We start from the raw sequence: 72,089 nt of genomic DNA, 5'->3' as shown, positions 1-72,089 counted from the left end.
ATGGATCCTCCCAATGACACACCTAATAGGTGGCACAAAAGGACAAGTGCTTGCTAACATTTTCTGTAGATCCTCCATTAGGATATCAACCCCATTCAATGAGAAGCGATACTACCATTTCAGGTTTTCAGAAGGAAGAAAACTTGTGTAACTGTGACCCATAGTATGACTCTCCCTTAGGGAAAAAAAGATTTTCAACTTCAAAAACAAATTGTTATCCAGTTACACATTTTTTAAGTGTTGTGAAAATCGAAGATGGGAAGGGGAGGGCGAGTTCTCTGCTGTTTTTGGCTATTTTGTATTTAATTATACTAAAAGAAAAAATGTTTTAAATAAAAGCTCACATTTTTTTTTCAGCTCTATTCAATAATTTTAGAACTGAGACATGAAAATCTGTCATTTTTTTTTAATTAGAAGAAATAAAATCTAGCACAGGACAGGGACAAGTAATAGTAATGTAGATATGCAGACTCTTCGATTCTTTTCACTACCAACATATAAGACGGAAATCTGATTTTTTATCACTACCTATACCTATTATTTTCATTACAAATGCAGCAAATAAGCCTCTAATTCCTATTTCAGGAACACTGGTGCAGTATGATAGCATCTCTTCCAAGGCCAAGTTTAAGTGAATTCTAAAAAGGTGAAACAGTGATAGTCAGCAGGGCCATTTCTCCAAAGCAGTGACTGCATGTTGGAAACTGGCCTCTTACCTTCAAAGAACTGCTGCAAAGCCTCATTCTCGCCTACCATGTCCATGGTACTGTGGTCCTAGCAATGCTTCCTCATACAACAAGTTTATCAGATCTCAGGAAGTGCTGTCCTCTCAACTCGAAGACTATGAATGCTCTTGAAAAAGCTTCATTTTCTTTTTGCTGGAGTGCAGCCTATCTTCAGACATCCAGTTGTGCCCAGGAAGATGATTAAGTTCTTAAAACGTGTCTATAAAATTAGGAAGATATGCAATCATGGAGAAAAAAAAACTTCATGAAGAGGGAAGTGAAGTGAATCCATCTGCCTTACCTAATGTAGGGAACTGTTTTTCCTCTGCGTTTCGTCTTTGTTTTAAGGACCTTTGTCCTTAGAGACACATGTAATTACACAAATGGGCAATAAATACAGTCTTATCTCTTATTTGTCCCTTTACACCAATATATTTGTATCTGTGCCTCCATCAGCCAGATCCATTTCGCCACAATCAAGCAAAAGATAGTCTTTTTTTTTTTTTTTTTTTAACGTACAGAAAGGGGGAAAATCAATAAAATTCACCTGTATAGGAACCTAGAGTAGCAAATAATTTTTAAAAGCTTTGTGATAATGAAAGATAGACTTTGTTAAATATAACCAAATTTACTCACAATAAAAACTTACATTCTTGAACAGACACCTAGTCTATTTCCACCAGAGTTTGCTTTCATTAAAATTATAGACCACAAAGTGTAAGAAGTCCTTCTAAAAAAGCAACAAATCTATATTTAAAAAATCAAAACACCAAACCTGTTGCCGTCAAGTTGATTCCAACTCACAGCAACCCTACAGGACAGAGTAGAACTGTCCCATAGATTTTCCAAGAAGCAGCTGGTGGATTCCAACTGCTGACCTTTCTGTTAGCAGATGAGCTCTTAACCACTGCGCCACCAGGGCTCCCAAATCTATATTACTGATTCAATAATTCTTACAACCATGTACATAATTCACTACTAATTGGCTTCACTCCTAAATATAAAGCTACATCTAAAAAATGTTTTGTTATCACTTGTTAGGTGCCATCCAGTTGAGTCCAACTCATAGCAACCCTATAGGACAGAGTAGAACTGCCCCATAGGGTTTCCCAGGCTATAGTCTTTAAGGGAGTAGATTGCCAGGTCTTTCCTCCCGTGAATTGGCTGGTGAGTTGGAACCACCAACCTTTCGATTAGCAGCTGAGTCCTTAAACATTGCACCACCAGGGCTGCCACCTATTAATTTATTTAAGAATAGCCTAAGGATAATAAGGATAATAATTTAGGAAATTAAACTACTGAGTACCTTTCTTTTCTCTTTTTGCCCAAATTTGTTAAAGGTTTTAACCTACAGAAAAATTGTAAGATTAATACCACGAAATACCCAGATTCACCAATTATTAATGTTTTACAGGACATGGAAGGAGTGATATCATTGCTAATGTCAGAGGGATCTTGACTGAAAGCAGAGCATTCTAGAAAGATGTTTACCTGTGTTTTATTGACTATGTAAAGGCATTCGACTGTGTGGATCATAACAAATTATAGATAACATTGTGAAGAATGGGAATTCCAGAACACTTAATTGTGCTCATGAGGAAACTGTACATAGATCAAGAGGCCATCATTCAGACAGAACAAGAGGATACTGCGTGGTTTAAAGTCAGGTAAGGTGTGTGTCAGGGTTGTATCCTTTCAACATACTTATTCAATTAGTATGCTGAGCAAATAATCCGAGAAGCTGGACTATATGAAGAAGAATGCAGCATGAGGATGGGAGGGAGACTCATTAACAACCTTCAACATGCAGATGACACAACCTGGTTTGTTGAAAGTGAAGAGGACTTGAAGCACTTACTGATGAAGATCAAAACCACAGCCTTCAGTATGGATTACACAACATAAAGAAAACAAAAATCCTTACAACTGGACCATAAGCAACATCATGATAAATGGAGAAAATATTGAAAATGTCAGGGATTTCATTTTACCTGGATCCATAATCAATGCTCATGGAAGCAGCAGTCAAGAAATCATATGACATGTTGCCCTGGGTAAATCTGCTGTAAAAAATACCTCCTTAAAGTGTTAAAAAGCAAAGATATCATTTTAAGGACTAAGTTGTGCCTGACTCAGCCATGGTATTTTCAATCACTTCATATGCATGCAAAAGCTGAACAGTAAATAAAGAAGACCAAAGAGCTGATGCCTTTGAATTATTGTGTTGGCAAAGAATTGAATATACCACGGACTGCTAGAAGAACGAACATATCTGCCTTGGAAGAAGTACAGCCAGAATGCTCCTTAGAAGCAAGGACAGCAAGACTTTGTCTGAAGTACTTTGGACAGAAGAGGGACCAGTCCCTGGAAAAGAACATCATGCTTGGTAAAGGAGAGGGTCAGTAAAAAAAAGGAAAACCCTCAATGAGATGGATTGACATAGTGGCTGCAACAATGGGCTCAAACATAACGCTTGTGAGGGTGGTGTAGGACCTGGCAGCGTTTAGTTCTGTTGCAGAGTGTCACTATGAGTTGGAACCTATGACTCGATGGCACCAAACAATGCAACAATATTTTGCACTTTTGCCTCTTCTCTTTTGATATGTAAACATACTTTTAATTTTGGCTGAACTATTTGGAAGTAAATTGCTGACATCCTGACATTTCAGACCCGAATAATTCAGTATATGTCTTCTAATGATAAAGACATTCTCCAATATAATCATGATACCTTTCCTATAACTAAGAAATGAAATATTAAATTAATAGTATCATCATATGTAATTCCTACTATTGTCCTCAAAATATCTTCTTTTTTTTTTCTCATCAAGAAAAAAAAAATCTTAGGTGAACAGAAGGACAACACATAATACAGGGGAAGTTAGCACAACTGGACTAAACCAAAAGCTAAGAAGTTTCCTGAACACAACCAAACACTTCAAGGGACAGAGCGGCAGGGGCGGTGGTTTGGGAACCATGGTTTCAGGGGACATCTACGTCACCTGGCAAAACAAAGTTTCTTAAGAAAACGTTCTGCCTCCCACTTTGACGAGTAGCTTCTGGGGTCTTTAAAAGCTTGCAAACGACCGTCTAAGATGCATCAATCGGTCCCACCCCACTTGGAGCAAAGGAGAATGAAGAACACCAAAGACACAAGGAAAATATTAGCCCAAGAGACAAAACGGCCACATAAACCAGAGACTCAATCAGCCTGAGACCAGAAGAACTAGATGGTTCCCAGTTATCACCAATGACCGCCCTGACAGGAAACACAACAGGAGCAGGAGAAAAGTGTGGAGCAGAACTCAAATTCATGTAAAAAGACCACACTTAATGGTCTAACTGAGACTGTAGGAACCCCTGAAGCCATGGCCCCCAGACTCTCTGTTAACCCAGAACTAAAACCATTCCCAAGGCCCACTCTTCCCGACAAAGATTAGACTGGACTATAAAACATAAAATAATACTCGTGAAGAGTGTGATTCTTAGTTCAAGAAGCTACATGAGACCGAACGGGTGGCTCCTGTCCAGAAGCAGGAAGAGACAGGAACTGGTTGAATGGTCACCAGAAACTCGAGGTAGAAAGAGGGAGTGTGCTGTCACATTATAGGGATTGCAACTAATGTCACATAACAATATGTGTACAAATTTTTGTATGGGAAATTAACTCCAGCTATAAATTTTCACCTAAAGCACAATAAAAAAAAACAAAAGATGCTGTTGTTGTTGTTCGGTGCCACTGAGTCGGTTCTGACTCATAGCAACCCCATGCACAACAGAACAAAACACTGCCCGGTCCTGCGCCATCCTTGCAATCATTGTTATGCTTGAGCTCATTGTTGCAGCCACTGTGTCAATCCATCTCGTTGAAGGTCTTCCTCTTCTCTGCTGACCCTGTATTTTGCCAAGCATGATGTCCTTCTCCAGGGACTGATCCCTCCTGAAAACATGTCCAAAGTATGTAAGATGCAGTCTCGCCATCTTTGCCTCTAAGGAGCATTCTGGCTGTACTTCTTCCAAGACAGATTTATTCATTCTTTTAGCAGTCCGTGGCATATTCAATATTCTTTGCTAACACCACAATTCAAAGGCATCAATTCTTCTTTGGTCTTCCTTATTCATTCTCCAGCTTTCACGTGCATATGATGTGACTGAAAATGCCATGGCTTGGGTCAGGCACACCTTAGCCTTCAAGGTGACACCTTTGCTTTTCAATACTTTAAAGAGGTCTTTTGCAGGGGATTTGCCCAATGCAATGCATCTTTTGATTTCTTGACTGTTGCTTCCATGGGTGTTGATTATGGATCCAAGTAAAATGAAATCCTTGACAACTTCAATCTTCTCTCTGTTTATCATGATGTTGCTTATTGGTCCAGTTGTGAGAATTTTTGTTTTCTTTATGTTGAGGTGTAATCTACACTGAAGGCTGTGGTCTTTGATCTTCATTAGTAAGTGCTTTGAGTCCTCTTCACTTTCAGCAAGCAAGGTTGTGTCATCTGCATAACGCAGGTGGGAATGAGTCTTCCTCCAATCCCGATGCCCCATTCTTCTTCATATAGTCCAGCGTCTCGGAAAAGAAAAGGTAAAAGGGGCCAATTCATTACAAAAATATAGCAATTGTAAAGTGTTCTTATCTAATAAGAGAGTTTCAAAATACATGAAGTGAAAATGGGCAAGATTAAAGAGGGGTAAAGATCAATCCACAATAATAGTTGATTTCACAGTCTCCTGCCATGAAAACCATAAGCAGATTCCCCGACATGGGGCCCCTTTTGCAGTTCTTCTCACAGTCCCCGTCATCCTTCAGATCACACTGCCTCTCAAAAGGGGCTCTTCTTCTGAGCTAAGGTGGGGCTCAAACAACACCTCACCTTACTCTTGGCTTATAGTGACCTAACAGGTCAGGAATGAAGGGACTGGCACCCTGCTCCCTTCTGATGTCAGGCTCCAGTGCCCACGACACCCTCCCCAGCTATAAGCTTTTAAATGCTTTCAGAGCCTTGTAATTAAAAAAAAAAAAAAAAATTTTTTTTTAAGAAAAAGAAATATTCATGCATTGCCTTTGGTTATGTCTTTTTAAAATATAGAGCAGTCCCCTTGGCATTTCGGCTTGTTTTTCATGACATGGACATTTTTTCTAAGTCTAGGTTCACAGTCTTGTAGAATGTCCCACATTCTAAATTTGTCTGATTACTTCATTACTATTAGGATTGGTATGTAGGTGAAGTGGTATACTTCTAAATAAAACATAAAGACCGCTCCTTGATATTGAGCACACTAATTTTAGATTGGGGGAAAAAAGAGGTTTAGAGTCATATTAAGAAGGTCACATTGAGCCTTGGGTCTATAAGGACAAGTCATCAAAGAAAATTGCATCAAGAAATAAATTTTTCAGCTTGTTTTAATTCAACTTGGGCTAAACTCTCTGCTTGGTGTGAAAATACCATGACGAGTAAGTAATGGTCCCACCCTTCATAGACCCAAATCTAGGGAATGAGAAAAATACAAGCAACTATATCTCAAGGCAGACTCTGCCAAGAGGTAAGGAAAATGTGCCCAGAGAACAGAGGAAGGAAAGATGAGTTTAATATGGGAGGATCTGGAAAAGCTTCATAAAGATCTTAGATTTGAAGAGACTTAAACAATGGGTATGTCTTTAAACAGATGAGCAATGGCTTTAAAGGGACACAGCACAGGTGCAGAGACTGTTATGTGGTGTGCCTAGTAGACAGAGAAAAGATTGAAAAATAGGCTGAAAAAAGATTGTAGTAGATTTTGAATGTAAGGCCCAAACTGAATTCTATTCTGTGCTTGTTGATTCTGAGTTTTTCTATTGATGGCTTCTATTTGGATGAGGGAGAGGCATGATATAATTAAATCTAACTCAGAAAGATAACTGTTAGAATGAATTGACTGGAACAGTCACCAAAGTTAGACCAATTAAAAAGCTATTGCAAGAATTAGGGCAGATTATCCAATAAGCAAGCTAAGCACAGTGCTTACCTTGCATACCAGATCATCTGTAGTGAAAAATTTCACATTTTTCCACCACATCAAAGATTCTGCTTTTAGGTATGGCTGGCATCTGCCTCTTTCCCAACCCCACAGCACCTTCCTATAGAATCAATGCCTATTTTCAAATTTACAATTCCTGACAGGGTGGATGACCCAGTAAACCAAGGTAAGCATAGGCTTACTTGTGTTTACTTACTAATCTGTAGTGAGTGGTTTCACTACAGACTTACTTGCTTATTGGATAATCCACTCCTGGCAAGAATCCAGATAGGAAGTAAGATAGTACAGAACAAAGAGAAGTTGGCTACTGACTGGATATGAGAAGCAAGGAAGAAGTCAAAGGTGATTTTTAGAAGGATTTATATGCCTTTAAGTAAAACGTGAATTAAAATGTGAAAACGTGCAGCCCATGGCGAAATCTAGACTTTAAGGGAAGATTCTAGCCAAGTTTTGTGGAGGCTCTTGGAAGTAAGTCATTACACTATATTCACCGCCAAACGATGATTTTGGATTCTATCCAACAGCTCACCTGGAGACTTCAATTCTCATAAGAAATGAGTGATAAAAGTGAGAGGACCATTATAAGAAAAAAATTAGGTTCCATTTAATGGGTTCGGAAGTTCGAGTTGGGGTCCCAAGATCAAGTACTTACAGGACTGGGTAGATAACGAGTAAAATGGGCCCACATAAGCAAAAATCAATTACACATGCATACTGACAACTGGCAACTAACTTTTAGTCTTTGTGTTGTGGGGGACATTAGGGGGTGGTGGGGCATACCGCAAACCTGAGAGTTCATGTTCTGCTAAAGGGTGTAGCCATTCAGCCAGTATAGTCATTCAACTTCATCCAAGTATTGCCATTCAAGATCGTGGGCTCAGTATTGTCAAACTGGTCAATCTTATAGACAAGCTGTAAAGGCCAATTTCAATTTTAAATCTCATTTTTGAATGCTGGCAACTAACTTGTTTAAAAACAAACCAACAAAAAGCCCCAAACATTGTCATGGTTTAATAGCACACACGTTACAACCTCTGAGTTAGAAGCTGAAGTATTAACAACCAATGGGGTTAGAAGAAAGTAAAGAGAATTTAAAAAGAAAGTTGTTAGAAAAACTTGAAAATACATCTGCATTAGTCAATACGCCCAGAAACTTTCAGCTGAGTGTACAATCCAGCTAGTGACAACTGAAATTTAAGTGCAAGTCCCTTCCTCTCAGTGAATAACAAATATTTAATCTTTTCCTTGATTATGGTCTTCTTTTGACATCTCTACCTTTTCTATCGATGTCCCCTGTGATAGTTAATGTTGTGTGTCAACTTGACTAGGCTGGTTCTCAGTGGTTTGGCAGTTATGATGTAGTATGGCAGCTATGTAATGATGCAATCACCTCCATGAGATCAGATATAATGTAACCACCTCCATGATGAGATCTGCTATGAGCAATTAGTTGAAAGGGAATTTCCTTAGGGATGCGGTCTGCATCCAACATATATGGACTTACTGGCAAAGCTCCTTGGCTTTTGAGCTCCTCTGGATCCTGTATCCAGCTCATCATCATCTGACCTCCAGTTCTTGGGACTTCAGCCAGAAGCCTGCCGTCTTACCTGTCAATCTTGGATTCATCAGCCTCTGCAGCCCATGAGCCAGCAGCCTGCTGTCTAACCTGATTTTGGTGTCATCAGCCCTTACAGCCTATGTGAGTTAGGAGAAACCTCCAGCCTAACGCCTAACCCATGGACTGGGGACTTTCCAGCCTCTACAACCTCGTGAGACATTTCCTTGATATAAACCTCTCTTTCTCTTTATATATCTGTATATGCTACACTTGTTTTGCTTCTCTTGAGAACCCAGCTTAAGACATCCCCATTTTGGGGGGACCTCATACCACCAAGAAAGCAGCACCGGGAGCAGAGCATGTCCTTTGGACCCAGTGTTCCTGCACAGAGAAGCTCCTAGTCCAGGACTGACAACAAGGACCTTTCTCCAGAGCCGACAGAGAGAAAGCCTTACCCTGGTACCCTGGAGCTGACACCCTGAATTTGGCCTTCTAGACTACTAGACTATGAGAAAATAAATTTCGCTTTGTTAAAGCCATCTGCATGTGGTATTTCTGTTATAGCAGCACTAGATGACTAAGATAGAATTTGGTACCAAGAGAGTGGGATGCTGCTCTAACAGATACCTAAAATGTGGAAGTGGTTTTGAAACTGTGAATGGACAGAGGAGCAGCAGTGGAAGAGGAGAACAGCAGCAGAACCAGGAGACTAGCACCAAACAGCACTGGAGTCTACCCACGGAGTGAGAGACCTGAGTGCCTGTGTGCAGGACGCTTCCTGGCGGAGTGGGGCGCCTCCACTTACTGTTGGAGCTACAGAGCTTTGGAACACTTGCCCCAGCAAGGCAGATGTGGCCATGAGGCCTGAGGAGCCGAGAGGTCAAGAAACCAGGAAGCAGAAGCGGAAGAGACAAGGAACAAAAGAAGCCGAGCTTCATCAGTCTCGAAAGGACCGATCTACTTGATCTTTGAATACTGTTGCTATGGCCATCTTCTCAACTATCCAAGAACTAAAAGAGAAAAATTTCACAGGACCTGGGTGGAAATTTTTAAGGAACACAATTTCAGTTTTTATCCTACTTTCCAAACACATCCAAGTCCCAGTATGCCTGGTTCAAAAAAAGTACAGATCCAACAGGATTTGGATCAGATCTCAGGGTTCAATGGAAATTCATTTCATTCTGAAGATGAAATTGAATGTGAAAGCCAAAAAAGGCTGGAAGAAGAGGACTTGGATGTACTTACATTTGAGGATCTCCTTTGCTTTGCATATCAAATTTCCAAAAGGGGATGGAATTTCTGGAGTTCAAGTCATGTGTTCACTGAGACCTGGCAGCCAGGAATGTGCTGGTGACCCATGGAGAAGTGGTGAAGATAGGTGATTTTGGATTGGCTCAGGACATAATGAGTGACTCCAACTCTGTTGTCAGGGGCAATGTGAGGCTGCTAGCTTTTGTGTTGTTATCCTATTAATATTTTGCAAGCCATCTTTTGTCACCATTAGATATCTGCCTTCGGTCACTATGCACACATTTATAGTAACATAAACTTCCTCACAGTAGTTTGCTTTCTTATGCTTAAAACATGTTCCTACAGCTTCAGGGAATATTCCATCTGTAACAAAACGTGACAGGAGCCCTGGGGGCGCAATGGTTAAGTGCTCAGCTGCTAACTGAAAGGTTGGCTGTTTGAACCCATACAGCAGTTCTATGGGAGAAAGACCTGGCGATCTGCTCCTGTAAAGATTACAGCCTAGAAAACCCCGTGGGGCAGTTTACTGTCACATGGGATTGCTATGAGTTGGAATCAACTCTATGGCAATGGGTTTTATGGGACTTAATAAAATGTGAACAAGATAGCATCACATCTATCCTTTGGACCAAGCAGAATACAGCAATTAGGGGCCTTTAAGTGTAATCCTCACTTTAAAAAATCTCATTACTTGTACTTATTTCACTTCCGTTAGCTATAAAAAAGTGACTGTTATGTTTCCAATTACAAGACTAGATACAAAAAAATCATTTAAAAAAAAAAAAGACATCCCCACTTTGCAGAGATTTGATGGAGATTCTCTTTAATAGTAATCTAATTTAGCTACAATTTGATTTGTTTTGGCATTGATGTTTCCTTGAGAACCCCAACATATAAACAGGTAAAAGCTGAGCTGCTACTGTTAAATCTGGGAATATGGTCGAAGTTGGGGATATGGCTGAATCTGGGGATGTGGTGATGGGAGCCCCGTTTACCTCTTCAGACTGTCCCTGAGGCCTGTACCTCTAGAATTCTAGTACTCATACCATGGTCCTTCTCTAGAAGTACACCGTGTGGGCTTGTCCTTCCTTGAGAGGCTATCCTTTGAGAAGCAATTCTATTCTTCATTGACAAATTTGTGCCTGTTCTATGGTACTGAATTACTTTTAATTTTAAAAAGATTCATGAATTGTTTTTAAACTTTTTACTGTTATTTCTCTGCTAACCACCACCAATGTAAAAACTTACTGAAGATTTTCTGTCAAGTTTGAATTTTTTTTCTAAGTGTGATGGGATGGGACTACAGGACTTTTAAGCAGGGAAGTGACACTACCTGATTTTTGTTTTTTCAAAAGATCACTGGGCTGCTGTGTCGGTTGTAGGAGAGGAATAGGAGCAAAGACACCAGGTAAAGAGACTACTGCAGGCGTTCACCTGAAAGATAATGATGTCTTGGACAGAGTTGTAGTAGGTGACATGGAAGGAAGTAAGACTCAAGATGTTTTGGAGACAGAGTTGCTAGGACTTGCTGATGTACAGGAAGTATGTGTGGGGGGGGTGACAAAAATGGAGGAACCAAGCCTTAGATTTTTTTCTTAAGCAACTTGGCAAGTTAGACAACATGGGCAAACATGTTAGGTTTGAGATGTCCATGAGACAACCAAGTAAAGGGACTGAGTAGGCAAACGGATACAAGAGTCTGGAGCTAAGTAAGAGAAAATGTCAGAGCTGAAGACGTAGAGTTATGAGCAATTATTATACGAATGGTTTTTAAAACTATGTACTAGTCTATTATGTGAGCACACCATCTTTAACCCTCCTACAGATGATCATTTGGGTTTTTTCCAGAAATTATATATGTACCACATATATATATACACACACACTTATTATATATGTATTTTGGGGCACTTTGTGTTAAGAATTTTCTTGAGTATATACCTGAAAGTGGAATTGCTGGGTCACAAGTATGCAAATATTCACCTTCTCAACTGAGTTGTTTTTAAACATGGATATACCAATTGACACTCCCATTAGCAATATGAGGGATCTTGTTAAATAATGTCCTAAGACTTGACTTTGTTGGGCTTAATTTATGCCAACTGAATGAATTTAAGCATCTCACTGTGGGCTTGATTTGCCTTCCTGTAATTAACAGGGATGAACACCTCCTAATGTTTATTGACCCGTAAGTGCTCCCAAATCTGTGAAGACCTGTTTCAGTCTTTTGCCCATCTTTCCATTGGGTAGTTTGGTGTTGATACTAGATTTCTGTATACATTCTTGATACTAGTCTATTATTGATTACGTGTTGCAAATACCTTCTCACAATCGGTGGCTTGGCTTTATGTCTTGATGGACAGAAGTTCTAAATTAAGAATTTATAATATAGCACAACTTAATTTTTCCTTTCATGGTTAGTAATCTTTTAGAGTTTGTTTCTAGTTGAAGAACTTCTTAAAGCAAACAGGATTAGGAAGATATTCACCCAATTTTGTATGAAATGTTCTAAAGCTGTGCTTTTGGCATTTAAGTCCTTAAAACAGTCATTTTTTGTGTGTATCAAGTGAGAAGTGATCCCATTTCCTATTTTCTTTTCATTTTTTTGTGAGCTTTTAATGACTATTTCTTCTTTGTACCATCGATCTACCAAGCTTCCTCTGTCATTTATGAAATTGGTGGGGCTGATCTTTATTCTGTTCCATTAAGCATTTTGTCTATTTCTGCACTAATACCACATTTTCGTAAATACCTCAGCCTCATAAAAAGTCCTTCTTTGTTGTTGTTAGGTGCCATTCAGTTGAAATTCACATCCACCCTATGTACAAGACAATGAAACACTGCCCAGTCCTGCACCATTCCTTACAATTGTTATGCTTGAGCCCATTGTTGCAGCAACTGTGTCAACCCACCTTGCTGAGGGTCTTGCTCTTTTTTCATTGATGCTGTATTTTATCAGGCATGATTTCCTTCTCCAGGTACTGGTCCCTCCTGATAACATGTCCAAAGTACCTAAGACAAAGTCTCACCATCCTTGCTTCTAAGGAGCACTCTGGCTGTATTTCTTCCAAGACAGATGTGTTCATTCTCTGGCAGTCTGTGGTATATGCAATATTCTTCACCAGCACCATAAATCAAAGGCATCAATCCTTCGGTCTTCCTTATTCATTGTCCAGCTTTCACAAGCATATGAGGCAACTGAAAACACAATGGCTTGGGTCAGGTGCACCTTAGTCCTCAAAGTGACATCTTTGCTTTTTAACACTTTAAAGAAGTCTTTTGCAGCAGATTTGCCCAATGCAATAGGTTGTTTCTTTTCTTTTCTTTTCTATTGTGCTTTAGGTGAAAGTTTACAGCTCAAGTTAATTTCTCATACAAAAATTTATACACAGAGGTGGGGCCGAGACGGCAGAGTAGTTAGACGCCTATGGTGGTCCTTCTTACAACAGAGACAGGAAAAACAAGTGAAGCCATTATATATGAAAATCCAGGAGCCCTGAACGTCAAAGGCAAAGTTGAGAAATTGGACTGAGCAGCAGGCAAAGGAAGAGACAGTTCAGAAACAGTGAGGAATGGCCAGACCTGACCCAGAGAGAACTGGCACCCTGTAGACTGGATTCGCTGTCGTGAGTCCAATGAGACAAGCAGTGGCATTCAGGACACGTTTTCCACATCAGGAGAGATTGAGCAGCAGAAAGTTCACTCACACCTCCAAAATTGGCGAAAAGCAATGCTCTTGGCATAAGACGAGTACTTGCATCTAATCTACCGCGAGGTCCAAAAAAACATCCTTTTGGAAAAAAACTCTCTCCCATTTAACTGACCCCTCCCTGCTCTGCACTGGGTCCCGAGCTGGCTTCAGTGCTAGCCGCTTTCCCTGGGCTGGAAGAAAGACCTGTCATGCACCCTGAGCCATCGTTCTGGCCTTGAAGAAGGAACAAACAGGCAAAAATAATCTGCCAGCTCCTCTAAGCTGGGGCTCACAGCAGAAAGAACTCCTTTGCCTAGGTGCAGGCATAAGCGATCCAAAGACTTTGAATGCCTTTCACCCCTGCATAGACCTGTGTGGGCCCATTTAAACAGCATAGGCCCTCAGCACAGTACAGCAGGGTATATATCTGAAGTCTAACTTCAACTGTTTCAGCTAAATGGTGGAGAGGCAGGTTCATGACCTTTGACACTGCTCTGCCTATTAAGCAGAGTCCTTACCTACATGAGGGCCCTGAGGACTAGTGGCCTCACCCATGACATCCAGCCACCCTCAAAAGGGGTCCAAGGTTAAGTGGTGCCTCCCAGTTCTTACAGCCAACAGCATTGGATGCCCACAGTCTGGCTGTAAAACCCACCCACCTAGGCACTCTAGGGAACAAGAACACACTTTCCTCAGACACTCAGGGACCAGTTGTCAGTCCCCTGCCTTGCTCAGCACATGACCCCCTACTGCAGCCAGGTGCCTGTGCCTACACCAATCACCCCTGCTAGTCTAAGGCTGTAGGTAACAGCCTGAACCACACACTTGGTGACCGACTACCTGGACACCTGAGCTGAATCCATACGAGAAAAGTAAAAGACTCTTGGACTCATATACCTAGTAAGAGTTCTAACTACCTGGTGACAGGATGTTAGTGCTTCAAAGACGTCAAGAATCAAACTAGCTCACTCGAGCAGCCTATTTGGGTGTATCAAAACAAAATAAGAAGCTAGGACACAATAAGTAAACATAAAATAAATGAATACAATAACTTATTGATGGCTTGGAGCCAAGTCAGTATCAAATTACATAAATAGGCAGACCATGGTGGCTTCAACAAGCTCCCAAAACAAAGAATCAAGAAATCTTCCAGATCAGAGGCGCAGAACTGAGGAAATGGAAGCCAGAATTAGTGAGACTGAAGATAAAGTGCCTGATACCGACATATTTGAGGAAAAATCAGATAAAAGAATTTAAAAAAATGAAGAAACCCTAAGAATTATGTGGGACTCTATGAAGAGAAATAACCTATGTGTGACTACAGTACCAGAACGGGGAGCATAACAGAAAATACAGAGAGAAGTATTGGAGATGTGTTGGCTGAAAACTCTCCTAATATCATGAAAGATGAGAAGATACCTAAGATGCTCATCAAACCCCACACAAGATAGGACCCCAAAAGAAAGTCACCAAGACATATTATAATCAAATTTGCCAAAACCAAAGATAAAGAGAGATTTTTAAGAGCTGTTAGGGATAAACAAAAAGTTACCTACAAAGAAGACTCAATAAAAATAAGCTCAGACTACTCAGCAGAAACATGCAGGCAAGAAGGCAATGGAATGATATATATCAAGCCTTGAAGGAAAAAAGCTGTCAGCCAAGAATTACATATCCAGCAAAACTGTCTCTCAAATATGAAGCCAAAATTAGGGCACTCCCAGATAAAGAGAAGTTTAGGGAAACTGCAAAAACCAAACCAAAGTTACAAGAAATACTAAAGTGAGTCCTCTGGTTAGAAAATCAATATCAGATAACAACCCAAATCTAGAAGACAGGACAGGGTAACCAGGTTATCAACCCAAATAGGGAAATCACAAAAATAAACCAAAGCTAAAAAATTCAAAACAGGGAAACAGAGACGTCCTTATGTAAAAGATGATAATATTGAACCAAATAAGAGGGACTGAAAAATGTAGTCATAGACCTTTCATATGAAGAGGAAGTCAAGGTGATAAAAAGAAATAAAAAGTTTGGCTTAAACTTAGAAAAATAGGGGTAAATATTAAGGTAACCTACAAAGAAAACTAACAGCCCTACATATCAAAATGAAAAACAAGAAAAACATAAAGACTCAGCAAATACAAAAGCAACAATGAAAAAGAGGAAAAGACAACACATAAAGAAAAACTACTCAGCACAGAAAATTAAGCACAAAAAAAAGTCAACGACATGCAAAATAAGACATCAAAATGACAGCACTAAACTCATACCTATCCATAATTACGCTGCATGTTAATGGACTAGATGCACCAAAAAAGAGAGAGTGGCAGACTGGATTAAAAAAGCATGATCCATCTATATGCTGCCTATAAGACACACATCTTAAAGACACAAAAACTCAAAAGATGGAAAAAAAAAATCAAACAACAATAAAAATAAAAAAACAGGAGTGGCAATATTAATTTCTGACAAAATAGACTTAAAGTGAAATCCACCACAAAGGGTAAGGAAGGGCACTATACTAATAAGGGTCAATATACCAGGAGGATATGACCATAACAAGTAATTGCACACCTAATGACAAGTCTCCAAAATACAAAAAAACTCTAACAGCATTGAAAAGAGAGACAGCTCCACAATAATAGTAGGAGACTTCAATACACCACTTTCAGTGAAGGACTGAACATCCAGAAAGAAGCTCAATAAAAACAAAGAAGATCTAAATGCCACAATCAGCCAACTAGACCTCACAGACACATACAGAACATGCTACACAACAGCAGCCAAGTATATTTTCTTTTCCAACGCACATGGAACATTCTCTAGAATAGGCCACATATTAGGTCATAAAGCAAGCCTTAAATACAATCCAAAACATCAAAATATTACCAAGCATCTTTTCTGACCACAAAGCCATAGAAGTAGAAATCAGTATCAGAAAAAGCAGGGAAAAGGAATCAAACACATGGAAAATGAACAACACCTTGCTCAAAAACTACTGCATTATAGAAGAAATTAAGGATGGAACAAAGAAATTCACAGAACCCAATGAGAATGAAAACACTTCACACCAGAACCTTTGGGACACAGCAAAAGCAGTGCTCAGAAGTCGATTTATAGCAATAAATACACACATACAAAAATAAGGAAGGTCCAAAATCAAAGAATTATCCCTACAACTTGAATAGAAAGAAACAAGCAAAAGAAGCCTTCAGCTACCAGAAGAAAGCAAATAATAAAAATTAGAGCAGAATAAAATAAAACAGAGAACAGAAAAACAAAGAGTTAATAAGACCAAAAGATGGTTCTTTGAAAAGGTCAACAAAATCGATAAACCACTGGCCGAACTGACAAAAGAAAAACAGGAGAGGAAGCAAATAACCCAAATAAGAAATGAGATGGGTGATACAACGAACCAAACTGAAATTGAAAGGATCATAACAGAATACTATAAAAAATTGTACTCTAACAGATTTGAAAAACTACAAGAAACGGACAAATTTCTAGAAACACTATCTACCTAAACTAACACAAACAGAGGTAGAACAACTAAATAAACCTGTAACAAAAAACAGATTGAAAAGGTAATTTAAAAACTCCCGATGAAAAAAAGCCCTGGCCCTGACGGCTTCACTGGGGAGTTCTACCAAACTTTCAGAGAAGACTTAACACCACTACTACTAAAGGTATTTCAGAGCACAGAAAAGGATGGAACACTCCCAAACTCATTCTATGAAGCCAGCATTACTCTGATACCAAAACCAGCTAAAGACACCACAAGAAAATAAAACTACAGACCAACATCCCTCATGAACTTAGACGCAAAAATCCTCGACAAAATCCTAGCCAATAGAATTCAACAACATATCAAAAAAAATAACTCACCATGACCAAGTGGGAATCATACCAGGTATGCAGGGATGGTTGGTTTAACATTAGAAAAACAATAAATGTAATCCATCACATAAATAAAAGAACAACATGATCTTACCTATTAATGCAGAAAAGGCATTTGACAAAGTCCAACACCCATTCATGATAAAAACTCTCAGCAAAATAGGAATAGAAGGCAAATTCATCAACATAATAAAGGACATTTACATAAAGCCAACAGCTAACATCATCCTAAATGGAGAGACTCTGAAAGCATTCCCCTTGAGAATGGGAACCAGAGAAGGATGCCCTTTATCATGACTCTTACTCAACATTGTGCTGGAGGTCCTAGCCAGAGCAATTAGGCTAGAAGAAGAATTAAAGGGCATCCACGTTGATAAGGAAGAAGTAAAAGTATCTCTATTTACAGATGATACGATCTTATAGATTTTATACACAGAAAACCCTAAAGAATCCACAAGAAAACTACTGGAACTAATATTTCAGCAGAGTATCAGGATACAAAATAAACATACAAAAATCAGCTGGATTCCTCTGCACCAACAGAGAGAACGTCAAAGAGGAAATCACCAAATCAATATCATTTACAATAGCCCCCAAGAAGATAAAATACTGAGGAATAAATCTAACCAGAGACATAAAAGGCCTATACAAAGAAAATTACAAGACCCTATCATAAGAAACCAAGAGAGACCTACATAAGTGGAAAACATACCTTGCTCATGGATAGGAAGACTCAACGTATTGAAAATGTCTACTCTACAAAGCGATCTATAGATACAATGTAATCCTGGTCCAAATTCCAATGGCATTTTTTAATGAGATGGAGAAACAAATCACCAACTTCATATGGGAAGGGAAGAGGCCCTAGATAAGTAAAGCATTACTGAAACAGAAGAACAAAGTGGGAGGTCTCGCTCTACCTGATTTTAGAACCTATTATACCGCCACAGTAGTCAAAACAGCTTGGTACTGGTACAACAACAGATCCAATGGAACAGAATTGAGAATCCAGACATAAATTCATCCACCTATGAGCAGGTAATATTTGACAAAGGCCCAAAGTTATTTAAATGGGGAAAAGGCAATCTCTTTAACAAATGGTGCTGGCATAACTGGATATCCATCTGCCAGGAGATGAAACAAGACCTATAACTCACACCATGCACAAACACTAACTCAACATGGATCAAAGACCTAAATATAAAATCTAAAACGATAAAGATCATGGAAAAAAAAAATTGTGACAACACTTAGGAGCCCTAATACAGGGCATAAACAATACACAAAACATTACTAACAATGCACAAACACCAGAAGAGAAGCTAGATAACTGGCAGCTCCTAAAATTATGCTCATCCAAAGACTTCACCAAAAGAGTAAAAAGATTACCTACAAACTGGGAAAAAAAATTTGGCTACAACAAATCCAATCGGCATCTTATCTCTAATATCTACAAGATTCTGCAAAACCTCAACAACAAAAAGACAAATAGCCCAATTATAAAATGGGCAAAGAATATGAACAGGCACTTCCCCAAAGAAGACATTCAGGTGGCTAACAGATACGTGATGAAATGCTCAGGATCATTAGGCATTAGAGAAGTGCAAATCAAAACTACAATGAGATACCATATCACCCCAACAAGGCTGGCATTAATCCAAAAACAACAAAAAAATAAATGTTGGAGAGGTTGTGGAGACACTGGAACACTTATACACTGCTGGTGAGAATGTAAAATGGTACAACCACTTTGGAAACTGATTTGACGCTTCCTTAAAAAGCTAGAAATAGAACTACCATATAATCCAGCAATCCCACTCCTTGGAATATATCCTACAGAAATAAGAGCGCTCACACAAATAGATACATGCACACCCATGTTCACTGCAGCACTGTTTACAATAGCAAAAGGATGGAAACAACCAAGGTGCCCATCAACGGATGAATGGATTAACAAATATGGTATAGTCACACAAGGGAATACTATGCAACAATAAAGAACAACGATGAATCTGTGAAACATAACATGGAGCAATCTGGAAGGCACTATGCTGAATTCAATTAGTCGCAAAAGAACAAGTATTGTACGAAGCTGCTATTTTAAGCACTCAAGAAAAGGTTTAAACACAGAAGAAAACATTCTTTGATGGTTACAAGGGTGGGAAGGGAGGGAGAGGGGCATTCAGTAATTAGATAGTTGACAAGAATTATTTTAGGTGAAGGTAAGGACAACACACAATACAGAGAAAGTCAGTACAACTGAACTAAACCAAAAGCTAAGAAGTTTCCTGAATACAACCAAACACTTCGAGGGACAGAGTAGCAGGGGCAGGGGCCTGGGGACCATGGTTTCAGGGGACATCTAGGTTAAGTGGCATAACAAAGTGTATTAAGAAAACACTCTGCATCTCACTTTGGTGAGTGGCATCTGGGGTGTTAAAAGCTAGCAAGCAGCCATATAAGATGCATCAACTGGTCTCAGCCCACCTCGAACAAGGGAGAATGAAGAACACCAAAGACACAGAGACGCCAGCAGCCTGAGACCAGAACTAGATGGTGCCCTGACAGGGAACACAATAGAGAATCCCTGATGGAGCAGGAGAAAAGTGCGATGCAGACCTCAAATTCTCGTAAAAAGACCAGACTTAACTGTCTGAGACTAGAGGGACCCCAAAGGTCATGACCCCCAGGCTCACTGTTAGCCCAAAACTAAAACCATTCCGGAAGCCAACTCTTAAGACTATACTGGACTATAAGACATAAAATGATACTGGTGAGGATTGTGCTTCTTAGCTCAAGAAGACACATAAGAATATGTCGGGAGCTCCTCTCTGAAGGCAGAGGGGAGAGTAGTTGAATGGGCTCAGGGAATACAGGGTGGAGAGAATGAGTATGCTGTCACATTGTAGGCAGAGCAGCTAGGGTCATATAAGTTTTTGTATAAGCTTCTGTATGAGAAACTGACTTGAACTGTAAACATTCACTTAAAGCACACACAAAAAAAGGAAAGAAAATTTATACACATATCATTATGTAACACTGGAAACCCTGGTAGCGTAGTGGTTAAGAGCTACAGCTGCTAACCAAAATGTTGGCAGTTCGAATCCACCAGGCACTCCTTGGAAATTGTATGGGGCAGTTCTACCCCATCCTACAGTGTCGCTATGAGTCAGAATTGACTCGACGGCAACGGGTTTGGTTGGTTTTGGTATGTGACATTAGTTGTAATCCCTATAATGCGACAGCACACTCCCCCCTTTCCACCCCAGGTTTCTTGTGTGCATTCAAGCAGTTCTTGTCCCTTCCTGCCTTCTCATCCTGCTTCCAGACAGGAGCCAGCCATTTCGTGTCGTTTATCTGATTGAACTAAGAAACACACTCTTCACGAGTATTATTTTGTTTTATATTCCAGTCTAATTTGTCTGAAGAGGGGGCTTCAGAAATGGTTTTAGTTCTGGTAATTGTTGATTTCTTGACTGCTGCTTCAATTGTTGATTGCAGATACAAGTAAAATGAAATGCCTGACAATTTCAATATTTTCTCCCTTTATCATGATGTTGCTTATTGGTCAACCTAAGGATTTTTATGTTAAGATGTAATCCATACTGAAGGCTGTGGTCTTTGATCTTCCTCAGTGTTTCAAGTCCTCTTCACTTACAGGAAGCTTGTGTCATCTGTGTATCATAGGTTGTTAATGAGTCTTCCTCCATTCCTGATGCTGCGTTCTTCTTCATATTGTCTTCCTTCTCTGAGTATTTGCTTAGCATACCAATTGAATAAGTATGGTGAAAGGATACAACCCTGATTCACACCTTTCCTGATTTTAAACCACACAGTATCCTGTTGCTCTGTTCAAATGATGGCCTCTTTCTCTATGTACAGGTTCCTCATGAGCACAATTAAGTGTTCTGGTATTTCCATTCTTCACAATGTTATCCATGGTTTGTTATGACCCATACAGTCGAGTGCCTCTGCATAGTCAATAAAACACATGTAAACATCCTTCTGATATTCTCTTCTTTCAGCCAGGATCCTTCAGACATCAGCAATCATATCCCTAGTTCCATGTCCAAAGTCCTTGTGGTAGGACAAATTCCCCTCCTCAAAATTTTTCTTCAGAGTGCCTTGGTGGTTCTCCATCTTCTATGCTGCCAAATAAATTTCCAATCATTTTTCAATTCCAGGAGAAATGGTAGAATTTAGTTTTGAGATGCACTGAATCTATAGATAAATTTGGAGAGAAGTGACATCATTTTTGATATTGTTTTTCTTCAAAAGGATCTTCAATTTGTTTTTGTGTCAAAAATCTTCTGAAGCTTTGAATAATTAACAATATTCTTATTACACTCTCATTAAAATAACTATCAAGAAATAAAATTCCAGGCTCAAAGTCCTTTTCATGTTCAATCTCAGACCCTTGAGCTGGTATGACTAAACCATGGTAATGATGGTTTCAACCATACCACTGATAAGCCTTTTGTCTATGGTCTTCCATCCAGCCTGGTGACCAAACTTTGTGGAGGTGAAGTTGTCCAAACCTCTGAGACAGAATTGGAAAAAACAGCATCTTCAGAAAACCAGCTTTCTCATACACTGCTGCTGTGAATATAAACTGGTTCCACTTTTCTAAGGAGATTTTTGTAATGTAGATCAAAAATTTTGCAATACATGTTTGTACACCTTAACATAGCAATTTTACTTCTAGGCATTCACATTAATGAAATAGCCTAACAATATTTAAAGAGGTATACACAAGGATACTTACCACAGCATTACGATATACAAAAAAATTGAAAACAACTTAAAGTCCAAACACAACTAGTTAAATATTGTCAAAATCATACAGTGATCAAGATGGTGTAGACTTACCAACAGGGGGAAAGTATTTAGGTAAAAAAGCAAGCAAGTCCATTTTTTTGTTTCAGACGTATGCATATCTAGGTAGAAAACTTCTAAAAACTGAAAGACTATTCTCCAAAAATATTAACAGTAGCTGTCTCTGGATGGAGAGATTGAAGTGGTTTCTCATTTCTTCTTTCTGCCTTTCTTTACTTCATTTCTACATGAGGCTCTTTTGGAATTAATTTTAGTAAGTAGCTCCTCTATATGATATCAGTTTTACAACTTGGAACTTACAGATAAAGTGTTTCTATGATCAGTATATACTTTGCATGTACTACTCTTGCAACCCACACACCTTCAAACTCCCTTGAGCACACATCACACACTATTTACCTTTATATCCCTCCAACGCCTATTACCTGTACCTGTTGCTACTGAGTCAATTCTGACACATAACAGCCCTACAGGACTGAGTAGAACTGCCAGGTTTCCTAGGAGCAGCTGGTGGATTCGAACTGCTGACCTTTTGGTTAGCAGCCAAATGCTTAACCACTGTGCCACCAGGACTCCATCCCTACTACAGTCCTCAACATATAGAAAATATGAAGACCTTATATTAATTTGTTCAAGAATGCATCTCTGGGATAAAATGTGACTGTCTTCTACCTTTACATTTAACAAATAACCAGAATAAAGGGGTTCTTTAAATTACTGAGCAGAATAATTAAACCAGTAACTTTTCAATTTTTTTTGGTAGAAGTCTTTCTTCATATAAAATCTTTTTCAAAGCCCAACATATAAAACAGATAAAGACAGAGCCATTCTAGTGAGGGTATGAAAGCTGAGTCCTGTCCACCCAACCTTCTTCCTTGCCTCTCATAGGTTGTTGCACCGTTTGACAACTACTATATGAAATTCAGTTGACCCTATATGGCATGTCAGAGGTAGAAGAGAAGGCAAAAACACATTCAATCTAACATGTATTTATTTAGGGTTTTTTTTTGCGCAACTATAAATTACAATCACTAGTACACCTGTAATTCTTCTTTATAGTGTGTTCAACTAAAGAATAAGCAAACACAGCATAGGTCAGTTTAAAACAAATCACAGTACTTCTTAGTGTAATTTGCAAAAAAGTGAAAAAGTCTTGGGACCACTCCTTGGAAATAAATATCAAGTAACCATAAAAATATTCAGCCATTTTTCAGTTATTCAGGGAGGTTCATGCATGTTCCCAGGCAGAGAGAGCATCAGAGTTCCTCTTTGTAATATCCCAGCTTTGCCAATGACATCTCTTTTCTCAACTGCATAACTTCCCAAAACATCTGATCAACTATACAAACAGAAGAGAGAGACATGTAAAACAAAAGAAATACTATCTTAATTATTTCTCCAGTATCTTGCACTGAAAATTTTAAATCAGCTGAAGTACCAACTGAGCACCCTAATCATGTACCGAATGCCTAGACATTCCACAGATATTTCACACAAACTTTTTCCTGGACTGTGAGTATCCCAGTTTTATCAATAAAGAAGCAATATTAAAGCAGTTTGTTTAAGAACTATTTGTTAGATACATCAATGCCTAAAATTTTAGCCCAAGACAAGGTGAAGGTAAACATTTCAGTGTCCCTTGTAAGTGTCCCTTGTAAATGTCAATGCTGTTACCTTCATAAATAATTATATTCAGTGCTCAATAATTCAAGAGTTTATTATCTAACTTATGAATATTTTGCTCTATTTAGTTTGCTGTATCTTAGCCACTTCACTCTTTAAAATTAACAGAGTGAGTAGGAAAAAAAGAAAACACAGTCCAGAAAATTCAGTCACATTCTTTGTGAGTAATACTAGGAAAAGGTTTTGTGTATGGCTCAAGTTGTAAATAAAAATATGTATAGAGGATGAGCTGTGAATTTTGATTATCTATACTTTTTTAAGCCCCAAAAATAAATGGAAAAAAAATCTCTTTATTTCACACAATAAAAAGTGTTCATCTGACACACGATCAGATTAGATTGATTTGGATCACTGGTTCTCAATCAGGGGAGATTTTGCCCCCAGGGTACATTTGGCAACGTCTGGTGACATTTTGGTTGTCACATCTAAGGGGTTGCTACTAGCATCTAGTGACTCAAGGCCAGAGACGTTGCTAAGCATTCTACAATGCACAAGACAGCACCCCACAACAAAGGACTGTCCAGTACAAAATGCGAACAGGTCCAAGTTTGAGAAACCCTGCTTTAGATTGAAACCCACTGCCATCGAGTCGATTCTGACTCATAGCGACCCTACAGGACAGCGCAGAACTGCCCTACACGGTTTCCAAGGCTGTAATCTTCATGGAAGCAGACTGCTACATCTTTCTCCCAAAGAGCTGCTGGTGGGGTTGAACTACCAACCTTTTGATTAGCAGCCGAGTGCTTAACCACTGAGGCACCAGCGTTCCTTTGCTTTAGATTTAGCCACCCTAAATCTTTCTTAGCACAAGTTACTAATAGCAAACAGATTTTAAAACTGGTAATATTTATGTACTGCAAGCCCACACAGTATATGATGTATACCAAACACTGTGGAGTAGAAGAGTGACAGAAACTAAAGAAGACACCACCATCACTCATGACATTTTCTTTCTATTTTTATAAAATTATCTTTTAGCCTTCTCAACAAAAACTTTGTAATTTAACAAGAATATGCCTCACAATTTAACCTAACAGAAATCATCTGTTTACCAGTTTAAATTATATTACCCACAAAAAAGTATTCAAAAATACTTCAATTTTAAAGTCATAAAAGTTTTAGAATACAGTTTAAAGATTAATTTTATGTTGAACAGCCTCTTGAAATTCAACATTAATCAGAAGACAGGTTTCATCCTTATTTATTATGGGATTCTAAATAAATATGAATGTTTTCAACATACCAGAGCTTGAATAAGGCTAAACTAAGTTTTTTATCAGCATGACTAATTTTCCCACACAGCTAAGATTCACCGGTTTACCTGGCTGAAAGACAGTAGGCTTCGACTTTTGTTTAAGCACAAGAATATAAATTATAAGAATACTTCAATGACGAAAAAAATATATAAAGAAAATTTCTCACAACTTAAAATACAAAACGGTCATGGACTTGTCCCTAGTACAGTACCTGCTATTTCTATTTTAAAACAGTCACGCGTAATCAAGAAACACTTCTTTGGAGCTGGCAAGCCATGTCAGTTTTTATAACATTCAGCTATAAAACAATAATCATAAAAGACTGTATTAAAAAAATATTAAAATATTTGCATGATGTTGCTGTCCTGGATATCTCATCTACATGTTTCTTCTGATTTAGAATACAACACTAAACTTTATTTTTATTTTCTTTTACTGTACTTCAGATGAAGGTTTGCAAAGCAAACTGGTTTCTCATTAAACAATTAATACACATATTGTTTTGTGACATTGGTTGCCAACCCCCCGACATCTCAACACTCGCCTTCTCGACCTTGGGTTCCCTGATTTAGAATACAGCAGTAATCTTTATTCCATTCAGAATTATCCTTGTGACTGCTTTATCAATTCACACGTGAAAGCAGAAAATATAGAAAAAAATTACTGTTAGCTCCTTCTTGGTTTCCGCCATTAAAAAAATCTGACCACTTCTAAATCTTGCTCATTTTCATTTCTTACAGAAGTCCAATGAGCCCTGCACTCTCCTCACACGCATCACCTGGCTTATCACACAGCCCTTTGAGAGTTAAACTATTCCTACCTAAAATTAAAATTACATAAATAAAGGGAGTAAATAAAACATGTTCTTTCAAAATAGAGACATTCGTTCCCAAATTCTCCAGATATTTTGATAGAACTATGAAAGTGATTGAGCCCTGGTACACAGTGGTTAAGAGCCTAGGCTGCAAACCAAAAGGCTGGCAGTTCAAATTCACCAGTCACTCCTCGGAAACCCTATGGGGCAGATCTACTCTGTCCTATAGGGTCACTATGAGTTGGAATCAACTCGATGACAAGGGGTTTTGGTGTTTTATAAAAATGATTCTTTATAAATGTACCAATAATAAAGTTTGAGAATTACTATTATGTTCTAAACTTTTTGCTGAATTGCTTATGTAAACATTTATAATGAACTGAAAACACTCACCATCCTGCTGTTTCACGAGTCCCTGCTGAATATATCGTATGTATGTAAAAAAGTTACACACAGAAGTGATCTAGACCAAAAGAAAAAATGTCATTAATAGTCAAATGTCTCACATCGGAATGAGCTGTACTAAAATTCATGGTTAAGTTACGTACCCTGTATCTGCAAAAGGGAGAAATGTAATAATAGTTGCTTGAGTCTCCTAATTTAATTCTGTGTTTACAGGACTTACTCTGGCCAGTGAGGGCGCATTTTCTGTAAAATAATGACAGGTGTTAGCTCCGTACCATTAAGAGTATTTTGTCCCTACATTCTGTAAAAGCTGTGTATTCATTCAGTCAGACAACAGATATCCGAGAACCTACCATGTACCAGGCACTGTTCTAGGTGTGGGGTGAACAAGACAACATCCCTTCCCTTGTAGGTATTCTACTGTAAGTTTAATATCATAACATTAACCATAGTTTTAGAAATATAAACTAGATGTTTTAAATATCCTCTGAATTTGTCTAAATAACTTACTATTTTAGTTCTACTTGTTCCCATCACCACTGGTTAGACTATGAAAACAAAATATTGAAAACTACATTTTTTCTAAGACAATTCTATGCAATGAAGTTGATAATGCCAAAGGAAAGATAATATTTTCTATTACTAATCAGTTAAGAAGTATAGTACGTGTGACACAGGAGGCCCCAGGGGAAGAAGTACTATGTGTGATTTAATTCTGTCCTATCTAGTAACAAATCTACATATGAATAATCTGCTCTGTTTTCCATCAGAACGTCAACTTCTTTACTAGCTCCAAAAAATCCTAAGGATGATCACTCAAGCATCAAAACATGTTGTTGATAGCTTGCTGATGGGGTGGCTTTTTTGTTTTGTTGGTTTATATGCATTGAATGTGGCATCTAAGACCAAGAACTACAAAGGAATAAGCCACCTTATAAAAATACCAAATCTTAACAATTACATAAGGAGTAAACCTTTAGACAAACCATCCTCTCTATGTGCATACTACAAAATTTAAAATTTGGTATGAAGGTTTTCTGGCTAGGATTAGGCTATAAACCTCTTGAGGGCACATGCTTGGCACACAGCAGGCATTCAATTAGCGATGGGGCGCCCATCACTTTATAGATGAATAGAATGAAGTGGGCTTGTCTATCAGGTAGCCTGGATGTCACCCTCCCAAGCTACGAGTTTGGCTCAACTACCATTCCCTATCACTATAAAAGTAGCATAAACCCAAACTCTAAGTAAAAATAAGTAGCCATTAGCATTTTACATGACACTATAAATTATGTAATAAAAAAAAGTATATTAAATGAACATTAAAATTTTAACTTTATTTACAAGTAGTATAAGAAATATGATACAAATGTGCCTGCACATTAAAGAAAAAATGGAAAACGTGTATTTAAAACAGGGTAATTTTGGGGGTGGCAATTTAAATCACGAAAGAACTCTTATTTTAACAGATTTTGCCTCATTGTTCCTTTATCAGTAAAGTCCTTTAATGATCTGTAATAATATTTAAAAGCACTAACTACTTGCTTGTGAAGGATAGGAGATCAAGAAATTTAAGGCTCAAGTGTTGGAAGTCTGTGAAACTTTCAAAAGTATAATTTACACAAGGGGGAAGATCAATGTGCACACTACTCTTCTGGAGACAGACACACCTGTCTGCCTACTATTCTAATTTTGAAAGGGTTCTGCTAAAATGGTTTTAAACATCAATTTTTTTAATTAAAAAAAAAGTTTCTAAAATTATCTCATTTCTAAAAACAAACAAAAAAATCTCTTTTCTAAAGCCATATGTTAACTGGTCACACCCAATACATTTTTACTTGCACCAAGATTCAATCCTAAATTTCTGACTGCCAACTCCAATGTTCTTGTAACATGCTATTACTTCCTCAATATCTCTTTAAAGCTCTAGTCCCAAGATTTCAAATCTTTGCCTACCTTTTCACTGGGGGTGTCAATATGCCTAAACCTAGACCCACTATCTTCTCCCGAAACCAGAGCCCTTCCTATTAATTGCCAAAATTATTTCAAATCATTCTTCCAGTCAATCAGCTCTTAACTCCTTTCTCTTTCACCCATCCCTCCACCCCAGTCTCATCTCCTAATCTTTCTTTCTTAAGGTTTGTCATATCTCTACTTTCCTCACCATCCTCTGAACTCACATTGCTTTTTTGTTTCTAGGCCTTCCTTCAAACATACTGTTCCTCCTGACCAGAACACACTCTTCTCTACTGGGTGGACAGACTGTTTTTCATCTGTCCAAATTCCACTCATGCTTCAGAACCCAGATCAAATCTCTCTCCCTCCAAGAAGAATCCCTGATCACTCCAACTGGGATGATCTTGTCTTTCTCAAAATCCATACAGCACTGTGCCATTCATTTTGTGATTATCTCCATAACCTAGTCCACCAGAGCCTTGGTCAGAGTCATACTCACATTTCATGAAAGAGGACATCTTTCTTCCATTTCTTCTACAGTATGTACTCCAAAACACCCTGGCTTCTGGCCCCATTCCCACAGGTACAATATCCTTAAATCACATAAATTGTCCCTAAACCTAACCTACATAACTATTTTACTAAAATACCATAAAGTCACTTCAGCTGATAGCCCCAATGGTCGTCATCTGATGACATTTGCACATATGGAACATGTGTGACATATAATGCAGGCACAAATTTAAAATTCTGCAATAAAAACCATGATATACTACATTTAAAATAAGGTATGATACAGACCTTAAAAGTATAAAAACTGCTATCATTAAATTTAATTTCCCCTTTACTGGGGTAAAGGATCAGGATAAAAACACTTCGGTGTTTGTTCAAGAAGCAGAATTCAGGAATGTAAATCCCTTCCCCAAAATTCAGAGGCCACTGTGCTAGATAGGTGTGGGAACAGGTGAGTATAAAACTGGATACAACTCTAGCTGCATGTGTGGCTCACAGTGCAAATAGATGACTAGGTACCTCCACAAATGGCTGCCCAAATGCCAGCATTCTGTGATCTTGCTGAGAATGTAATGTGCATAACAGAAAAGGAAGAAGCATAAAACTCCTACAGCAGACATTAACACAGACCTACCGGTTAATCTCAACCTACACTCTCTTCCTATTCTTGTTTCAAAACGACTGTGACAAGAGTTAAATGTTGCCCTCCATGAGCTCACTCGGCTTTCCAGGCCTCTATATTGATCAAGTTCTAACCACTAAGGCAGCTTCCTCAAAAGTTTTCTGAGTTATTTTTTAAACAAAGGCAAAAGCACAACTGTGCCTTGGTTTTAGGCAAAATCTTTAGATGCCAAAGATTTTAGGCACAGTTGGTTTCAACTGTCCCTCCTCCTATAGGGGCCTGGATGAAAATAAGCCTGCCCCATTATGAATATGAGAGTCTTACCTCTGAAGGTTTGCAACTGCCAAGTATCTCTCACATAAGGCAGACAGAACTGATTATTTACCAAAGTGGGAATCCTTTATAACGATAGTAAGAAAGGAGAGGACTAATTAAGTCCTTTTGGCACCCTGATAAGACTTAATCTAACTCAGTGTCTTCCCAAACTATTTTTGATGGTAAACTTCAGGAAGAAACATTTTACAGAGAAACACAAAACACACAGCTATACATGTATGTTTAACAAACAAAAGTCTGTTAATGACCCACTAAACTGATTTGAGCCATCAATGGGTCACGGCATGTGGCTAAAAAAAGAAAAAAAAGTATCTAACCTATGGTATAACTGGATGCGTATCATATAAGTATATTTTCACAATTAAAAGTGCTCTCTCGATGCTAAGCTTGAAATGTTATATCCCATATTGTCTGGGGATCTGTGTTTTCGCTGCACAGACTCTAAATAGAAAATTGATGAAAAATTTATCCACATTTAAAGCTAGGAAAACTAAATGACAAATGCAACACATGACAAAAATTTTAAAACTCAGTATCTTTCACAAGTCATGAATTTTAAAACATACTTTGGTCCTCCACATTCAACTGCAGAAGCCTTCACAAATCGAATAGGCTGTAATCCCACTGGTTCAATGCTGAGAGTATTGTTTTCCACAGCCTCAAGAACAGCTGAAGCCAACTTAAAAAAAATAAAAAGTATTAGGTATTATGCCAGCAGAAAAATAACAAAACTGTATTCTACTGTAAACTAATTTTTTTTTAATTCTTCTTCCCCAAAGTTCCACTAGCTTGGCCTCAGTCGACGAAAAGGAAAAAAAAAAAGCAATCTTGGTTAACTCAAACACTGTTACTACAGGCAATTCAACTATAGCTAACTAATTCTTCTCATTATCTGACAGAGGATTAAAGTCATCAATTCCAGGCTCTGTCTACTCCTTACCCACAATTAATATCCACTGTTAACCCCACTTTAAAATGAGTATCTTAATGCCTTAATTTGCCAAATTTATATAATACTCCATAGTGCTGGTCATTTATAACACGGCAACATATGTATACTATTTGTGGCTATGTATTTTCTGAACTTGTGTTTATGTGCACCAGGGTGAGTCTACAAAAGAATTAACTGAATTACCAAATATTAAATGCCCGAGTGGAGACGGTAGCAGCTGATAAACAATACATGAAATGAGCAAAACTTCTTTACAGTCAGGCAAGATTACTAATATTGATTGGCCTTCCTGAAACAGGGCACAGAGCCACAATGAACAGTGTATCTACATACCAAAAACGTTTTACTGTTCTTCTCAACATCTCCTTACAAGCAATGTTACAATTAAGTCCTTGAAAGAGTAAACATAACACTCTTAGGACTAAACTTCTTAAGCATTCATTTATAGGGTATTTGTAGACAAACTTTTAACACGTAATTACAAATTAAAATTATGACCTTACATTTATATAGTGCCTTGTATTTTTTTTAAAGCTGTTTAACCAACTTCATTTTATCCTCATAACACCTTGTGACAAGGGCAAGAAAAAGGTATTGTTTCTCCTGTTTTAAAGATGAAAAAACTAATATGATTTTTTTTATCAAGAACAGATAAACTAAACAAATGTCCTTAACAGGAAGTGCAGAGTGCACAGAACTTCCCTTACACTGAACTTTGGACTAAGAATCAAGGAATCAGCTCGATCCCCAATACATACTTTTAACACTTCATTCCAACGCAGTACACATTTCAGTGTAAACGAACCTCTGTTCAAATAAGAAAGATGTTCAGTAACTGAATGCCAAGAAATTACAATCTTGATATGGACTGGAAAAGTGGTAAAACATGACATTTAATAATAACTTATTTACGTAAGAGATCAAAAATATGTAGTGTGATTTAGTTGAAGGTACAGAAAACAATTCTAAGGCATTCCCACTAAAGTGGTAAAACAATATTACCTCACTTTTTGAGAATGTTAAACATGGAAAGATATCTTCCTGGTAGATTTTGTCCAAGAAAGGGCAAGTTCTGTCCATTGTGGGATCATCCTTCCAAGATCTGAATTCATTATACAGAGACAAATCAGCCTAACAAAAAAACCAAAAGAAAACACACACACACAAAAAAAAACTTTTTAAAAAGTACAAAACATAAAACCACTTTGCAAAACCAAAACCTACTTTAAACATTACTGAAAAACAACTGCTCTTCATTTAAAATAATTGATACTTGGACAGTTATTGATTAGTTATGACACATGGTAGCAATTTTTATTTTAAAATAATACAAACTTACATTCCCAAACGACTATTTATTCCCTTTGGAAGGTCTCCACTATGGATGTCCAATGATACTACCATTACACTCTCCTTTCCCCCCCAAAAATAATGTTGCAGCTCCTCTTAAGACACATGTATATATTATTCTAAATATTAAAAAAAAGTTATCTTTTCTGAAAATAGTCAAAAAGCAATCTGGAGCCCAGTTAAAAAAATTGTTTGAATAAACTGTGACTAAATTCTGAAACCTTGCTTAGGGTAAAAAAAAATGATACTAATTGTTCTGTTATTATCTGAAGGCATTTCCAAAAGAATTTCCAAAGTGTTTACCGCACTGGAAACCCTGGTGGCATAGTGGTTAAGTGCTACAGCTGCTAACCAAAGGGTCGGCAGTTCAAATCTGCCAGGCCCTCCTTGGAAACTCTATGGGGCAGTTCTACTCTGTCCTATAGGGTCGCTATGAGTCAAGAATTGACTCGATGGCACTGGGTTTAGTTTGGTTTGTTTTGGGTTTACTGCATAAGCAGCAAGACTAAAAGAAGCACACATATAACCTCCTAAATTGATTGTCTTAAAATATATCATTTATTTAGGTATTTTTTGGCACATCAACAAACAGTAACTACCATCTGAACTAACATAATCCATTGCTGCCACCTGCCTTCCAATTTACTCCTCCAGTTGTTTCTCTTTTCCGCCTCCTTAAAATAAATTTTCCCCAAGTATTCTCTCTATAGATCCTCAGATTCCCTCACCCCAGTTCAATACGACCTGCAGAAATGTAAAGCCACACCCACCCCCAGCCATGCAAACACTAAGTATCCTCCCTCCTGCTCCCACAGCTGTAAATGACACACACGGCACTGACTAGAGTATGACCTTTGGGACAGCTTAATAAGATGTGCAGGTAGTCTACATGACAATAACAAAAGACTGAGTGCATCCTAGTTTTCCTACAGGCTTTCTTTGAAGATGTGTGGTAGCAATCTCAATGTGAATTTTTTTCATCCCAATCCATAAATTCCTTGAATCAAAACTAAAGGCAAAGGGGTAAAGAATATTAGCACAGAAGCAATACTTATATAAATTCATTCTTTGTAAAGCTTATCATATAATGGACATAAACTCCAAGGCAGGTAAGTAGTGTTCTAAGGAAAGATTATAGCTTAAAGGCAGTAAGTCAAACCATGTCTTAAGAGCTATGTGCCAGGAACTATGCTAAACCAATTCATAAACATTTAATTCTCACAGCTGTGCAAGAGAGATATTATGATTCCCATTTTATAAAACCTAAAAACCAAACTCGTTGCCGTCGAGTCGGTTCTAACTCACAGCGACCCTATAGGACAGAGTAGAGCGCTACCGCGTAGGGTATCCAAGGAGCACCTGGTAGATTCAAACTGCTGACCTTCTGGTTAGCACTCGTAGCTCTTAACCACTACGCCACCAGGGTTTCCTCCCGTTTTATAGATGAGGCAATTGGGACTTAAGAGAGAGAAAGTAACTTGCCCAAGGTTACAAAGCAAGAAAGCAACACCAAGAGTCCAAATTCAAATCTAAGTGAATTGACCACAAAGCCTTACGTTGTGGGTGGGTATATACGTTCTTCATGCTTATAATAGATATATCTCTAATGTCATGATTGAAAGGAGCCCTAGTGGCACAGTGGTTAAAGCAATCAATTGCTAATCAAAAGGTAGGTGGTTAAAAAAAAAACCACCAGTGGCTCCACGGAAGAAAGATGTGGCGGCCTGCTTCCACAGAGATTTACAGCCTTGGAAACCCTATGGGATCGATATGAGTCAAAGTGGCTGGACAGCAGTGGGCTGGTTGGCTGGTCTTGATTGAGGCCCCCCATCATATTTGCAATAGACATGAACACGTTTCATTTTCATTCAGATTGTTTTATCTTTAAGACTCATGCAGGTCAAATCTATATATTTTCTTTGCCCATTAAGACTTCTGATTGAAGCTTTCACAAAACACCAGAATATATGCTATGTCTAGAAAGCAAAAAGCTATTATTTTCAAGTTATACACAGTCTATTCTTATTTTAAGAGATTTCATAAGCTAAAAATAAAACTTTAAACTGCTTCGTGAGAAAACATTTAAATTTTGTTAGCGTACATTACTGGGGAAAAAAACATACTGAGAAGCCCTGGCAAAAATACAAGTTGTACGATGTAATTAAAAATGTTATTTAAATCCAAAGAAATGAAAATTAAAGCTATGGTTTAAAAAAGTTTCTTAGATATTTAATAAAAAACTATGAATTTTAGGTTTTATCACACTCAGACTTGAACAAGTATTGAACTTCACTGTCACTAGTATCATTTTACTAATAACCGAACAAAATACCATTCAATTAAAACATACAACCTTGGTTATGCAGTTTAATCAACTCTCGCCTTCCACGCAAAAATTTAACTGAACAAGCATACCAGTTTCTTAAAAATTAGTGACAGTACCCAAAGACTTGAATTCCACAACATAAAATACTGTACAGCTTTTAAGAAAAAACAGAGGAGGGGGTGCTACTGTGACTACTGATCAACCTTCCTGGAAATGATTCCATTAAAATCACATTTTCTCATAGTATACAACGATAAAGTAAAAAAAAATTATAATTATGTAATTTTTATTCATAATAGCTCAAAAAATTTGTACATTGTCTTGGTTATCTTTTTATCTTTTAAAATGATAAGCCTACCATTATTTCTATTTTTCGTTGCTTAATTATCTGAACTAACTCTAGGACACCATTACCGACATAAAATTCTACTTCTCCCAGAATTTAAGGAAAAGCAATGCAACGTTCTTCAAGAAAATTACCTGATTTTCATGCACTTCTTACATTCATATTTTGCTGGAGCACACTAGTAATAAATTTTTACTAGACAGATAATTAAGCTATCTTTATACAACACATGACAGTTGGCTCCCTAAATGAAATACCAAGATTAAGAAACTTACCAAATTTCCGGCAGGTACTCCAAGGTCAGCCAGGCAGAGAATGGAAATGAAGAATCTCTGAAAGTAGCAACCTCTAGATAAAGCCTCCCCCATCTTAATGCTGCATGATTAGTACTAAAAAAATATGCTGCCAAAATCATAACTGACATCTCAGTGGTGAAAATTACTAAGTATCAATAGAGTCAGAGGGGACAGCCCTTGACGAGTTACCTCTTTGCAGTCTTTTACAATTGGCTGTATCACACTGAGGTCCTGATGACTGCCAGTCATAGCACTGCTTGTACTTTTATTTCTTGTATGCCCCTTTTTAAAAGGTGTCTTTCCACCTGGCAGAGGCTCTTGCGTAGGTGATGTTGGAGAACTGGACAATACGAGTGTCTTCAATGCAGCTACTTCAGCTTGAAGTACATCAATCTTGAAAAGAAATCAACATAGTCACGTACACTGAATATGTTTCATGACAGATGCAGCTAAATGTTAGCAATATGGTAGAAACGCTTTTCTTTCAAAGACAGAAAATAAGTTAAATGTGTATTTTAACTTGTAAGAAGCCTTACAGCAGAGTAATAAAAGGAAAGTAAAAAGAAGTTTTTTTATGTTTCCATATGGACTGGATTCAGGGGCTATACACACTGTCAAATGGCTTTTTAAAAATTATCAAAATGTTTAATGTTCATTTATGTGTAATTTCAAAAACTTCAAAATATAATAGCTTATAATTAGTTGTAGTTCATTGTTAAAACAGTAAAATCTAATAAAATTTACATGGCTTTTCTTAAATCAAAAAATATAAAAATTATCAACTTTAAAATGTGATTATATAATCCTTTTGTTAACACATGATTCATAAGCCTTTAAATCATTTGGTTCTAACATAAATGAACACTAAAATGTTCACTATTAATTATATCTAGTTATTTATTTTCTTCTTTACAGTTTTCCAACTTCTCTAAAATAAGCACTACTTTTATAATCAGAACAAAAATCCACTAAGTGTTAAGGTACCTTTAAAACAATAATCGCTAATTTCTTTAAGTTTTATACCATTAAAAGCAGCAGAAACTTACTTTTCCTTGTGCTTCCTTTAGCTGTTTTTCTGCTGTTGCCTGCTTGACATTTGCTTCTCTCACCATCTTATGAGCTTCCTGAAAAAGGGAACATCTCAAATTTGGAAACAAAATATTCACTGTCTATAACTGAAACAAAGATATGTTAGCAAAATTTAGCTTGAAAATCAGTATAAGGAGTCCCCGACCCGGTTCTGTTCTGCCAACTCCATTGCAAATCAGTCCTAAGTCGAATACCTTCTTTTTTTTAGTTTTCATTATTGCCTGCTATACGGCATTGTTCTGAACAGTAAATCGTAACACTGAATATCTGCAAGCGAACGTATGAGAACGATAACATCAGTAAGCTTCATTTTGCAGTACTGTATACAGCATATATGACTAACAATAAGATGTACAAAAAGGAACTGTATAGTCATTAAGTGTAGTCCATTGCATCTCAAATACATTTTAAGTTGGATACTACCTACACTCAGTGTCAACTACTAAAACAGCAGCTGACATCAGATACACTACTATATGGAGTTAGGACTAGGTACCTTCTTTTAGTATCTATCTTCACTGAGGCAGCCAAGTTTTGTTCAATCATTCTGATCAATGCTTATAAATAATAAGGAATGTCAACGCCAACTCTTTGCAGTTAGGTTTTTATAATTTGGTCACACTATATAATATCTTAGTTAGGGCACAGACATACACAAGGGCTACGTAAAAATAGTAGCACATCAATTAAGTTGGTACTGATAGGCATGACAGCTGAGAAGCCTTAGTTTCCAATGAAAACATTCACAAAATATTAAAGTGACCATTTTGTGCAGAGCAATGTAAAAAGGCAAATCGAGAGTTTTAATAGTGTCTTAAATTTTTAGTACCACAAATATGAAATGCTAGGTATTTAATTCCTTTTTACTCATTTAATATTTATTCACAGCATCCCCTTGTGGTACTGTTCTAGGTGCTCATCAGATGTCAGGGAAAAAGACAAGGTCCCTGCACAAAAGGTGCTTACAGTCTGATTCCATTCTAATAAACCAATAAATATCAAGGTAAGAATCCTGAATTTAATTCTAAGTGCAATATGAAGCCTTAGGACTCACAGTATTGTTGAGAGAAAACCAGGCATTTCATAGGCATTTATTAAACAGGCTGATAAAACAAATTAAAACCACCTTTTTTTTTCCATGTTAAATGTAAAGCATTCTTTCAACTGGCTTTATTTTACATTATCTCAAAACGTGAGATATTAGGAGAAAATACATAACTTTATGGTTTTTGTAAATATTTTGATAGTTTTAAGATTCAACTTTGCTATGTATAAAGTATAATTATATTCAAGAAATTATATTCAAGATTATTTGTCATACATAATAATAAACTCCTAATTTGAATTTACACGTTAAGCTTACCAGAAGTGTCCAAATTGGGTTTATTCAAAATAACCTTTAATTCTTAAAAACTATACACACATACACACAGAAAATGCAAGCAAAAAAAAATTTTCTTAAGATCTGATAAATTGAGATCATGAATGCGCAATTAAGACAGCAGAAAAACTTTTAGCACATTTTCTCATAATTCATAAATAATTGATTTGAATACAACTTTCCTCATTACTGATAACCCAAACCAAACCCACTGCCGTTGAGTCGATTCCAACTTACAGGGACCCTATAGGACAGAGTAGAACTGCCCCATAGAGTTTCCAAGAAGCGCCCGGCAGACTGCACTACTGATAGCATCTTTGATAAATGCACTTTCTTTCCAAGAAAGCATAAACACTGTCAAAGTTATTAGATATTGCTAATTATCTATTCTGGAAACTTAAGATACATTAGGGACACAAAAACTGTATTTTTTTGGATAGACATTTTCATTAAATGCACAAACTGCATTCCTTATACTTCACACCCTGCTACCGAGAGGGAAAAGTTTCCTTCTATTCTCCTTTTACTTCATCTAATATGTATATATGATATATATGCATGTGTATGTCACGGATTGAATTATGACCCCCCAAAAATGTATCAATTTGGCTGGGCTGTGATTCCTGGTATTGTGTGATTTTCCTATGTGTTGTAAATCCTGCCTCTATGATGTTAATAAGGGAGGATGGGTAGCAGTTGTGTTAATGAGGCAGGACTCAATCTACAAGATTGGATCGTGTCTTCAGGCAATCTCCTGAGATACAAAAGAAAGAAGCAAGCAAGAAACATGGGAGGACCTCATACCACCAAGAAAGCAGAAAGCACTGCCCAGAGCAGAACATGTCCTTTGGACCTGGGGTTCCTGCGCAGAGAAGCTCCTAGTCTGGGAGAAGACTGATGAGAAGGCCAACAGAGAAAGAAAGTCTTCCCCTGGAGCTGATGTTCTGAATTTGGACTTTCAGCCTACTTTACTGTGAGGAAATAAATTTCTCTTTGTTAAAGCCATGGACTTGTGGTACTTCTGTCATAGCAGCGCTAGATGACTAAGACAGTGAGGTAGGACACCAAAATTAACGTTAAGTAGCTTAGTATATTTGCTTTCTTACCTAGTGTCCACTTATCATTATAAAATTTGCCTCTATATCAGACAATATTGGGAGGGAAAGTCTTACGTTTCTGTATAACTCTTCTATGTAAAAAACGTAACAAGTTACACACCTCTTGTTCCAGATTTTTAATTTCCCACTATTCTTAAATTTATCTTCCTCTCTGGTGACTATTATTAAGTGACTAGTTACCTAAACAAATAAATGAATTAGTTCAAAAATGTTCATGAATGAAAATGACCCCAAAACGGTGGAGGGGAGGACAAGGGGTTATGGAACAGAGGAAGCATGAAAAGGCCTACCTGTTTAAAGACAGTGACCGCAATGTGACTTGTAATGATAAAAATTGTGAAACATACACTTGATAGATTATGACTATCTTTATAAATAGTAATGACTATGTACTAATTGGAGCCCTGGTGACACAGTGGTTAAGAGGCTGGCTGCTAACAAAAAGGTCAGCAATTCAAATCCACTACCCGCTCCTTGCAAACTTTATGAGGCATTCCTACTTTGTCCTATAGAGTCGCTATGAGTCGGAATTGACTCAATAGCAACAGGGTTTTTTCTGTTTTTTTTTTTTAGTATAGCAAAATGAAAATATCATTTGAAGAAAAAAAAATATATTAGGATTACAATAATGTAAGAAAATATGCATATCCTCTAAAACTGATATAGATGTTACATAAATAAAAATAACAAAAGATAGCACTTTTCCTTTTTCCCCTAAAATAGTTTATTACATTGAAAGTTTTAAAAATAAATTTGGAGGAGAAAAAGAAAATACTCATAGGTGAAAGTGGCATTAGTCATTCCATTAATAAATCAGCATTTTGATAAGGAATTTCTGGAGGCTCAACATCTCAACCCAAAGAAAACATTCCACTGAAGTGGTTTTTAACCAATGAAATACTATCCCAACCCCTGGAAATATTTATAAATTATCAAAATAGATGAGACAGTACGACTAGCACTTTCTGGGCAAAGGCAAGGATGCTAAACCTCCTACAATGCCAATAGCAGCCCTACTAAGAAACACTGCTTTAGCTGGCTAGAAATTCTGGTTTCTGTCAAAGGCTGACAAGGATATATACAAGAAGTGTGCCTTCTTATATTCCTCAAGTCATCCCGTATTGGATGACTACCTCAAAGGGTTTGCCTCCTTTGTAGTGGAATCATATAAAGCTACCCTAAAGTAGCTCCTAATACTTGGTAAAATAAAAATTTGTTTCACTTTCCACATATGCATTTTTAAACCATCTGATACTGGGTAACTCACTTTTTTTCCTTTAAACATCATTTTAAGTTACAGATCCTACATTTCTTAAAGATTTTGTTTCATTTTTTTGCTTAAAGACCTTATAAATATGAGTGGAGCTAAGCATATCTTTTTCAAGATTGCCTCAACAAACAATTCTCTCAATATATAAAGAATCAAGATGTTGCTCTTGCCAAGATGCAGACAGACCAACCTCAAACAGACTAGCTGTGAGTTCTTCCAATTCCTGTCCAAGCTGATCTCGTACTTTAGAAAGCCTTTCGCATTCTTCATCTTTTAACTTCAGTTCCTATAAGAAATTGATAAATTCATTTTGGATTTTCAGAGTCTGAAATTATATCCAAAAGACTATATAATCTTTACTAATAAAGTTACAAAATATTAATACTGTCCCCTCCTACAATAGTCACATTGAAATGTTTATCTAGCTCTCACTATGTGGAAGACTGTCACGCGAATCTAGAATTACAAATAATTAACATATTAAATTTTCACATTTCTTTCATCAAACATCCAAAGATTAAATATGCAATATATATGTGAAAATAAACAATAAAATGACTTCATTCTTTTTTTCCCTTTATCTTTTATCTAAACAAACTTACTTCCATCAAATAAGGAATTTCTTTATATAATTTCAATAAATGTTCGGTGTTTTTTTTTTCACACTTACTTTTAAAACTGTTTACTTATAGGTCATTTCACATACCACACTGCTATTTAATCTAAAATTTCCATTAGGAGACGATACCCATTTAACACTGCAACCAGAGGTAAACGAGGCGTATCAGCAGTTAAAGTCAAGAAGATAGTTAACGATGAAAATCACATCCTACATTTAAACACGACTCTTCAATAGGAATAGATGTAAAAAATTCCTTTATTAAGATGTTAAAAAACATGCAATTTTATATTTTGAAGTAGTCTTAAATTAACCTTTCAAACTTACAGATTAAAAATTCAAGGCCCCTAAATTTTTTTTTTTTTTTATATATATTAGTCACAATTATATTAATAAAATAATGAGTTAATCATGCGGAATAGCTTTGTTTTTCAAATTTTATTGTGGTGAAAATATACATAACAAACATATGCCACCTCAACAATTTCTACATGTACAATTCAGTAACACCAATTACATTCTTCAAGTTGTACAACCATTCTTGCTACCCTTTTCCAAATCATTCTGCCACAAGTAACATAAGCTCAAAGCGGAACAGTTTTTTAAGCCCCCAAAGACGGCTCCTGAAAACCACATATAACCACGAGGATCTCAGAAAAATCCAACAATCACCTCTTCCACATAACTAGGCGAAAAGAGAATCCCCACAAATCTTGAAATATGAGAGAATGTAGCTCAACTGCCAACAATGAGGCATGAGCAGCTCTACAGAAGAGAGCAGCAGAAAATGAAAGGGGACTGCCATTGTATCCTACAAGCCTCAGAACCCAAAAATCGCTAACAAATATCCCAAAATGAAAGGACCGTACCCAGAGTAGAAACTGGAAGAAAAAATCTGAGAACAAAAGGTGAAAAAGGAAAGGTTTTCAGAGGCCACAAGTTGCAGGTGAGCACAAAACCTGTGTATGCAGTCAAGACAGCAGCAAACACTGGTGTGAAGCTCTAAGCTCTCAAGAATCTCAGAGTATCTAGCAAAGAACCCCTTTGGAATCTGAAACCAAATTAAGCAGGACATGATCAATAAATACAGGGAGCTCACGGTTGCGGGGGCGGGGGGGCAGGGTTCCAAAGAAACAGATCCCAGGAAGAACTGAGAACAAAATACTTATCTCATAATGAAATGATAAGCCTATAAAGCTCTCAGAAACACTGGGCTAGAGGAGAAAACCTTCTCAAGCCTCAGCTCTGAAAGACAGAAGTGGCTATACAGATAGACCAAATTTTGAGCCTTACCAGTAATAACAGAGGGAAAAGCCCTTGAAACTTAAAACTGGGAAATCTATCCTGGCCCTATCCTATCCCCTTTACCCTCTTCCTAATAGTTCAGGAAAATACAATCCATTTAAACATGGGAAATTAAAAAGAAATATGTAAAGTTATCATAAGAAAAAGGATAAACACACAGCCAACTCACCTACAAGGGAAAATCACAATAGTACTAAACTTCAACAGCAACACTTTACGCTAGAAGACAATGAATGGAGTTACAGTTTTAAGATTCTGAAGGGAGGGAAAAAAAAAGAAAAACTGAGAATTTTACACTGAACTAGTTGCCCTTCAAGTATAAAGACCACAAAGAGTTTTAAACCTGCAAGACCTTAGGGAATCTCTCTCCATAAGCCTGCTTGATTGATCTAGTAGAGAATGAGTTTCAGATAACCAAGAAATAACTGGAGAAGTTTTAACATTAACGACTAAGAAGCAAATATATAAAACTGTAGAACTACAACTCAAGCTGACAGAACACTATGTAAATGTTATCGGCTTTGGCAATGTAAAAATAACACACACAAACAGAAGGACGAGATAAGGCTCACTAACTACTTAAGTATTAAACGCAAAACCAAGCCCACTGCTGACACACAGCGACCCTGCATTAGCATGGAGTAAAAAGGGATACTTAATTGAGGCTCATGAATCAATTAGTACAAAACTAAACATACTTAAGATCACAACAATTAATATTAAAATAATGTAATTAAAATTAAATGATAGGGGAAAAGTGAAGAAACAGTTACTAGATAATTTTAGTATTGCTAGGGAGGAAACCCTGGTGGCGTAGTGGTTAATTCCTACGGCTGCAAACCAAAGGGTCAGCAGTTCGAATCTGCATGCACTCCCTGGAAATTCTATGGGGCGGTTCTAACCTGTCCTATAGTGTTGCTATGAGTCGGAATTGACTCGACGGCACTGGGTTTGGTTTTTGTTTGGTAGGGAACACAGGCAGTATCTAAAGAAAGGCTAAGCATAAAACAAAACAAAGACTATAAAGGGGTGCACCAGCCCAGGTGCAAAAACTGGAAGGCAGGAGAGGACAGGAAAGCTGGTAACAGGGACCCCAAGGTCGAGAAGGGAGTGTTGACATGTCCTGGTGTTGTTAACCAATGTCATAAAACAGTATGTGTACTGTTTAATGAGAAACTAGTTTGTTTTGTAAACCTTCACCTAAAGTACAACTAAAAAAAAAAAAAAAGAAGAATTTGTAAAAGAAAAAAAGAAGGGCTAAGGGTATATACAAATATCTTTGATTAAAGGTAACCATTAGAATGAAAATCAAACCTTCCTAAATACTAAAAAGAATAAAAGGGGAGCACATAGTGAAAAGATCCGTATACATGCACAGAAAACACATCTGAAAGCTGTTATGACAGAACAGCCCAAACACAGCACTTTTATCAATAAATACAAATGAGCATAACTCACCTATTAAAATTAAATGATTTTCAGATTGGCTAACAAAGCAAAATCCATCTCTATGCTCTATACAAAAGACATACCTAAAACAAAGTGATTCAGACAGATTAAAAATAAAAGGATGGGCAGAAGTATATCAAAAAACACAATACAGAAAAAAATCAAACAGGCATCTCAATCTTGATATGCTACATAGAACATAGGGCAAAATCATTAAGAAGAAAAGGAATATTCATAATGCTAATGACTACAACACACAATAAAAACTTAAAAATTCTCAAAAAACATGAAAATAAACCTAGACAAACAGGAAGAAAGACATGCCATATTCTTATATAAAAAGACATCATAAATACACCCAATTCTCCGAGTTAATTTGCAAGTACAAATACGCACAAATTCAAAGCCAATTCCTTTCAAACTCTAAAATTTCACAACGTTATAAACCATTTAAAAACTAAGTCAATTCATTCAGCATTTTCTGCAAGGCAGGCATGATGGTAAGCCCTCAGGATATAAAACCAAACAAGTTAACTGTCCCCTTGAGACAATTCCAACTATTAAAACAAAGGATAAGTCAATCATGAGGGCAAAATTCTTGAATATCTCCCTACCAACTACCAAAGTGGCATAAACCTCACCCTAATATTAAAGACCCCCTAAAACATGTTTTTTTTTTTTAAAAACATGTTCTCAGTTTCTCATCAGAATTCTTTCTCTTGATCCATACTCTAAAGCTAGACTTCAATTGGTGTGTTCATTCCTCATTCATTCCCCAATTTGATCCCATACATCTGGGCTCCTTCCCTATAAATAAAAAATACATATATCTATCTATTATTTATCCTTTATGGTCCAACTCAATCTACATATATGAAGTCAAATTTATTCTTTGGTAAATACTTTTTAGAACTTTTTTTGTACTTTTTATTATGATACCTTGATTGTAATACAGTAATTCAAAATTCCCTCCTTCCACAAACATTAATTCTGTGTTAACAATGCACTGGGGGCACTGGTAGTTCAGTGGTAGAGTTCTTGCCTTCCATGTGGGAGACCCTGGTTTGGTTCCCAGCCAATGCACCTCATACACAGCTACCACCCATTTATCAGTGGAAGCTTGTGTGCTGCTATGATGATGAACAGGTTTCAGTGAAACTTCAAAATGAAACTAGGAAGAATGGCCTGGAAATCCATTCCAAAAAAAAAAACAACAGTTCAATCTACAACCAATTGTGGGGATGGCACAGGACCGGGCACACTTTGTTCTGTTGTACATGGGGTCTCTATGAGTCAGGGATCATCTTGAGGGCAGCTAACAACATTTATCTATCTATGTGCTAGACACAGAGAAAAGAAATGAGATCTGGTTCACGATTTTTCATGAGGTCATAGCCTAATGAGGGAGGAAGCAGAACAAATTTTAAACAGATCCACAAGGCAATTTGATAAGGGCTACAGGAGCGATGTATACATATTAGAGAAAGTATGAATTTGCCAAACGAAAAGGAGGAATAAAGCAGTATGCTTTACAGTAGCTGAAGACCCGAGGGGAGGGGTGTTAAAAGAAGACGATGCCAGAAAGTCAGGTTTATGGCCAATCCTGAAAGGTCTTGAATGTCAGGCTAAGAAATTCAGACTTATCTTAAAGGACTGTGACCAAGTATCTTCCATCGAATTGAAGACTTCTTCATTTGAATACATTTTACACATCAAGAAAGAAAAAATGTTGTCAATGCTTTCTTTCCACTTAAAATTTCTATTTTATACTTACAGGAAGACCCCTTTTAAACTGATTGATAGAGACATAGATTTTTATCCTATATCATCCAGCCCTTCTTGTGCCTTTCCCAAAACCAGGTTCACACACAAGTAGGCAATGACAACTGTCATGACTGCTGCCAAGCTAACAGCAATTTTAGAGATGTTAAAATGGGGAGAAAGGTACAACTCAGAATCAATGAAACACTGTATACATGTTTATCCCCAACTAGTAAACTCCTCGAGGACAGGTATATCAACTTATTTTTCCCCTTACCAGAACTAGTACGATGTTGTGAATATTTTGGTTACTCAAAAGATATTTGTTAATAAGAGAAACATAATAAATGCTTACAAACATCTCTAGCTACAGTTAGTAGGGCCAAGCTGAACATGGATTTTGGTACAGGTGCATTTTTGAGTAACTTTCTCTGACTATAAGCCACTCTCTTAGATTTTATTTTCCAAACAATTTCATTCTCCTTTAAGAACAGTTAAAAGTTGAAAATAATATCTAACACCTTAAAAGTCTCAAAGAAAAACCAAACCAAACTCACTGCCGTCAAGTCGATTCCATTTCATAGCGACCCTACAGGACAGGAGAGAGCTGCCCCACAGCGTTTCCAAGGAGCAGCTGGTGGATCCAAATTTTAGTGAATTTAAAAGTCTCATACTTCAGTGAATTTAAGAATCAAACGGGGTGCTTGTTGAAAATGCATATCCTCAAGCCTCAACACAGTAATTGTTTCTACACACACGGGTGGATCCACATTTTAATAATGTTAACTCAAGTAACAAGGCCAGAGGCCGGCTGTGGAACAGACCGTCAACTGCTCATATGCAAGTTCAAGCTGCAACTGAAGAAAATCAGAACAAATCCCACCTGAATTTAGAGACCATCACAAGAATAGATTTGACACACTGAACACTGATGACCAAAGACTAGACGAGTTGTGGAATGACATCAAGGACATCATACATGAAGGAAGCAAGCGGTCATTAAAAAGACAAGAAGGAAAGAAAAGACCAAAATGGATGTCAGAAGAGACTCTAAAACTTGCTGTTGAATGTTGAGTAGCTAAAGCAAAAATAAAAAAGTAAAAGAGCTGAACAGAAGATTTCAAAGGGTGGCTTAAGAAGACAAAGTAAAGTATTATAATGACATGTGCAAAGACCTGAAGGTAGAAAACCAAAAGGGAAGAACACGCTCAGCATCTTTCAAGCTGAAAGAACTGAAGAAAAAATTCAAACCTCGTGTTGCAAAAGTGAAAGACTCTACAGGGAAAACATTAAATAAAACAGTAAGCATCAAAAGAAGATGGAAGGAATAGAATCACTACCAAAAAGAACTGTTCGACGCTCAACCATTTCAGGAGGTAACATATGATCAGGAACTGATGGTACTGAAGGACGAAGTCCAAGTTGCACTGAAGGCAGTGACGAAAAACAAGGCTCCGCGAATTGACAGGATACCAATTGAGACGTTTCAACAAACTGATGCATCACTGGAAGTGCTCACTCATCTATGCCAAGAAATACAGAAGACAGCTTCCTGGCCAACTGACTGGAAGAGATCCATATTTATGCCTATTCCCAAGAAAGGTGGCCCAACCCAATGTGGAAATGATCAAACAATATCATTAATATCACATGCAATAAAATTTTGCTAAAGATCATGCAAAAGCAGCTGCAGCAGTATACTGGCAGGGAACTGCCAGAAATTGAAGCCAGATTCAGAAGAGGTCATGGAACCAGGGATATCATTGCAGATGTCAGATGGACCCTGGCTGAAAGCAGAGCATAGCAGAAAGATGTTTACCTGTGTTTTACTGACTATGCAAAGACATTCTACCGTGTGGATCATAACAAATTATGGATAACACTGTGAAGAATGGAAATTCCAGAACACTTAATTGTGTTCATGAGGAACCTGTACGTAGATGAAGAGGCAATCATCTGAACAGAACAAGGGCATACTTCATGGTTTACAATCAGGAAAGGTATGCATGAGGGTTGTTTCCTTTCACTAAACCTATTCAATCTGTATGCTGAGCAAATAACCCGAGAAGCTGTACTCTATGAAGAACAGGGCATCAGGATTGGAGGAAGACTCATTAACAACCTGCGTTATGCCGACGACACAACCTTGCTTGCTGAAAGTGAAAAGGGCTTGAAGCACTTACTGATGAAAATCAAAGACCACAGCCCTCAGTATGGATTACACCTCAACATAAAGAAACAAATATCCTCACAACTAGACCAATAAGCAATATGATAAACCACGGAAGACTGAAGCTGACAAGGACTTCATTTTACATGGATCCACAAACAACATCCATGGAAGCAGCAGTCAAGAAATCAAAAGACGCATTGCAATGGGCAAATCAGGTGCAAAAGATCTCTTTTAAGTGTTGAAAAGCAAAGATGTCACTTTGAAGACTAAAGTGCGCCTGACCCATGCCCATGGTTTTCAGCTGCTTCATATTTATGTGAAAGCTGGATGATGAGTAAGGAAGGCCAAAGAAAAACAGATGCCTTTGAATTGTGGTGCTGGCGAAGAATACTGAATATACCAGGGACTGCCAAAAGAACAAACAAATCTGTCTTGGAAGAAGTACGACCAGAATGCTCCTAAGAAGCAAAGATGGCAAGACTACGTCTCACATGCTTTGGATATAATATCAGCAGGCTCAATCCCTGGAGAGAATGACATCATGCTTGGTAAAGTAGAAGGTCAGCGAAAAAGAGGAAGACCCTCTGTGAGATGCATTGACACAGTGGCTGCAAGGATGGGCTCAAGCATGACGATTACAAGGCTAGCACAGGACCGGGCAGTGTTTTGCTCTGTTGTACACAGGGTCATTACGAGCCAGAACCGACTCAACAGCACCTAATAACAGCAACAACAACACGGCCCAAGTTCTGCCTCAGAATTCCACCAAAAGCTGCTCTTCAGCAACAACCTCTGTAAGACCAAATAGCTGAGTAACTACATCATCACTTCTGGCATCCCTGAATTTGAAAATCAGTTATTACACGGGTTACCACTGTATCTCATCTGATAACCACATTCGCAATACAAACAAAAGAAGTCCATTAAGATTTATTATTACCTGAATACACATTTTTAAACTTGGAACTAGGGGTGATTTTGCTATACAACTCTAGAGACCACATTAAAAGAAATAATGCCTTTTACTTTTGGAGAGTTAACCCTCCAAAGAATCTAGGATCATCACTCAGTAAACCACTCAATGCAGGTTTTCAATGACTTGATTTGGACCTATAACAAAAGATGCTCAAACTATCTACTGACAAAATTCAAACGAGGATGAAACACCATCTCACCTACTGGAGAAATTTAAAAGCCAGAAAATACAGTGTTGGCAAGGGTTTGAAGAAAAGGTAATTAACAAGATGACATTAAGAGTCAGTAATACACTCTGCAGAACTACTGTATTTAACAAAATGAAACGTAGGCATTTTCTTTGATATATTAAGTCCATTTGTTATGGACACCTCTGGATCTTCTGATACAACCATGTAACAATTCATTCCCTGGAGAAATGGATTAAATTAACAACTGTAATTAGTATGTATTGTTCTTAAGTAAACTATGCCAAGATTTAAGCCTACTCAAAAAAGATAAATATAGCCCTTTGGTCTTGTCTCTTCTCTTGGTGTGTTTAAAAGAATCAAGTTATAGCCCATCCCAAGAAGGGGAGGCATCCTAACTGAAACCAGTATTTTAAAAAGATATACATGAGTCATGTGGTTGGCAGCCAATTAAACAAAACAATGTGTATTAATTGTTTAAGGAGAAACTAATTTGCTCTATAAACCTTCATCTAAAGTACAATAAAGATGATTTTGAGAATACTCACTAGACCTCTGAAATTAAAACCTTAAAAAAAACAAATGTTCATGACTAAGGAGAGAGTTAAATCATAGATAGACCCACATAATGAAATACACAACCATTAAAAAAAAAATACTGAAGCAATCACGTATGATGCCAATGTGGACAAAAGTCGCACATATAGAAGACAAAAATAAATAAAAAGGAAAAGTTATCAGAACAGTACATCTAAAATTACCTCATTTTTGTTTAAAAAATTGAGTGCACAGATGAAACAGATGACTAGCTGCCCACCAACCCTTCTGCTCCCCACACGACACACAGCATGGATTTGTTGCTGAGAAGGGGTTGCCTAGCCACAGACTATATTTCACAGCCCACCACACATCCAGTTATCAGCATGAAACTGATTCACACCAATGGAGAAGTTATGTGTTACCACTTCTCAGCCAGGGCTTTCAAGAAGCAGGTATGCCTTCTCCAAGCTTTCTTTTCTGTTTGGCTTATTGGTTAGTTACAGATAACTATAAAACCGTAAGAGATTACAAAGGCTTAAGACAGAAGACACACATCCCTGAATCATTTCACAGAGGATAGCTGTCTATCAACGGTGAACACCTGCTTCGAAGTGCTAATGAATAAAAATGAAATCCTATTAAATTAAGCCACCATAATTTGGGGATCTTTACAAGCAACTAGTATTACCCTAATTAATATATCACACATGGGGGCCTAATCAAACACCAGTGGAAATGCATACACATGTGAATATTCATTTAACCAACAAAATGTATTGAGAATGCATTATGAGCTCAAGATACAGTCATCAGGAAAAACCCATGCAATCCCTATACTCATGAAGCTCGAAATTACTGGGGTGTCTGTGTGTAAGTGCAGATTTCTGTGTAGGAATTACTGGGATGGGGTGCAGAAGATCATCAAATAAATAAAATTTTGCTTCCAATCAAGACAGAGTAGCAGGGATCAGATTTACCACCCTGCCCAACGCAATTAAAAAACTGAAAGGAAAAAAAAAAACATATGAAACAAAGGTTTTCAAGACATTGGATATCAAGCAACAAAAGAGAATAATCCCCAAATGATAGTAAACATATAAGGTGAGCCCCATGAAATGATATAGTTTATTGCCCAGTTTAGGAGCCCTGGTGGCACAGTGGTTAAGCACTCTGCTGCTAACCAAAAGGTCAGCAGTTTGAACCCACCAGCCGCTCTGTGGGAGAAAAGACCTGGCGATCTGTTCCCATAAAGATTACAGCCTAAGAGACTATGGGGCAGTTCTACTCTGTCATACGCAGTCACCATAACTTGGAATCAGCACACAACAGAAACATTTATTACTGCTCATTCGTTCATTTTTTATTACATTGATATTAAGTGGTTGCCAATTAACATTCATTTCTAAAAACAACAAAACAAAAAAGTTTACTGATCATCTTACTATGAGCCAGGTACTTTACATGGTTTCTCTCATTTCAAAAGCATAAACCAGAAATTACCTAGTTTAGAGAGATGGACATTGTGGCACAGTTATACAACTTGCCCATGACCCAATACGGCTATCTAGGAATTGAAACCCAAGATGGCCTTAAGGCAATTTTTCCAAATTACAGTATCATTCCATGGTTAAGAAAGTTAAAATTCACATTTTCTAATATTTCTAAGTCTCCTTTGTCCTGCTCCCTTTCTAATAAGTGATAAAGTAAAAAAGATTTAAACAAGAAATTATTAAAATATTTGCATAAAATACAACGATAGAAAAGATGAGCTGGGGTAAGAGAAGGGAAAAGAACATTGACATTCACATTCTTTTCAATCCTAGGCTGGGCTCAAGGGGAGGAACAAATTAGTTACCACAACCCCATTATTTTAAATAAACTTTTTATTTAAATAAACTTTTTGAGATAACTGTACTCACATACAGTTGTAAAAAATAATGTAGTGATATACTACATGCCTTTTACGTTTTCCCAAATGGTAACATCTTACAAAACTATATAGTACGATATCACAACCAGAATACTGCTGTTGCCACAACATACAGAACATTTCCATCACGAGGATCCCTCATGTTGCCCTTTTATACCAACACCTACTTCCCCCGTCTCTTCCCTCCTCCTAGCCCATGGTATCTACTAAACTGTTCTCCATGTCTGTAATTTTGTCGTTTCGATAATGTTATAGAAATGGAATCATATACTATATAGATTTTCAGGATTTGTTTTTTTTACTCAGTCTAATTCTCTGGTGATTCATTTAATTACATCTTACCATACCCCTTTCAAACAAAACCAAACCCAGCACCGTCGAGTCGATTCCAACTCATAGTGACCCTATGGAACAGAGCAGAACTGCCCCATAGAGTTTCCAAAGAGTGCCTGGCGGATTCGAACTGCCAACCCTTTGGTTAGCAGCCGTAGCACTTAACCACTACGCCACCAGGGTTTCCTACCATACCCCTTACCTTTGGGAAAAGATTTAAAAGGTTCCAGACTCTTGCATGTTATCAATAGTTGGTTCCTTCGTATTGCTGAGTAGTATACCACAGTATGGAAGCACCGAAGTTTGTTTAACCATTTTCCCTCTGAAGAACATCTGAGTTTTTTTCCAATTTTGGACTATTATGACCAAAGCTGCTATCAACACTGATGTACAGGTTTCTGTGTGAACATAAGTCTTCATTTTTCTGGGATAAATGCCCAGGAGTACAAACGCTAGTTCCTATGGTAGAATTGGAGCCCTAGTGGTAGAGTGGTTAAGAGCTCGGCTGCTAACCAAAAGGTTAGCAGTTCAAATCCACCAGCCGCTCCTTGGAAACCGTATGGGGCAGTTCTACTCTGTTCTACAGAGTCTCTACGAGTCAGAATTGACTTGACGGCAATGGGTTGTGGTAGAATTATGGATAATATACTATGGATAACACCGTGAAGAATGCAACCTAACTGCATCAAAATGGAAGAGTTGCATGTTTAGACTTTTAAGAAATTGTCATTTCCACCAGCACTGTACGAGTGATTCAGTTTCTCTATAGCCTTGCCAGCATTTGGTGTTGTCACCATTTTTCATTTTAGCCATGCTAATAAGTGTGTGTGTTGTGTTCTCTCATTCTGACCTTAATTTGCATTTTTCTAACAACTAAAGAAGCTAAACATCTTTATATATGCTCATTTGCCATCTGAATAGCCTCTTTGGCAAAATGTCTCTTTTGCTCATTGTAGTATGCTCTGTCTCTGCATAACACATGCAGACAAGCTGTACCTCAAACTTCCAGACAGCCATAAGACAGCTAGGAAAGAGACACATACACCCACGGGCACCAACCATACCATGGGTGCTGTGTTCAGCTGTGATCATGCTAGACACACAAGACGCTTATACGGTTGTTGGCAAAGTGAAAGTCATTATTACTATTTATGGAAAGCAAACAGTAAACATTAGAATAGTTTCCAAACGGGGAAATTCTTACCCCTCCCCAAATTACCCTTGTCCATTCTTACGCCGGGCAGGCACACCATGGTTCAGGTCAGATGCTGTGTTCATGATGCTACCGCCTTCGGCTACCACCACGCTGCTCAGGGAGCCTCCAGGGCTCCCAAGGCTTCTGCTCTGCTGCTGGGCCTTCCCTCGCCTGCAGAAGACCCCTACACACAATCTCCCAAGCTTCTGCTGCCGGCTCCTGCCACACTACCCGGGCCTGTGGGGCTTCCATGCTGCCATGCTACCCAGGCCTGCACTGCCCAGGGCGAGGAGGTATGCAACCCCTACACAGCACACACTCAGGCCTCTCTTGCCCTGCACAAGCATTACAGCTCTTTTAACTCTGCTGGCAAGCCTCCTGCCCAGAGGCCTCCAGCCCTGCCTGCTATAGGAGACCACTGAACAGGATCCCTGATGCAACCCCTGCACAGTGCACACTCAGGCCTCTGCCCTGCACAGGCAAGGGTTACAACTCTTTTAGCTCCGCCAGCAAGCCTCCTGCCTGAAGGCATTCAGCTCTTGCTCTGTGGGTTGGCAAGCCCACAGCTGCCACCTCACTCTGTGGGCAGGCAAGCCCACCACCACTGTCTCTCACCGTCTTGCACTGTCTTCAGTGTTACAACTCTTTCTTCTGAGTCTAGCAGGTTCTCAGTGCAGCAACCCCAGGTCCTGAGTCCAAAGGATGCATTCCACTACAGACTCTTCTTGTGGTGGGGAGGTCCTCCCTAATCTCCTTAAGGTTGGCCTTTATTATAAGCAAACTCCTTGTCAATTTCAAGGCATGGCCCTCTCACTAGGACCACAAACTGACCAAAGGACTGCAAGTCACTCAATTTGCATAGTAAAACACCAAACTCTTTCGAGATTGTAGCCTAGTCAATCATTTTGGGGGAGTTACGAGACCACAGCTAAAAAGGCCATATAAAAGCAATTTACTGCACTGTACTCATTTTCAAATTTGATTTATTTATTTTTTTTTTTTACTGTTAAGAGTTTTTTATATATTCCAGATACTGATCCCTTGTCAGATACATAGCTTGCAAATATTTTCTCCCACTTTGTATTTTTTTTCAACTTCTTTGTTAGGAAGGGCCTTTCGTAGAACAAAAGTTTTTAATTTTGATGAAGTCCAGTTTGTCAATTTTTCATTTTATGGATCACGCTTTAGATGTCAAGTCTAAGAACTTTTTGCCTAGCTCTAAATGACGAAGACTTTCTATGTTTTTTCCTAAAAGTTCTATATTTTTGGTTTTATATTTAACTCCATGATCCACTTTGAGTTAACTTTTATATAAAGCGTGGGACTGATATTGAGGTTTATTTTTTTGCCTTAAAGATGTCCAACAACATTGCTGGAAATGTTCTTTCATCAATTGAATTGCATTTGCACCTTTGTCCAAGACCAGCTTTCTTTTCAATCCTAGGTTGGGCTCAAAGGGAAAAACAAAATAGTTACTACAACTATGTAGTAACTAATATATTTGTTAACATATCTGGAATATTTGTGTGGGTCTACTTCTAGGTTCTCTAAAATTACACTGGCTAATTTTCTAATATTAAACCAGCCCTGCATTCCTGGAATAAACTTCAGCTGGTCATAATGTATAAGTCTTCACATATTACAGAATTCTATTCGCTACTATTTTATTAAACATGTTTGCATCTATATTCATGAGGAATACTGGCCTACAGTTTTCTTTTTTGAACTGTCTGGTTTTGGTATCAGGGCTTCATAAAATGAATTCAGAAGTTATTCCCTCCTCTTCTTATTTTCTGGAAGAGATTATATATAATTGTTCTTAATTCTTCTTTAAACATTTGGTAGAATTCTTCTAGAAACCATCTAGGCCCGGAGATTTCTTTTTTGGGAGTTTTTTAATTATGAACTCAATCCCCTTGATATGTATTAAAAAAAAAAAAAATTTTTTTTTTTTTTAAATGTATAGAGCTATTCAAATTATTTATTTCATATTGGGTAACTCGTGGTAGTTTTTGTTTTTTGAGGAACTGGTCCATTTCACCTAAATTGTCAAGTTTATATATGTACACTTGTTCATAGTATCCTCTTATTGCACTGTTGGTATCTGCACAGTCTGCAGTGCTCTCATTTCATTCCTGTTACTGATAATTGGTGTTTCCTCTCTTTTTTGCCTTTCTAAAAGTTTGTCAATTTTATTGATATTTTTAAAGAACCATCTATTTGTTTCATTCATATTTTCCACTGTTTTATTTCAACGTCATTGATTTCTGCTCTTTATTATTTCCTTCCTTCTGCTTTCTCTGGTATTTTGCTCTTCTTTTTCCAGGTTCCTAAAGTGGGAGTTGAAATTGCTGATTTGAGACTTTTCTAATATATGTATTTACTCCTAAAAATTTTCCTCTCAAGCCCTGCTTTCGCTGTTTCCCACAAATTTTGATCTGTTATATCTTCATTTTCATTCAGTTCAATGTGTTAATTTTTTATTTCCCTCGAGACTTCCTTTTTGACCCACAATTATTTTTACGTGTGTTTAGTTTCCAAATGTTTGGATATTTTCCTGTTATCTTTCTGTTATTAACTTCTAGTTTGATTTCATTATGGTCAGAGAACACACTCTGATATCCAAACGTAAGAGGGAATACAACTCACTAAATTTGCATTACTGATAATGCAAGACAGGGAGGAGACAATGTATGGGGCATAAGAAGAGTTCCAGGAGTACTTTCAGGTCAGCTTCTTAACTACCCAGCCAATTTCAGATTTCTAAATCTCCCTAACAGGAGCTGAGACTGCACATATGTGAAGGGTAGGACTCTACTGATTTCATCTATGAGTTAGCTCCACCTCATGGATACATATTAATTTAGAATATATGAAAGAATAAAATAGCTTATTATCTTACCCTTTGAGCTTTTGCAAGTTCTTCTTTTAATCTTTCATACCCCTTTTCTCTGACTTCCAAAACAGATGGGCTTCGTAAACGGGACAAACTATCAGTACTCAACCCAAAAATATCATCACTGCCATCACAAGCCTCTGTTACAGTAGCACCTTGTAAAAACTCTCTCTCTGCATTACAGTTGTCCTTTCTCGTAGTTAATTTAGTTGTGACTCCAGAGGTAGAACAAGGTGCTAGGTCCGTAACATGGATGCTGTAAAGAAAAGAAACATTTTTCAGAAACACAGTATATGCTCGAATATAGCCGGCATAAGCTCACAGGTCTAGAATACACTATCCAATATGACAGTCACTATATTTAATTAATAGTGTGTCCTCAGACACACTAGCCAATTTCAAGTCCTCAGCAGCTACATGTGGCTAACGGCTACCATATCAGATGGTAGAGAAATACAACATTCCATCAGCACAGAAAGTTCTATTAGATAATGCTACTCTAGAACAGGGGTCAGCAAACTACAGGCCACAGCACCCTCTCAGCATTACAACTGTCCTTTCTCATAGTTTGTTAACCCAACTGTGACTCAAGAGGTAGAACAGGGTCCTGGGTCTGTAACATGGATGCTGTAGGACATATGGCCTGTCACCTGTTTTTTAAGGTCCATGAGCCTGGGTGGGGCAAATGGTTAAGCACTGGACTATCTGAAAGGTTGGTGGTTCAAATCCACCCAGAGGCACCTCGGAAGTAAGGCCTGGCGATCTGCTTCCAAAAGTTCAAAATCTTGAAAACCCTACAGTGTGCAGTTCTACTCTGCACAAATTGGAGTTACCATGAGTCTGAATCGACTCAATGGCAACTAACAACAAAACAACATGAGCCAAGAATGGTTTTTACATTTTTAACTGCTTAAGAAAAAAATCAAAAGAATAATGGTATTCTTTTGGCATATAAAACTTACATGAAATTCCAAATTCCACGTCCATCTGTATATAAAGTTTTATTGGAGAACAACCACACTCATTCATTTACGGACTGTCTATGGCTGCTTTCATGCTCTAATGGTAGAGTTGAGTAGTTGCAACAATTGTATGGCCCATAATGCCTAAAATATTTACTATCTGGCCCTTGATGGAAGAAGTTTGTCAACCCCCGCCCTAGAACATTAAAACATACTGCTCTACATGGCAAGCTTATTCAAATTTTCTAAAATAATAAAACTTAAAATAAGGTAATCAAACTGTCCATTTTTTAAATATAATACTGCAAAATAAGTGTTTTGATGATCTCCTACCTGATATTAGATATTTCTGCACAATTTAAACGTCTGGGGGACGAATACACAGGTTGTGTAGGAAGGTCAGAAACATCTAATGCATTAGCCTGGACAGGGGCACAGCATAAAGCTGAAGGATATGGCCGGTAGATGACACTTGGTGAGGTAGTCTGCTCCTGAGTTCCCGATTCATACACACCAAGAAGTTCCGGAGAAGTAGGTGAAGCAAGGTTTACTTCATGGAACCCTTCCAAGGGGTCATTAGCCATAGCAAAAGCTTCATCATAAGATAACCTATGTTTAAACAAAAAGCAGGTAAGTATCTTTAGATAGTGACATTTTTTGCCAGGTTAACTAAATTAAGATCTATAAACTATAAAATGTGTTTAAAATAGTCCATTATAAATGATAAGCTTATAATAAAAGATTTAGGAAAAAAACTACAATCATTTAATATTTATTAAGTGAACTCAGTATAATTACTACAAAAGACAATCTGATCTGGAATTAACTTAAAAGTGACAGCTAAAGTTGTTAAAGTGAATGCAATTAATAAGTTAGTATGAAGAATAAATAAAAATTTGCTTCATATTTTTAACTTTCCTATCATACATCCCTTCACCTGGTCACCATGAGAATTAAAGAAGACAATCCATAAAAGTGTTTAGTACTACTGAGTACTATTACCGGGCATAAAGTATGGTCTCAATAAACACTGGCTATATTTTTCTCCTGGTATAACATATGTTTCAGTTTCTCTATAAGCAGAAAATATTTAATATAAGTACTTGATTACATCACAAAGTTTAAATGAAAACTATAAAGCGTATCACTCAAATTTTCACTTGAAGAATCTAAAGGTAATTATACAGTAGCATCTGTGGTCTTAAAAGCTTTTGAGAGGCCATCTAAGATACTGCACTCGTCTCACCCCATCTGGAGCAGGAGAAAATGAAGACAACCAAAGACACATGGGAAAGATTAGTCCAGAGGACTAACGGACCACAACTACCACAGCCTCCACCAGACTGAGTCCAGCACAACTAGATGGTGCCCAGCTACCACCACTGACTGCTCTGACAAGAATCACAACAGAGGGTCCCGGACAGAGATGGAGGAAAATGTAGAACAAAATTCTAACTCACAAACACCAGACTTACCAGCCAGAGACTGAAGAAACCCCAAGGGTACAGCCCCAGGACACCCTTTGAGTCACTCCTAAAGTTTGCCCTTCAGCCAAAGATTAGAGAGGTTCATTAGAAAACAGAGAGAGAGACTAAATGGAATGGACACACCAGCGCAGGGGCAAGGACGAAAAAGCAGGAGGGGACAAGAAAGCTGTAACGGGGAATCCGAGGTCGAAAAAGGGAGAGCGCTGACATGTCGTGGAGCTGGCAACCAATGTCACAAAATAATATGTGTATTAATTGTTTTATGAGAAACTAGTTTGCTCTGTAAACCTTCATCTAAAGTACAATTTAAAAAATTATAAAAACAAAAAAGGACCTAAAGCTAAAAAGAAAATCCTTCATTGATTTCCCACTGTCTATAGTTCCAAATTTATCAGCCTGACAATCAAGGCCCTCTATGATCTGAACCCAACCTATCTTCCCAATTTATTTCTTCCTACAATAGTACTTTGATAATCATGAGTGATAATCATGTTATTTTTTCTTTCTAGATTGCTCATCTGAAAATATGGGGATAATAATTGTACCCACATCATAAGTTTGTCATAAGAATTAAGTCAGATAATAAACATGAAGGGCTTAGCATGTCTGGCACCTATCAATTAAGATTAGCTATTACTATAATGATCTGTAAGGTACATCTAATACTTGCCAGATATTTTTGTCACACTGGATCAGCACTAACACCAACACAAAGGAGAACAAGACACAGCAGTTGTTTCATTTGGTTTAAACATATTAAAAATTAAAAGTTTATTGTTCTCAATGTTTTTCCTCAAAAAAGCAATCATCCACATATACTGTATACGTGAAATTTGTCTTACTTTTATTATTACAATAATAGAAATATGTCAAGCTGGTCAAAATGAAAGGCTTAAGGATTATATAACGTATCACTGTCTTCTTTAATTTATTCACAGAGTATTGGGGGAGGGGCTAGGGAGGAAGGCCCAGATGCTTCTGTTAATTCCCAAATGTCTTCTTAATTTAGCATGGATTATGGAAGAAAACAGCTCCTGTCACTACTACTTTGATAGTGTTTAATGAATTCAAGTGTTAAAAATTCCATCAATTAATTCTCTGCCTTAAAACCATCAATAACGACCTACATTTATTAAGAAGTACATTTACATTATACATGTAATAAATAATATTTGTTCTAGTTGGAATGGAGGTGACTGCCAGCTTCAACTCCTAAGGGCAAATCCTGGAACTAAATTCTAATACAAGTATGAAGAGAGATTAAAGAGATGGCACACAGCCTACTGTAAGTCACCAAATGACTACTCTGGGTTCTGGGGAAAGATGGCAGAGAAAGGAGGGAGAAGAGAATGTTTCAAGAAGTTTGTAAGTTAGATTTTAGAAGACAAACAGGAGTCCAACAGATGGGCAAGGAAGGGAAGTAGGACAGGACGATCAGGGAATAAACTTTAGCACTAATGAAACTAACAAAGGAAAAAACCAGGCCGGAGAGGTAGACACGTGACCTATCATTAAAAGCCTTATTTAACATGGAAAAAGTTGCTTGGAGTTTATCCTGAAAGATGGGGAATGGTAAGGTCAGATCTACATTTTAGAAAAATGACTCCCAAGGCAATGAGGACTAGAGAGAAGAGACTAGAAGCAACTGGTTAAATGGTTACTGTTATAAGCTAAGCAAGAAATTATGGAGGCCTGATTGAATGTCAAGGTCACACATGGGAATGGAGGGCATGGAGGTATGTATATATGAAAAAGATTCAGGACAACAGGCTTCATTTATGTTTATACACATATATACACAAAAATTATTCTAGTTAATTCTTACAGAATTCCTTTGAAATGGTTCTTATCCCTATTGACAGATACAGAAACCAAGGTTCAGAGATTAATTTAGACAAGGTCCTACAGCTAAAAAATAACAGCTAGGATTCAAACCTTGGTCTGACTCCAACATCAAGGGCCTCTCCACTACATCTAAGATACATGTAAAAGGTAAAATTTATGGGTAAAGGGTGAAAGGAATAAAGGTTAGGTCAAAACACAGAATGTCTAAGGCAGGTCCCACCCATACCAACTGTAACAGGTTAACAATCCAAACAGAATACTGTTTCATCTCTGAACACGTCTGATCTTCAGAAAAAGAAAACCGAAATTTCTCTAATGCAGTGCTACTGAAACTGGCATGCGCTTTTACTTTGTGTCCTTTCTATTTTTTCCCTTTGTTCTATTTGCTACCATCATTTCCTCCTCTATTTTACTGCCATGCTGGGATTTAAAATCTTTATTCACCTCCCAATAGGATTTGGAAAAGAAATAGTACGTAAGCCAAAATAAACAGAAGTTGACTTTATTCAAGTGGTCTTAGTCCCATTTTTTTTAAGTGCAGCTATTTGATACTAAAGAAATTCATGTTAATTTTTTAAGTGTTTAATAATACTGTTGTTAACTGTTCTTATCTTTTAAATATATATAATGAAATATTTACAGATGAAATTATACACTGCCTGGAATTGGGTTCAAAATAATACGGGAGACGGAAAGGTAACTGGAGCAGGACTGACCACTGTTGATGGTTACTGGGAAGTGATGGGAGCTTTGAGGTTCGTTATAAACCAAAAAACCAAACCAACTGCCAACAAGTCAATTCTGATTCATGGAGATCCCATGTGTGTCAGAGTTTTCAAGACTGTGACCTTTCAGAAGATCACCAGGCCTTTCTTCTGAGGCACCTGGATAGATTCAAACTGCAAACTTTGACAATTAGCAGTCAAGGACTCAACTGCGCCACTCAGGTACTCCAAGGCTCACTATGCTATTGTGTTATCTCATTTGTATACATAATGTTTATATAATCCTAATATTTATATAGAGTCCTGGTGGCACACTGGTTGAGAGCTCGGCTGCTAACCAAAAGGCTGGCAGTTTGAATCCACCAGCTGTTCCTTGGAAAGCCTATGGGACAGTTCTACTCTGTCCTCTAGGGCTGCTATGAGTCAGAATCAACTCGGTGGCACACAATTTGAAATTGTTCATAATTTTTAAAAAAAAAAAAAAACAGTTCAAGATTTATACAAACACTGTAACAAAGGAAGAAGAAAAAAGTATGTATATATAAAACCATTTTCTCATTAACTTCCATTATAATTTCAAAGTTGGTTTTCCACACTAACGATTTGGTCCAAAAAAAAAAAAAAAAGCCACACATACATTTTAAGAAGCATTCTATGTTTATACGTATGAATTAGTAACCCAAGGGAAGATCAGTCAAATGGTCAATCAAGCTACACAATCCTTTTTATTAAAGTAGACCACTTTTATTAAAATAGACAACAAATTAATTTCCATTTGCTAATTCCACAGGACTTGGATGTATAACTGGCATATTTGAGGATATTAGTTTTTTGCAGATTCTTATAGTAAGGGTTTCAAAAAATGCTCAGGACTTACTGGACACTAATATTGTATTTAATTATAAATCCGTGGAACAGAAATATAAAAAATGTTTTCCAAGTTTCTTTTTCTTAATAGCAGAAGCCTCCTTGTTCTGTATGTGTTAAGAATATGTGCAAAGTAAATGCTCACAGGTTCTGAAGTATGTATTGACTGGACAAACAAATAATAGGAATCTTTAGACAGGAAATGAATGGCAAAGAAATGAAGAGTAGAGGCAGTGAATCAAGAATACATTTGTTTAAAAAAAGAAAATAATAAGTAGTTTGAGAGAGTACTGAGACTAGAGAAATTGAATTTTTAAGGTTTGGGGAAATCTGAACATTTTTATCAGACCAGTTTCAGAAAACCTTCCTGCCAGGCCAGTTTCTGCACTGACTAGGTGTGACCTTGAGCAAGTCACTTAATCTCTCTTAGCCTCAGTTTCTACATCTATAATGGTGGTGATATTATTTCTCCCCTGCCTACATTTGTTAAAAAAAAAAAAATCAAATGGCTTAATTAATTTAAAAATGGTTTATAAATTTTAAAGCACAATATAAATATAGGATATTTAGAAAGAAGGAACAGTAATGGGGCTAATAAGCAAGAGGACACTAAGGGATTTGTCTCACAAATCAGAAGGGATCCTTATTTATCCGAGATAAATGAAAAGAAATGGGAAAACAAAGTCTTTCTTACGTATACAGTTCAAATGATTCCCTTCCTAGCAGTGAATTAATCAATCTAGAATTGCTTGTTTTACATACTTATTTTGGTTGTTATTTTATAATTTATCCTAATCTGTCAACCAGGTGCCCCAAAACAAATACTTAATATTACTACTCTTATCCGGACACACTGAATTAATATCTACTTGTTTAATTGATTCTAAGCTAAGGTGCGCCTGAGCCAGGCCATGGCGTTTTCAATCACCTCATATGCATGCGAAAGCTAGACAACAAATAAGGAAGACTGAAGAAGAACTGATGCCTTTGAAAGTGGTGTTGATGAAGAACACTGAATATACCACACACTGCCCAAAGAACAAACACATCTGTCTTGGAAAAAGTACAGCCAGAATGCTCCTTAGCAGCGAGGATGGTGAAACTTTGCCTCACATACTCTAGACATGTTATCAGGAGAGATCAGTCCCTGGAGGAGAACATCATGCTTGGTAAAGTACAGGGTCAGTGAAAAAGCGGACGATCCTCAAGAAGATGAACTAGCACAGTGGCTGCAAAAATGGACTCAAAATAACAATGATTGTGAGGAGGGTGCTGGACCAGGCAGTGTTTCGTTCTGTTGTGCACAGGGTCGTTATGAGTCAGAACCCACTCAATGGCACCTAACATCAAGGGCACTCTCACCTTCTTGATCAAGAGTTTCTTTATACTAGATTATCAACTCATATATTTACATGTAGAATTCCATCAATTTCCACTATGCTTACATTTAGAACCCTGTTGTTAACTACAAGCAACAAATCTCTCAGAAACCTGAACTACTTCAGTAATTTTCATTCTTTATTTCTCTAAGTAATTTTAGCTTATGGCTACAGCTACCTAATTTTGTGTTGCTGACACTCTAAATCAAGACTATTTTTTTCTAACCATGACTATATACAATTTAAACTTATAAAACTACCTCATTTGGTTGTAAGTTGATAAAGAAAGCACAAGAAAAAAAAAAGACACAGCAAGTGAATGTTGTCTGTTTCAAGTATCCCTCTCTTCTTTCCCATTGTTGTGTTCCCTTGAGTCAATCCCACTCGTATCGACCCTACAGGACAGACTAGAAATGCCCCATGGGGTTTCCTAGGCTATAATCTTTATAGGAGTAGATGGCCAGGTCTTTTCTTCCTTGGAGTGGCTGGTAGGTTCAAACCTCCGACCTTTAGGTTAGGAGCTGAGAAGTTAAACATTGCACCTCAGTTGAGTCCCCTCAATTCTCTCTGAACACTCCTTTCAATGTCTCCTGCTACATCAATTTCAATACCCTCCTAACTCTTCCACTGACCATCCATCACCAAACACAGCACAGTACCTACTTGCTGGGCTTGATGCTAAAGCTACAAAATTCGGCAAGATGACTTAGGCCCTGCCCTCAAAGCATTTGTAGACTAGAGGAAGGGACGACCTGATCAATAAACACTTATAAATACAATGTAAATATCAAAATGAATAAACACTAAAACAGAGGCATGTACTCAGTGCTATGGGAGCATGCATTAAAAAAAAAAAAAAGTACTACCTGGCAAAGTTAAGGATAGCAATACAGAGAATGAGACACTAGCTAGAAAGAAAATTTTCAAACACACAAATATTTTATTTTTAGACTATCAAGTACACTTAAGTTCTTAACTTTAGTAAACATTTATTACCCGTTGTTGAAGTGCATCTGAACGAGAATTATATTTGAAAAAGTATACTTCCTCTGACTTTTCTCAAAGTTTTCCCTCATGACTTTAACACACAAGTACCTCTAACCACCACTCACCCTTCCTTAATTCTTCCTCTCCAACAATTCTAGCACATTGTCTTATTTTGTACTTATGAAAATTATAAATATATATATAAATGAAAAATGACTTCTAAACTTTGAGGAACTTACAAAAAGAAGGTACGGAGATGATTACATGGTCTACCTTCAGGCTCCTTATGAGTACTTTTTAACTCCCACTGTGACTTGCAGAGTAGATGTTCAGTGAATATCCAATTAAGTTAAAAAAATCTCTAGTAACACATTAAGAATTACATAAACCCACTGCCAAAGAGTCGATTCTGATTTATCGCGACCTTATAGGACAGAGCAGAACTGCCCCACAGGGTTTCAAATGAGCAGCTGGTGGATTTGAACTGCCGCCTTTTGATTAGCTGCCAAATGCTTAAACCACTATGTCACCAGAGCACCAAGAATTACATATTACACTAATATTAAGTATCTCATAACATCTAAATTAAAAGCAATTCTTTAGGATTACCGCTTATACATGAAAAGGTAGTAGAGTTAGTGGATAAGTATAGACATTGAAGACAAACTGCATGACTGCTAAACTAAGTTTGCTACTTAATTAGTCATGTGACCTTGGGCAAGATACTTAACCTCTCAGTGTCTCGATTTTCTCAGCTGAAAATGGAGACAAAGTATTACCTATCTCCTCATTCATAGTGAGAATAAATGAGTTATTATAACGTAAACTAGGCCAGGACCCAGCACTAGATAAGTATTACTCAACAGTGGTAAAAAAAGAAAAAGGAATCCATTGCCTTCTAGTCAATTGCAACTCATAGCAACCCTATAGGACAGAGTAGAACTGCCCCATAGAGTTTCCAAGGAGCACCTGGTGGATATGAACTGCCGACCTTTTGGTTAGCAGCTGCAGCACTTAACCACTACCCCACCAGACTTTCTTCGATACTGGTAGTGGCAGTGATATCACCATCATCAGAAAACTAGGGTATTTTTTAACCAGAAATACAGGTGATAAACACCTTTCATCTATGTGCCTTTTTATACTTACAAAGCTCTTTTACAGAAAGTGTAAACCAGGATGGAAGGAGCAAGAGTGTTGAGTTCCATTTTGGGCAGTCACATCCAAGTTTTAATCCCTGCATTGCCATTCACCACCAAGAACTAAGTAACCATACCCAAAAAAACCAAACCCACTGCCATCGAGTCAATTACAACTCACAGCAATGAGTAGCACTGCCCCACAGAGTTACCAAGGAGTGCCTGGTGGATTAACACTGCTGACCTTTTGGTTAGCAGCCATTAACACTTAATGACTACACCACCAGGGTAACCACAGGCAAGTTATTTCACCTTCCTGAGCCTTAGTTTCCTCATTTGTAAAATGCATTACCACCACCTATATTCCAAGAACGCTGTGAAGACTAAAGGAGTTTAGGTACTTAAAGCAGGAAGCACAGCACCTGGCACACAGTCAAGCTAACATCTGTTCCTCCTTTCTCCCTCCCACCCACCTCCCACATGGAGTGTCTCATTTAATCCTCATCGCATGCACCATTATGAAATTCATATTAGGTTGAACCATATGAAAAATAGTTGAATAACAGCAATGTCGCACAGTGTGACCTAATATTCCCATTTACTAAAAGAGAAATAAGTTCAGAGATGTGCGATGACTTATTCAAGATCATATGTATAGCAAGTGATGGAGCTAAAACTTATAGACAGATTTAATAATTTTTCATTTGGCTGGCTCAATAATTTGTTCAGTGAATCTAACTCAGAAGGGAAAAAAACATACATTAACTACTATAATACATGTAAAACTACTGTAACTTACAATTTTTGGTTCTGCCATATTAAAAAATGAGGGGGTAAAATAGATTTCTAAGAACCTTTCTAATTCAAAAATTATTTGTAGAGTATGTTGGGAATTGAAGGTTTAGGGAAAATTTGAGAAAGAGAATGTTTTAGGAAAAGAAGTATTTGCATAACTACACTAATTCAAAAAGTACAACTGGATCTAATTAAAACACAAAGCAGCTCAACATCAAATATCCATCCTGGTGAAAGTTTAGAGCTATTCAATACCACCGATGAGTTCTTTGCCAAACATACAAGGAAGTGTTTTAATCAATGTACCCACTTTGTCTCACAAAGGTACACACTACCATATAACATTACTGTAATGGAAAAAGAAAAAATTAAAAAGGCTTTTCTTCTAACAGTAAGAAATACACTATTATAGTAAAACTGGATAATCACTAAGTTTTTTCTATAAATTCCACAAGGGCTTCAGAGTTAGATCACATAAACCATTATATTGAGAATACAGTATTTGTCCAAATATTAAAAAAAAAATATTAAAAGCCCTATCAAAATGCGCAATACTAGAAAATATACAAACGTTTCCGGAACACAGCCCCATAAAACTGGTGGAATATTTGACAGTACCAAGTATTGACTACGATTGGTCTCCAAATCGATTCTGCCTCTTTTCTCCTTGATTTGTCATTCACCATTTAAAAAACAAAACCAAAACTGCTGAACAACAAAATGAGGATAATAAACAGAAACTGGGTCTTTCAACAGATTTACAGTAGAACAGTTTGTTTTAATCCTCTTATCGGCCTCTCCTCCAATAGTCATCACTCCATGGCAAAAGATTACATGGCTCTGTACCAACACTGAGAAGGAGTTGGGGGGTAACGGAAGAGCGTGGAACAGGTAGAGTCGGTGGCTGCTACATTTTCACGGAACTAAATCGTCTGCCTCTCAGGAATCAGTTAACTCAGCGCTTTTAACTTTGAAGATCTTACCCTTTAGCCATGAGTTTTCGTTGTCTTTTTTTTGGGAGGGGGTTGGTTGGTTGGTTTTTAATATCATAAAAACGGGCAACTTTTCACGTGCTGCAGACTGCACCTAGCATCACTCTTGCAGCCCACTGAGCTCGGTCTTCCGCGGGCGGTCGGGGCAAACTGTCAACGCTGGAAGGACGGCGTAACTACGTCTGTGCAGCTCCTCTCAACTACCCGAAACAAAAGTCGGGCTGAACTGAGCTGCCTCCAGAGGCGCGACTCCCGGCGCTCGCTCCTTCCGACCAGGCTTCACAGAAGCCTCTCGCAGTGACCTCTCCGCCCCGGCATCGTGCCTCGCTCGTCACCTACTAAGACTCGGGAATGAAAGAGCCCGGGTCCACAGCTCCCGCGTCATTCCGCAGCAGCTCCCGCACGGAATCCCGGGCTGTGATGTGCTCCGACTTGTTCGAAAACTCTCTTCACACCCCCCCACCCCCGCCCATCCCGGTGACCCTGCGTCCACAGCTCCCGGCCGCACTTGTGCGCCGACAGGTAACCAGGCTGCGGGCTCACCGCCTCGGGCGCCGGAACCGCGCAGTTAATAAGTAACCCGCCCGAGCCCGGGGGACGCAAGCGGCGGCTGCGAGGCGCTGGGGGCGGGCCGACGCCGCTCGACGCCCACCAGCGGCCCCAGGGGACGCCCAGCTCCCCACCGCCGCTGGGGTTTCGGACCCAGCTGCCAAGGACGGGGGGCGCGCCGGGCGGCCGGCTGGGCAGCCGGGACCCTGCGCCGCGCCCTCCGCCGCGCCGGCCCCTGCACCTGCCGCCCCTCGCGGGAGGCGCGCGCGGGCGCTGAGGGGGGCGGTGCTCCGACGCCCGCGCCCCAGGCCTCTCCCTCCCGCGACCGCACTCACCTGACGAACCCACGGTGGCCGCTGCCCGCGCTCAGGGACGCTCGCAGAGCCGCAGAGAGCGCACTCCGAGGGAGCAAAAGGCGGAGGAGGACAGCGCACCGAGCCCGCTACTCTCCGCCGCGGCGGGGACGGCGCTGGGAGTCGGCGCGAGAATGCGAGACTGCGCCTGCGCCAGGAGCGAAGCCGGGAGCGGCTTGTCCCCGCGGAGGGAAGGCGGGGCTGGGGGCGGGGTGGGACAGGGCGGGGCGGGCGTGGGGCCGGGGGACCGACGCGCTTCCGCGCCCCCTGGCGCCAGGCGGGGCTTGTCGCAGGTGCAGCCTGTGCCCAGGTGCCTCCGCAGGCGGTTTCTTTGGGAACCGACGCGAATCGGCGCGAAGCAGTGTATCCTACGGCCAGAAAAGTGGCCTCGTGTTAACTTCGGAGGCGTTGGAGTCGACAGGAGTCGGAAAAGGAACCTTAGCTGTGAGTTGAAGACTGCTAGAACCAACCCGAGCCGAGTGGCGCCCATATATCCTTACAGTTTGTGTGGAGGAGGGGGAGGAGGGTTCTCTGATAGAACCCAGATCCCATCATTCCAGCAACTGCTGAAGCATTCGAGAATGTCGTTTCTGTTGTACCTCCCTTCTCTCATCTTTTATGTCACCTGTTTTATCAAACTTCCACACACTTCAGGTCCTCCAGGTAGCAAAAGTGAAAAGACAGAACCTGGCTCCCAAAACAATCAATCACTACATACGTCTCCGTGTTCAGTAAAACAGATACGTGCAATTTACATGATACACTTATTGAACAGGACTATCTTTCTATATATTGGTCACATCTCTTAGAGGCAGCAAAGAAAAGTAGACTGCGTGTATGGCTATTGGAATAAGAATTCCTGGGTTTGAATTCACCGCCTACAAGCTGCATGACCTTGGGCAAGCTAATTTCTATGAGCCCCAATATTGTCATCCTAAAAATAGGGATAAGAATACCTACCTCACTGGGCCGTTGTTAAAATAAATGATTTAAAGCTTAGTACATAACTCATAAGGAGCCCTGGTGGCGCAGTGGTTAAGCACTTGGCTGCTAACCAAAAAGTGGGAATGGTGGTGCTCCTGGGCAGAAAGATGTGGCAGTCTGCTTCCATCAAGATTGCAGCCTTGGAAACCCTTTGGGGCAGTTCTGCTCTGTTCTACAGGGTCTCTGTGAGTGGGAATCTACTCCACGGCAGTGGGTTAGACTATGAGCTTTAAGAGAACAGGCACAAGGCCTTACACGTAGTAGGATGGCTCAATAAATGAGGTATGACTGAATGATGTACATTTAGGGTACACTTTATGGAGGACAGGCCCTGTGATGTGTTTTACATAGGACCTAGATATCCTGAGTCTACAAGAAATTTTAATAACTACATGCCTGTATCCTGTGTTGGTTCCTTTGCAAATCCCCTACCATACACGTGGCTGTTTGGAATGTACTTGGGGGTGTGTCCTCTCACTTACTTGTTATTGTAGTTTGAGAGTGGGAAGAGCAATATGAGTACTTCCTGTAATAACACTTCATTATCCCTGGAGTACAGAGACCAAGAGACATTACAGAATGTAAGGCACTCAGAAGCTCAGCTTTCCCAATGTATAAAGTGTTGTGTAAACATTCTAAGTTAGACTGCCTACCCATATATTAAAGGGACAGCCACTACACACGCTTTGAAAACAAAGTGATAGATTTTGTAGTTGACTATCTTTCCCTTTCATTAAAAAATAAATTATACAATATTAAATACAGCACATAAAATAATATTTTTTAATTATAATATTTTCCCATCTGTACCTGAGGCCAGAAAACATGATATGAATGCAAAGATTTAGAACTTTAAAATTGAACAAATCTTTCTTACCCTTAGTTATAACTTTTTATTGCTTTTGCCTCTGTTTTGTTTTCAAAGTTAAGAAAGTGTATATTTGCATGGTACTTACCAGTTTCAAACTGACTTCACATTAACTACTTCATAGATCCCTTACAAAAAAACAATTTCATGTAGGTGGACAGAATTATTCTTCATGTTTACAGATGGGAACTTAGACCTCCAGAATTAAGGCTTTAGTTTTCAAAATGCTGGGTAATACTTTATAAACAAATGAACTTAAAATCTCTTTAAAAATCAGATTGAACTGCTGTGTCCAGCGGTGTGGCAGACTAGACACTCTGATTCTCCCACCAAAAGCAACTCATGTATAAGGAAACATTTTGAGAATTGGCTTCAGAGCCAGTTTTTCACACACACACACACACACATACACACACACACTTACACAAATTGCCATCCATTTAAACAAATATTTATTTATTGCTTCTCTAAGACAGACATATAAATAATCTGTAGTAAGAGGAAGGAGGAGGAGAGATGAGAAACAATACAACTTCCTGGTTTCCCTACAGTGTTTCAGTCCCAGGTTCTGGCCTATTCCTGAGGTTTAATTACATCCCTGCCTATGATTTTGTGCATCCTCATATCCTTAAATAATTCCCTCTTTTTGCTTAAAATATCTTTTGATGAATTCCTGTTACTGCCTGCTAGAAAATTACCCTAAACAGTACATTTTCATGGAAGAGTTGGCATCTGTAGCAGTTAGGATATATGACCAAAATCTCAAAATAACAGTCATTAAGCATCTAAAGATTGGCAGTTTGAACTCACTAGCGGCTTCACAGGAGAAAGATGTGGCAATCTGCATCTGTAAAGATTATGGCCTTGGAAACCCTGTGGGGTAGTTCTCCTCTATCCTCCAGGGTCACTATGAGTTGGAACCAACAGCAATGGGTTTGGTTTTGGTAAACTAAATGAAGTTTATTCCTCTCATATACGTGTAGGCAATGCAGGATTGGTTTGGTGACAGTATGATCAGCAAGGACATAGGCTGCTACCGTGTGCTTCACCATCCTGAACATGAGCTTCTGTGTTATGGCCCATGATGGCTGCTTATGTTCCAACCATCACATTCTTAATCCATCCCCCTAAAGAAGGCAGAAAGGGACATACTTCTCTATTTAAGGACACTTGCAAAAGTTTTACACATCACTACACTTACTCCCTATTGGTCAGAACTTAGCCGCAAGGAATGTTGAATCATGTAGTTTCTGTTGGGTGACCATGTTTCCAGCCAAAAATCAATGGTTCTAATTCTAAAGAAGAAGGAGGAAACAGATATTGGAAACAACTAACAACCTCTGGTTCAACATCTGAGATCAGGCTTTGGATGAGAGATAAATGGTAATGAATAGAACATACAAATAGAACAAAGACATTGTCAGAAAAACACGTAGTGGTTCAGTGAGTCTGGAAATATAATCTTCAGGTGGACAGCCCTTTTCCCAGGAAGAATATGTCTTGTTTTCATGCACTTACGGATTATTCACAAAAACTGATGATGCATGAAAACGTGCTTCAGACAGGTCTGGGGCATATCATAGGCATATCACAGGCAGGAGGCATGCTCCTTCATTCTCAGTTCTCTTTCACCACAGCTGGCTTTTATTTTCTTTACATATTGATTAGGGTTGAAAACCATTGTGAGATACATGCACTTACTAAACAATATTAAAAAAAAAAAAAATTTTTAATTTAAGATGTACAGCCCATGTGCCAAATGTATGCAGTGGAAGTACTGCTGTAAGTAGCAGTGTCCAGTAGGTGATCTAACTGACCCTAATTAGCCAGAACACTGTTATTGACTGAATTTTGTCCCCCAAATGTATGTGTTGTAAATCCTAACCTATATAAAAAAAAAGAAAAGAAAACCTATATATATGTAGGAGCCCTGGTGTTACAATAGTTAAAAGAGTTTGGCTGCTAACCAAAAAGTCGGCAGTTCAAATCCACCAGCTGCTCTTTGGAAACCCTATGGGGCATTCTTCTCTGGGTCTCTCTGAGTTGGACTTGACGGCAGTAGGTTTGGTTTTTTTTGTTTTGTTTTGTTTAATTTTTATTGTGCTTTAAGTGAAAGTTTACAAGTCAAGTCAATGTCTCACACAAAAACTTACATACACCTTGTAAAAAAAAAAAAAAAAACACCTTGTTACATACTCCCAATTGCTCTCCCCCTAATGAGACAGCCTGCTCCCTCCCTCCACTCTCTCTTTTCCTGTCCATTTTGCCAGCTTCTAACCCCGTCCCATCTCCCCTCCAGGGAGGTTTGGTTTTTTTATATCTGTGGTTATTATCTCATTTGGGAATGCATTTTCTTTGTTATGTTAATGAGACAGGATTAGTGTAGGGTATGTCTTAAAGCAGTCTCTTTTGAGCTACAAAAGAGATTAAACAAGCAAGCAAGAAAAGCACAGATAGAGGAAGAGACATGCCAAGCCACATGAAGATCTCCCAGGGACAGAAGCTCAAAGACACAAGGACCTTCCTCCAGAGCCTACAGAGAAAAAAAGCCTTCCCCTAGAGCAGGTACCCTGAATTTGAACATCTAGCCTCCTAAACCGTGAGAAAATAAATTTCTGCTTGTTAAAGCCACCCATTTGTGGTACTTCTGTTATAACAGTACTAGATAACTAAGACAAACACAGAAACTTTGCAAGGGCTCTCCCTGCCAGTAAGGAATTGGAGAAGATCTGTATGAACACAGATACTTGGTGGAGGTGGGTACCTGCAATGAAAACAGAGCAAACATTTCAATACAAATACAAGACAAAAGAGAGTTCTGATGCTTTTCGCATGATTCATCGGGAAAGTTAGTAATTTGAGCCTTCTTTGTACAAAAAAAAAAAAAAGTATGAAGAGGGAAGTTACCATGGTCGTGAACATTCTTAATGCCTGTGCCCTTCACCATCACCAGCTGGGACAAAGACGAAGCAATGTATGGATTTTGGGTTTATTGCAGTCTGATGGTGAGGTTATCAGGACTTTAGGGGGTGGATGGGTTCCCAGAGGCCCAAGTTACTCAAAATGCCAGGGCCCAAGAGGTTGTGCTTTCTTGCTGTTCTGAT

The 72,089-nt window shown here is 38.2% G+C and overlaps 1 protein-coding gene across 2 annotated transcripts; it reads right to left on the bottom strand.

The window, feature by feature from the left end:
* Positions 1-22,973: 22,973 nt before the first annotated feature.
* RAB3IP (RAB3A interacting protein) lies at positions 22,974-67,209 on the bottom strand. Of its 2 annotated transcripts, none has more exons than XM_049883873.1 (11): positions 67,116-67,209; positions 56,349-56,624; positions 55,060-55,309; positions 39,880-39,975; positions 35,878-35,955; positions 35,021-35,224; positions 31,516-31,644; positions 30,128-30,240; positions 26,278-26,377; positions 26,123-26,192; positions 22,974-23,315 (listed from the first exon to the last, which is right to left on the bottom strand). In XM_049883873.1, the coding sequence occupies exons 2-11, from the start codon at positions 56,597-56,599 to the stop codon at positions 23,233-23,235; spliced, it is 1,374 nt and encodes a 457-aa protein (XP_049739830.1). In that variant the 5' UTR covers positions 56,600-56,624; positions 67,116-67,209; the 3' UTR covers positions 22,974-23,232. The 2 variants fall into 2 exon arrangements, with proteins under 2 accessions (XP_049739830.1, XP_049739829.1); XM_049883872.1 differs by lacking the exon at positions 22,974-23,315 and adding an exon at positions 24,896-25,213 and having other exon boundaries at positions 67,116-67,193.
* Between the last annotated feature and the right edge of the window lie 4,880 nt (positions 67,210-72,089).

This window comes from Elephas maximus, chromosome 4 (genome assembly GCF_024166365.1).
Source record: "Elephas maximus indicus isolate mEleMax1 chromosome 4, mEleMax1 primary haplotype, whole genome shotgun sequence".
Taxonomy (NCBI): Eukaryota; Metazoa; Chordata; class Mammalia; order Proboscidea; family Elephantidae; genus Elephas; species Elephas maximus.
The sequence above is the reverse complement of the archived record's forward strand: the minus strand, read 5'-3'. Positions and strand labels throughout refer to the sequence as shown.

Excerpts from the sequence above, each read along its gene's own strand:
- RAB3IP (XM_049883873.1), bottom strand. The coding sequence starts at position 56,599 with ATGGCTAATGACCCCTTGGAAGGGTTCCATGAAGTAAACCTTGCTTCA. Across the intron at positions 31,645-35,020 it reads TTGTAAAAGACTGCAAAGAG|GCTGATTTGTCTCTGTATAA; the intron begins GTAACTCGTCAA and ends TTTTTTTGTTAG. Across the intron at positions 26,378-30,127 it reads GTTGAATGTGGAGGACCAAA|AAAATGCGCCCTCACTGGCC; the intron begins GTATGTTTTAAA and ends ATTATTTTACAG.